We start from the raw sequence: 72,089 nt of genomic DNA on the forward strand, positions 1-72,089 counted from the left end.
TAAGGAGATATTGAATTATTTCCAATTATATTAATAGATGATTTGGCTATGGACTGTTTAGAGGTCTTGAGATTTGATATTTAGGAGGTCACCAATGACTTTTAGTAAACAAGTTAAGTACAGTAGTGGGTGTGGAAGCCTAACTAAAAAATAGTAAGTGAGAAGGTAATGAAAAGTGCTGAGGGAACAACTATTTCAAAAAATTGTCACAGAAGGGAAGAAGACGGAAATAGAGCAGTAGTTTAAAGGGATATGATGGAACAGCAAAAATAAGGGAAGCATTATTTTGTTTTATTTAGTTAGAGTAAAGGACAAATGAGCACATGTGCAAAGGAGTGAGAGTTAATACAGAAGAAGGATTAAAGATGGAGGAAAGAGCAGAAATGATGCAAAAGAGGAGAGGCAGAGAAGAAAATAAAACATAGAGAGCAATTAAAGTGTGGAAGAGGAAAAATAATAACAGTTCTTTTCCATATAAGTATAGCAGGGGGTAAGACTATCTGTTGATTGGAAGAATTACAAAGAAGAAATTTAGGACTTAAAATAGCTAAAAAGTTTGGAACAACTTCTGTTAAAAAAAGTATTGGGACTCAATAAGAATATATATGGATTCTGCCCTGGAGCTCACCTTCCTTAATTGTTAGGTGAATAAAAACTCATCCAATTTACCTATCTAGCTAGGTCCAAATCATGCTTCACATCCAACAACAATATAACAAAAAAACCAGGAGGATCTAGAGGACCATGTACCATCTGCCCTGCAACCACACATGTACCCTGCCCCAGTATCCTATGACTTTTCATCTATTTATTATTATTGCTCTAGGAACAACACTACCATTACTTCTGGAAAAGCCATCATAATTCACTAATCTATGAAACAACTCATAATCGCTATGATTCTAAACCAACTCTTTCTGACTTAGTTAACATAACCTTTGTGTGTGTTGAATCCCTCTTTTGGAATGTAAGCTCCTTGAAAATAGGTGTATATGACTTTTCTATTCATAGTTACAGTAGCTAGCACAATGTTTGTATCATAGTAGTTACTTCGATAAACAATTTTTCATTTTGTCAGTCAATTCAGATCTATGATAGCCTATAAAGCTAATACAAGTCTTAAGCTGTTTTAGGTGAGACTTAGTATCCAGAAACAAGGTGAAGATAATCCATGTGTAGTCTATCTTGATCAGACTATATCTGAAGTATTGCATTCAGTTCTAGGCACCAGAGTTTTGGAAGGCTATTCATACCTTGAGGTGTGTCCATGTGAAGACATTCAGGATATAGTGGGATGGTCAGTACATGCCAGAGGAAAACAGGCTAAAGAAATAAGGAAATTTTTAGATTGGAGAAGATAATCAGATGGTGAAGAATGGGGAATGACAGATGACAGCTTCCTGAAAGTGTTAGGAGGATAGCAAAATTAGATACACAAATTAGCTGTACAAATCACAATGAGATAGATTGCATTATCTTATGGTCCACTAGGTAATAAAGATCTTTTCCAATTCAGAAAATCTGTGACATTGAAACTCTGCATATGAATAAGGTATTATGATATTTTCAAAATCAGTAATTAGGTTTATCATCTTAAAACTTTTTTTTCCCATTCATTAGTCAGCTTAATAGATCTTACAGGATATTGTAAGTGCATAGTAATTTATGTATGTTCTCCCTGGACAGAATGTTCCCTGAGGACAGGATCAGTGTTTTGCCTTTCTTTGTATTCCTTAGCACAGTTCCTGGCAAATAATAATCACTTAATAAACACTCCTTGACTAGCTGACTAATTCATTCCTTTACTTCCAGTGAAAAAGGATTATTTATTTTTCATCCTACAGTTGAAAAATGAACAAAAACTAGCTTGAATTTTGGTCAATCTTGACAGTGAAATTGTGGTTTCTTAGAAAAAGACTATGAGGCAAAAGATTCACACTTATTTCCCATGTACCTCATTAAGCTGACAGAGGTTACTAGCCCATAGGCTCATTGATATTATAGTCTGTACCAATATGCTTCCTGAAGCAGAAGAGCAAAGCACCATAATTAAGAAATAAAAAGAAGACTCATGCATTCCGTAAAATTTATTGACCTAGAAATTCTTGACCCATCTTTGGTGGGAATGGGTAACATTTTATTTGTTTCTTGGGAATAGAAGTGTGTCATAGTGATTTTTGTGTTGGAGAAGCTACAAGCTAATAATATAATGAGTGAAGTCTTTCAAGAGAAGTTGGGCTGTGATCACATAGTCATGTTTGATGGTTTGTTGTAACAGTGGAGAGATATCAGCAGCCACTGAGCCCTCTGGAACCTTTGATCTTTTTGCACCCTGCTATGTCTCAACTTTTCTTAATTTTACAGTAACCTATTTGTAAATACACTTTTGTTTTATTTTGATCTAAACTTTTCATTTTGTTCCCCTGGGGAACTCCTGTTGTTATGACTCCCTCTGCTAATGCAGTTCTTTAAACTGTTATCCTCTCTGCAATTTATAATATGACAGATCTGCTTGGGGAATTGATCATAGGATTATAGATTTAGAGGCAGATACAACCTTAGGGGTCTTTTTTTTCAACCTGTCTTCATTTTACTGATGAGGAAATTGAAGGCTTAAATGAATTATCCAAAGTCTTACAGGTGATGTCTAAAGGTGGGATTTCAACACACACTCAAATCTGGTGCCCTTTCCAATACACAAAATTATTTGCCCAGATTCATAAAGCCAGTAAGTTGTCAAAGGCAATATTTGAAGCTCTCTTACTGTCTCTAAGGGTATTTTTTTCTTTTCGCTACAGCATGATGACTTTAATGGATTAGATTCACTAAATCTACATAAATATTTTCCCTCAGCCCCTCTCACAAAGAAATATTTGATGATATCTGATTGTGCTGTAGGGACAGGAGATGATGATATTTGGCCATGCTATCAAATTTGAAAGATGCAGGTAGTTATTATTTTCATTGTAGTGCTTCCATACCAGAAGGAAACCTACTGTCTTGCAGATAATCTTGTACATACTCTTATTCATACATATTCTTATGCCTTTATCCTGCAGAGAAAGCAGGCTCAATGGAAAAACAGAAAACAGGAGAGAGATGAGCCTCACTGAAAAAGAAATACAATAATCATCTTTGGAAAAGATATCTTAGAATGTGAGGGTGGATAATTAGAAGGAAAGTCTGTACAAGAAAAAGGTGGAATGAAAGAAAACCCTGGACTCCCACAAATTCATTCAACCTTTATCCCTAAGTTTTTGATCCCTAGGTTTACAAGTATTTATGTTCATGCTCTTACTTTTCTTCAGTAGATGAGATTTTCTTTGACCCAGTGAAGGAAAAGCCTTAATAGCAATAACACAGTTAAGTTGGCATAAAATGGCAGAAACAGGGGTGAATATTCACCACTGTTTTCAACTGCTCTGTTTTGTTTCTTATGCACAAAACAATCTGCCAGTTTGCTCTCAATGAACCAACCTGATATCCCACCATGTTTGTCTTCAAGGTGGACAGAGTATTATCATTCATGCATGTGTCCTCACAGTATCCTGGAAATATGCCTTCATGCTATCACATATTTCTTAAGTACTTACTTTATGCAATGCAATGAGCTGAGCATGAGTAAAGATAAAATAAGGCATAGTCATTTGCTTCAATAAGAGGAAAATGAGGCATGATTATTCACTAATATCCTGCATTGATGCTTCATTATTATGTTGAAGTGTTCTTCAATTGTCAAAGGCAAGACTTGTGGAACATAAAATGCTACCTAAATACATAAATCATAGATCTAGAACTAGAAGTGACCTCAGAGGTTATGGAGAACAGTGTTGTCAACTCCAATTGAAACAGGGGCCACTGATCCATATAAAAGAATCTTGGTGAGCTGCATATTGACTTAGTTTTAAAATGTGACATCTATAAATTATTGTATTTATATTTATTTTGTTGAATATTTCCCAATTAAATGTTAATCTGGTTCAAACTTTCTCTAGTATTGTTGAAGGCTGCATGGGAACCATTGGCCATGTGTTTGACACCTGTGACCTAGAACAACTCTTTCTCAGTAGAGGTGAAGAAACTGGTGCCCAAGGTGACACAAACTGGAAGTATCAGAGACAGGATTCAAACAGAAGTCTTCTGACACCAGAGCCAGGGCTCCTTCCAACAGTGTGACATAGTGCCTCCATAAATCTCCTGGTGACTGGTTGTATGCCTAATGAACAGCTTAGTTGAGTTTAAAAGGTCCTTCACTAGGTTGACCACAGGATTATGAATGTTTTAGCTACAGTAACTCTTGAATGATGGAGAACATGACCACACCAGAAAAAATCACTTGAAGTAGTTAAGAATTATAAATTATCCTTATTATACAAAGCAGGAAACTTAAGTTGAGTGATTTGCTCAAGTATGTGCCCAGGGATTTGGGGCCATCCTGGGAATAAAAGATAAGTCTCCACATACACATTATAAACAAGTTAATAAGTTTGAATTAATGGCTTTAAAAAAAGCAACCTAATTTTTATTAGCAAAGTACTCTCCATTTGTAAGTAGTTTCTAGCTTGAATTTGCATTCTGTAGTTTCTTAAACACAGAACTCTGTACCTTAAATGCATTGGTGTTTGTTTATGTAATTAATTGCATTGATCTATTTTCCTACTTTTAAACCTACATCTTATAATTCTGATGATTACTGTTTTATAAGTGCTATCTCCATTTAATTTCAACTTTTTTTCATTGTTTCTGAGATTTTTAACCTTTCATTCCTCAGGATGAATTATATTATTTTTAAATCTCCAAGTTAAATTGAATAGTATTATAACTTGTATTATATTAGAATGTTACAACCATGAACAAATATATGGAACTAAATGTATTTAAATATTTCTGTTAAGTCATTTTTGATATACTTATTTAGGCCTTACATATGTCTTGGTAGGGAAGTCCCAGACATTTATGCATTTAGTAGATATTTTAAATAAAAAATATATTTATTTTTACTGGATTATTCTTTTAATAATAGACAAAAGTCCTTAATTATATATGGGTTCATTTAATATCCTGTTAGTTATTGAGGCCAATAACTATTCCAATTAATTTTTGATGAATCTCATATTCTCAAAGTAAATCATTATATTATCTGAAAAAAGAGAAGACAGCCCTCTGCTGCTTATGATTATTTTCTTTTTTTATTACTGCTATAGTTACCATTTCTACTGCTATACCAAATAATATTGGACATAATCAGCATCCCTGCTTTATGCTTGATTTTACTGGTGAAACTTGTAGCCCAGAAACACTGGAATTTGAGAAAAAAGGTATCCCAAAATGTACAGTTTTAAGACTCTTTTGGTTATTTGTAAACAATACAATACTGCTTTTATTTTTCTAATGTAGTTTTTCTGTTTTTATTTTATGGAAAACTTTATTCCATTCCAAATTTATAATTATAATTGTTATTTGTTTCTTCCATTTATCAACTCCTAAAAATATAGAAATCTTCAGGAGGCCTAGAAGTTATGTGAATTGTCTCTGTATGGTTAAAGTTTTAGCATAGGTGTGGCTGAAAAGAGCACTCACAAAACTTTGGTCTGGGAGACTTCACTTAAGTCAAATAATCAACCCATCTACCCACTTGACCAATATATACAATACAATACAACACAGCACAATACAATACAATACAATACAATACAATACAATACAATACAATACAATACAATACAATACAACACAATACAATACAATACAATACTATACTATACTAATTTTATTATATCGTATTTCCATATTTGTATACACATTTATGCACATATACAAAAGTATTTTGTGCTTATGTATATTTGTATGTATATGTGCAATAACAGTATATAATATACACATTTTAATAGCATATAATACTATTATATGAGTATACATCATATTATATAATGACATATGCATATACATATTATGGATATAAGTACATACCTAGTGTTAAACGTATATATACACATATGTGTGTATGTACTATTTTTTTTCCTCCAAATTTTCCATTTCTTTCTAGGCAAACTCATTCTGTTGCCATGTGGTGTGATTTTTACCTCTGTAACATCTTTCATATATGCCCTCTTCTCTCCTTTGACACTGCCAACATCATCCTGGTCAAGAACCTCTTCATCTCATGTTTGAACTATTGAGATATCTAGCTGGTTAATTTCCCTGCATTGTCTTTTCCCTTTCAAGTATATTCTCATCTCAGTTGTTTTTTCTCAATCTTTCTGAAGCTCAGATCTGTCCATATCACATTCACCTCCACTCCCACACCATTCAATAAACTGCAATGGTTCTCTGTCACCTGAAGGAACAAATATAAAATCTTTGATTTAGTATTCAATGTCCTTCATAATTGTATCTTTCCAATGTTCTTATACTGGAATATTCTTATACTTATGCCCCCAGCCTTAAATAATATGTGACCCAACAAAACTGGACTCCTTTTCATTCTTTACAATGGATACTGCAAATCTTTATTTACACTGATTATTCCACAAACTTTCAATTTTCTCCTTTCTCTGCTTATTAGATTCCTGGACTTCCTTCAAGTCTGAGGTTAAAATCTATTTTCTACAAGAAGTCTTTCCCAATCTCCCTTAATACTAATGTTTCTTTCTGAGATTTTATCCATTTTATCCTTTATACATCTTGTTTCTACATAGATTTTTGCTTATTGTTGCAATTAATTAGACTGTGAGCTCCTTGAGAATAGGTATTGCCTTTTTGCCTCTCCCTCTCATCCCCTTTCCTCTCTTTCCCTCTCCTCTCCTCTCCTCTCCTCTCCTCTCCTCTCCTCTCCTCTCCTTCCTCTCCTCTCCTCTCCTCTCCTCTCCTCTCCTCTCCTCTCCTCTCCTCTCCTCTCCTCTCCTCTCATCTCCTTTCCCCAGAATTTACCACAGTACCTGTAAAATAGATGTTTAATCAATGTTTTTGATTTGATTTGTGTTATGATAATTACAAAATACTTCTCTCCTAAAGCCAATAAAAGTAACATTTCAAAATAGCCAAAGGATATTTTTGACCTATGTCCCTTTAGGTTCCTTTCTGTAGCCTTTACTTACATGTTGGTGCTCACTATTCTCATGTGATTTTGTCACTGTCTATAACCCTTAGTTATAGTGACCCACTCAGCAGTCTAGCACCTTACTGTAGATACATACGCACATACATATATACATACATACACACAAACACACACACGTAAAGTATAGAAAAAAAATGAGAAATAAGGATGATTCCTGTTGATAGGAAAATGACTACACTAATTGTGACTATACAAACATGATACAAATTAATGCAGTGGAATATTGATATAAAATAAAAATGACTTTGAAGAAACCTAAGCATCGAAAGATTTATATGAAAAGATTCGCAAAGTAAGCTGAAGAAAAAGAAAATATATACAAAATGATTAAAAAATATAAGTAGAAAAACAAACAAAACATAACATTAATAATTAAAATGATAAAATTTGACCATCATTTAGAGATTAAGAAATAAAATTATCCTCCTCCTTTTCAGAGTTGAGGATGACAGGTCAAAATATTAATTGTACTACCAGAATCCATTAATGTACTCATTGATTTTATTGGACTGTATTTTTTAAAAAAATCTTTATTTTAAGGGATTGCTCTCTAGATGGGAAAAAGGGGAGATACTTTCAAAAATTAAGATTTTTTAAAAAGATCAATAAAATTATTTTTATTACTTATTCATAATAATTTATTTAGTTTTATAAGCTTTATACATTTATACATATGCATTTGTATAAATTTTAAATTTCATTTTTATCAATTGTGTTATTTATTTGTAATTAAGTAATTAATTATTTTTCATGTATAAAGAGATGAAGACTGATGTAATAGGAATCTCACCTCCTATCCTTATTAATTTTTTGAATCTGCAACTTGTTCAACCTCTCAAAACCTTAATTTTCTTATCCGTAAAATGGGAATGATAATTATATCCTCGGTGTGTGGTTATTATGTATACCAAATAAAATAATGTGCATAAGGGGCACTTTACTTAAATGTACACTTACACTTAGTTTTTATTCATATATATATATTCTTCCCTCCAATCTCAAATCTTCAGATTTTTTCACCTAGATTTTAAAGGGTGGGTAATTTTAGTAAATTTATTCACACTAGAGACTAATATCAGATAGTCTCTGTAATCGAGGGACATATAAAAATAGAAAGCTTGTAAGATGGAAAATATTATTAAATGGTGGAGATTCAGACAAAGGACTTCAATTGGGGTAAGAGACACATTTTCAAACGTATGTATTCCCTGATGACCTCTATATCACTCCACATAAATACAATATCATAAAGGTATTGACAATATTAAATATATTTTTTCCTTCTGTATGTCCTGACCAATTTATGTGGAGGGGGACCCTCCATGGGTAAAAAATAATTTAGAATGAATGGCCCATTAGATACTTAACTTCCATTCTGAGTCTGCAAATTGAACTGAACAAAAGTGGAAATAAAATTGGAACCTCTACATTCATTATTCCTGGCATATTTTATTTCATATGAGTATAAAATATTGCACACTCTCAGCAAGCAGGAGATCATGTATATTGTATGCATGGCACTGCCCAGAGGATAAAAATTACAAGAGCCCTTTATCAACATGAGGCCCTCCAAGCCATATTTTAAAGTGATGATAATTCAAAGAGTTATTGCTATCAAGGGACTTAGTTTAAATTAATGCAAACTGCTATCACTGTCAGAGATGTCTATGAAAAACTTAAAGAAAGAGAAGTGAAGTTTCACATGCTCGTTGAAAGGAGAGGCACAATTGCACACTGGATAGGAGGCTGGCCTTTGAGTGGGAAGGTCCTGGGTTCAAGCTCTGCTTCTGATATATACTAGTTGTGTGATCACGGGTTGGTTATCTCTCTCTCAGTTCCCCAGACAACTTTCTAAGATGATATTAAAGTGAATTTGCAGTTCTCATCTGGTTATGAGTTCCTACATGGATGGATTCCCATGTCTGAGCCACGAAATACATAGATAGATAAATCAGTATTTGGAAAGATAGAAAAGAAGAAAAGAGCTTAGGGTAAAAGCCTAATCCTTCCTCTCTTTGCTACCTTTATTATGGTCCCTTTCTTTCCCTGATCTCCCTCTGAAGTTTATTCACTCTTAATTCGACATTTTACTTTTATTTTATCATTGATCTCTATTATGTAACTATTGGCTACTTATATTACCAATGTGAATGCTGAAGAGTGTTTCAGCATACAGTCAACAATTTCCCAGTAACAATTACAGATAAATTACTTGATGTAATTGCTGTAGAAGACAGTAGATACTATTGGATTCGACGTAATAAATTGTTTCAGAAAGATTATTTTTTTTTAATGTAAATCACTAAATAGCCAGATCTGACTACATGTGAACTTTGTACAGAGAATCAGTCTTTTGTTTTCACATTACCAGGTTCTGTATTTGTTTACTTGTTTATTTTTTCAAAGTGCATACAAATTCCAATTTCTTATTTCCTATTTATATCAATGATAAAACATCCTCTAGGAAAGGTGGATTTTAATTGTAGCACTGTACCTAGATGACTATGGAATTCATATTTAAATCATCACAAGGTACCACTGAGGCTTTTACTGAGCACTAGAGATTTGAAGTTATTTTAATATTCTCCTTTTATTTTATACTTTTGACATGTATTGATATTTTGCAGAGAGGATTTTTATTGATGAAAAAATGATGTGAATGCATGTTCTAGTATTGTAACATTTATTTTAAATATTAAAAATGTAAGTGTATATGCACAAACACATATACAGTGTGTCTCAGAAATCTTAGTGTAGTTTTAAGCTTATTTGGTTTTAAAGTTAAGCCTAATTAAGCTCAAGATTTTACTGACTTTTGGGACATCATTTGCTGTTGCTTTGTTTCAGTGTTGCCTGAGTCTCTGTGACCTCATTTGGGGTTTTCTTGGCAAAAATGTTTTGTCATTTCCTTCTCCAGCTCATGTTATAGACGAAGAAGTAATGCAAACAGGGTTGTGACCAGCCTAGGGTCATACAGCCAGTAAGTATCTAAGTCAAGATTTTTAACTCAGTTTTTCTGACTCTAGGGCCAGATGTCTATCCACTTTGCCACTCACCTGCCCTTTGAGAGGTATGCCTGTGTATTTATGTGCGCATTTGTGTATTTGTTTTATACATGCATGCACAAATAGGCACACACACACACACACACACACATATATATACATATATATACATATATATATATACATATATATACATATATATATACATAAATGCATACATACATATATTCTTATTTCTGAAACCTCTATACTTCCTCAATCCAAAGGGAATTGCCCAACTTCTCTCCAAATTATTCTTTTTTTTATCATGCTTTTTACATTTTCGTCTTTGTAAGAGGGAAAGCTCACCTCCTAACAGCTTGCTCCTCTTCTGCTACACATGCCAAAAAATGACCTCTTAAGAAGCTTTGTAAAACATCAAAGAAGTGGGAGGGACCTAAGGGATGAAGTAGTTTACTTTCCTAATTAAAAATAATAATAATAATAAATGTCTTGCACAGTGTCACAGGTCACTTAATGGAAGAGTCCAAACTAGTGTGATAGATTTAAATGTACAAGGAAACAAATGAGGTCATTGAGTTCAACTGCCATTTTTCAGATAAGTCAACTGGATTATACAGAGCATAAATGATGTGCCCATAGTCCCACCCACATTCAGTGGCAGAGCCAGGACCGGGTTTCCTGAATCCAATCTCAGTGTTCCCTCTACTATACTATGAGGACTAGTATATTGATAATGAAAGTTATCATCAATATCGTTCTTCTTCTTATAGTATACTAGCACTATTATTTTTAGAATTAAAATCAATTTCCCCACAATGGGTGTTTATCATAAGCTTTATTAAGAGGAAAAGGGAAAGGAAACAAATATTTATTTAAGTATGTACTATGTTACAGGCACTGTGCTAAGAACTTTACAAATTTATCTCATTTCATCCTCATAAACACCTTAGGCGATAGGAGTCTAATTGGAGATAAAATACCCATGTTATAGCTGAGAAAAGTGAGACAGTCTAAGATTAAATGACTTCCTCAGGGTCAGTAAGTGTCTGAGGTCAAATCAGAACTTAAATCTTCCTGACTCTGGGCCCACTGCTCTATCTACTCCACTATCTAGGTATCTCCTTTACAAAAAAAAAAAGCAATTAACAATTTTCTATCTCAGCATTTGTCATTAAAACTTAACTTTAATTAATATTTGGGTTTTTAATCTATATTAGGCAAGCTAATACACTCCAAATATTTGTGAAATCCATCAAACTAGATGGACAATAATTGCAGAAAAACAGAAGGGCCAAATCAATGTGTTTTGGCGGTCTTTTGGTGGTAAGATGTAGAAGTATTGATAATTTTAACATTTCTATAGTGGCTCAAAGTTTACAAAGTATTTTTATTTATATCAACACTGAGAGTTGAGTAGTACAAATAGGATTACCTCCATTTTACCAAGGAGGAGACAGTTTAAGAAGTATTACATGACTCACAAAAGGTGACAGAGCTCCAAAGATCAGAGTTAAGACTTGAACCTAGGTATATTAGAGCATAGTTCCCTGGACCCTAGGTCAAGAAGATCAAAGTTCAAATCCAGCCCCAGACACACCAACTGTGTGACTCTGGCAATTCACTCCCTGATTCATTACCTCAAATGTAAAATGGGAATAATAATAGCACTTACCATTTAGGAGTTTTGTAAGACTGAAATAAGATGGTTTTGTCAAAAATTGCAAACCTTAAAGCAAAAGGCAAGTGCTAGGTATTATTACTATTAAAGAAAATATTTCATGGGAAAGGAAAAAAAATCTTCAAGGACTCTCTGCGAAGGATATCTAAAAGGGTTACATGACATCAAACTGCAATTTGCAAGTGGCAGAGTGGTGTTCCTATCTCCCTGCCAATAGCTGTTAAACAATTCTGCCAAAAGAATTCAGCCCTTATAGTAGGCAATGAGATGGTTGAGACAACCCCCAGTGAGCAGAATCCTCAAAGGCTCACAGGAGGGAATGAAGGTCAGGTCTCTGCCTTAGAATTCAAAGTCAGTGGTTCTTTTATTGTCTGGTGTTAAATATACTCTTTCTCTAAATAGTATTCAGGTGGCATTACACAGGTTGGCTCTTGGCTGTACTTCATAGTAATAATGCTCAGCACTAAGGCTTCTGAACCCTCCCTGTGAGCTGAGGGAGTCCTGGAGTGGGAATTCTGCATGATGGATAACCACTAACCTTTAGCTTTATAAATTGGTCACAATATGGTTGTCCTTATGCTGTCAAAGCTCCTACAAATCTCCCCAAAAGCACACATTAACTGCCTTCACTTAAACTGACTTGTGGTTATTTCCTGAAGAAAGAAAACCTTTAGGAAATTAAGTATAGAAACCCAAATTATGCAGCTTGCTTATAAGACAAGCTTTCCTCCTTCAAGCTCAGGTGCAAAGTAATGGCCCTCTTTATTGTAGGTGGAAGTTTATGGTAATAAGTTGATGCATCAGATTCTTAAGTGGGAGACCTAAGAAATGCCTGTGAAAAAAGAATCAATGAACTATCCTTATTGTTTTTTCATCAATGTCACATCCACAAACTGCTGGTGCCCCTCAGTGCTTTGTCCAGAGCTGCCTTCTCTCTTTCCTCTTCATGCTTTATGTTAGCTCACATGATCATACTATCATCTCTCATGGGTTTAATAGTCATTTCTAAATTTCTATGTGGATGATACATTACATAGTTTAGACAGGTGGATAGGTGGATAGATAGATAGATAGATAGATAGATAGATAGATAGATAGATAGATAGATAATGTGTCTATGTTTCTGTGGGTATGTGATCCATGACTCGTAGTAAGTCATTTAATAAGCATTTTAAGCACCTACTATGTGCCAGACACCATGCAAAGCTCAAGATACCAAAAAAAGGTAAAATTCCTGTTCTCAGGGAGCTGACTGTCTAATGGGAAAACAACTATCTACAAGCAAGTCATTGACAGGGTAAATTGGGAATTAAAAAATAGGAGGAAGGCACTATCAATAAGAGGAAGTGAGAAAGGCTTCATGTAGAAGACTGGATTTTAGCTAGGACTTACTTGCTTAGTTCACGTGTTGAACCTAAGTGAAATATATTACATTTATCCTGGGTTAAATATGAATTTGGATGTGGCTGTGTATGAGAGAGACAGAGACAGAGAGATGACAGAGATACAGAAAGATGGAGAGAGGGAGATAGAGAAAGATATACAGAGAGACAGGAAGGGTGGGAAAAGAGAGAGAGAGAGAGAGACAGAGAGAGAGACAGAGAGAGACAGAGAGACAGAGAGACAGAGACAGAGACAGAAGTGAACCCTAGTCATTCATCAATTTTATTTTTTTGGTTGGGACATCTTTTTCTAACTCTTCTTTTTTTAAAAAAAGTATTTATTTATTTATCATTTTCAACATTCTTTTCCACAAGATTTTGAGTTCCAAATTTGCTCCCTATCTCTCCCTCCTCCTACCCCCAGATAGCATGCAATCTGATATAGACTCTACACATACATTCATATTGAAGCTATTTTTACATTAGTCATGTTGTAAAGAAGAATTAGAACCAATGGGAGAAATTACAAGAAAGGGAAAAAAATGAGAGAGAGAACAAATGGTATGCTTCAATCTGCAATCAGATTCCATAGTTCTTTTTCTGGATGTGGACAACATTTTCCATCATGAGTCTTTGAAATTTTCTTGGATACTTGCATTGCTAAGAAGAACCAAGTCTATCAAAGTCAGTCATCACACATTGTGGCTGTATTATGTCTAATGTTTTCCTGGTTCTGCTAAAATCATTCAGCATCAGTTCATTTAAGTTTTTCTAGGTTATTCTGAAGTCTGCCTGCTCATCATTTCTTTTTTTGAGGGTAGGGCAAACTTTCTATTTTTCTTTTTAATAGTTTATTTATTTTTAGTTTTTAACATTCACTTCCATAAGATTTTGAGTTTTAAAATGTTTCCTCTTTCTTTGTTGGGAAATCTTAAATTGAATATAGTACATGGATCTCAAACTTAACATCTTCAACAAAAATTTAACTCATCTTTTCCCTCAAACTTTCCTGCTTCTCTATTACTACTGAGGGCACCAATATCCACCCTCCCAGTCATCCAGGTTCAAAAACTTAAGCTCAAGTACTCACTGTCACTCCATTGCCACCAAATCATGTTGGGTTTCTTTTTTTTTTTTCCCCTTCCTTTTCATCTCCATGTGGAAGAGTAAACAGAGCACTAGACCTTGAGTCAAGGGGCCTGAGTTCAAATCCTACCTCAGACACACTAGTTAGATGACTCTTGGCAAGTCACTTAAAACCTCCTTCCTCAATTTTCGTAACTGTAAAATGCGTATAATGATAACACCTACCTCACAAGGTTGTTGTGGGAAAAAAATGAGATAGTGTTTGCAAAGCACCACACAAACCTTAAAGTGATATCTAAATTCCAGCTGTTTCTCATACATACCCCTTTTGATTCACTCAGACATCTAGAATACTATTGCAAGCCCTTATTACCTGGAATGTCTCTGCTTCAGAGTTGTCCTAACTCTAATCTATCCCCCACCTACCTGTCAAGATGAGTTTTCTAAAGCATAGCTCTCTCTCCAGACCCCATAATTAACTCCAGTGACTCCCTGTTTTCTCTAGGATCAAAAAGTCTCTTTATACTTTCCTCTTTTCCATTATCCAGCTATCTTGGCCTGCTTTCTATTTCTCCAAGATAGCAGTCTTTCTCCCTGCCTCATGCATTTTCATTGACTATTCCTCCTATCTGAAGTACTTTGCCACCTCAATTACGGCTCTTGGTTTCTTTGGCTTTCTTCATGACTCAGTTCTAGCTCCACCAGCTCTGGGAAGCTTTTTCTGGTCCCCCCAAGTACTTGCATCTTCTTCTCAGATTGTCTCCCAGCAACTCTATTCATCATGTATTTTTATATAATTACTGATATATTTGCTTCCATCATTGTAATGTACACTCTTGAGGCAGAAGCACTTTTTTTTAATATAAATTTATTTATTTTTAGTTTTCAACATTTACTTCTATGAGATTTTGAGTTCCAAATTTTCTCCCATCTTGATCCTCCCCCCACCCCAAGTTGGCATGCATTCTGAATACCCCTTTGCCTAGTCTGCCCTCTCTTCTATCTGTCTCCCCCCTTCCCTTATCCCCGTCCCCTTCTATTTTCCTGTAGGGTAGGATAGACTTCTGTAACCCATTTCCTGTATTTCTTATTTCCCAGTTGCATGTGAAAACATTTCTTTTAAAAATGTGTTTTTAAAACTTTGGGTTCCAAATTTTCTCCTTTCCTCCCTCCCACCTATCCTCATTTAAAAGGTAAGCAACTCAACATAGGTTATACATGTGCAGTTATGCAAAACACTTCCATGGTAGACATGTTGTGAAAAACTAACTCTATTTCCCTTAACCCTATCCTTCTGCCCAATTTATTCTTATCTTTCTTTTGACCCTGTCACTCCTCAGAAGTATTTGCTTCTGATTACCCCCTTTCCCAATCTGCCTTCCTTTCTATCATGCCCCTGCTCTCTTGTCCCCTTCTCCCCCTATTTTCCTGTAGGGTAAGACAGCTTTCCATATGCAACCAAGTGTATATGTTATTCCCTCCTTAAGTCAAATCCTATGAGAATAAGATTCACTCATTCCCTCTCATCTTTCCCTGTTTCCCCTCCAGTGTAAGAGCCTTTTCTTTTCATTTTTTTTGTGAGATAATTTACCCCATTACTCTCCCTTTCTCCTTCTCCTAGTATAATCCTCTCTTTTCCCTTAATTTTATTCTCTGGATATGACCCCTTAAACTTCAACTCACCCTGTACCCTCTGTCTATGTATCTATGCATCTATGTATCGATCTATGTATCTATGTATCTATGTATCTATCTATCTATCTATCTATCTATCTATCTATCTATCTATACATATAATTTTTCCCCCTCCAACTACCCTAATACTGACAAAGGTCTTATGAGTTATAAATATCATCTTTCCATGCAGGAATGTAAACAGTTCAATCTTAATAAGTCTCTTATGATTTCTCTTTCCAGTTTACCTCTTCATATTCCACTTGAATCTTGTATTTGATCCCGGCCAATTACTTGAGTTTTAAACTCTTGTTAAGGTAAGAGTCTGCTTCCAATGTGGAAAATGCACTGTCCCAAGCTTCAGGGGTTTGTACAGCTGATTTCAGGCATACTTGTAGGGACCTGCAAATTTTCAGTTCTTGCAAGGTGGTATGATAAGGGACGGGGTGTTTACTCCTTTCCTGGACTGTGCTGTGGTCTGTTAGTGACCATAAGCCCTCCTTTCTGTCCTGGAACTGTGAGGAGGGTTTTCTCTCCACAGCCACTACAAGGTCCACCTTGCCAGCACTCCTCCTCACACCAGCACCAATGCCCAGAACTGTGACCCAGATCCAAGCATGGCAAAGCAAAAGATTCCTCCCTCAGCACTGGCAAAGAGATCCCTGCAATCCCCCTCTGATCAGCCACCTGATTCCCCCTCAGTCCGTGGCCTGGAAGCTCAGGATGCAGCCACTGCTCAGGGGCTCACATCAGCGCTCTATGCTCTGGAACTGACTCTGAGACCTAGCTCCTCTTTCACTGCAGAAATAGACTTTTCCCACTGACCTTCTAAGTTGTCTTTGGTGTTTATGAGTTGAGAGGTCTGGAAACTGCCACAGCTGCCCATGATTCAGTCCTCTGAGGCCTGCTCCAGATTTGCTGCAGTCTGAGTGCCCATGCTGCCCTGTGTTCTTCTCCCATCCCTGAGGGATATACCTTTCTGATCAACCATCCAGGTTGTCTTGGGCTAGGAATTTGCTTCACTCTGTCTTTTTGTGCATTCTGCTGCTTTAGAATTTGTTTAGAGCCATTTTTAATAGCTATTTGGAAGGTTTGGGGGAGAGCTGAAGCAAGTCACTGCTTTCACTCCACCATCTTGGCTCCACCTCACAAGGCAGGAGCACTTTTTAAAAATTTTCTTGGTAGCCAATGCTGAGTACAATACCTAGAACACTGTAAATTGTTAATAAATTCTTGTTAACTGACTATTAAACAGTTACAGGTGCCTGACTTTGTCCTAGATGCTGAAGATACACAGACCAAAAGGAAACAGTCCTTGGCCTAGCAGCTAGGGATTTCAGAAAAGTTTTCACGTAGATTGAAGGGTTCTTCCCCTTTTTATAATATGGACACTTTTGGCAGCCTTGTGAAAACTTTCAAAAATGTTTTTAAATGCACAAAATAAAAGTATTAGGTTTAAAAATGAATCAAAATATAGTTATTAAAATATTAAAAATTCCAAGTTCCTGTAAGCTGCTGAAACCTATCAATAGATTCCTTCCTTGGGAGTATGTGGACAGATTGAAAACCCCTAATGTGGAATGTGGTGCTTGAAGAGAGTTTTGAAGGAAACAAGGGAATCTAGTAAAAAAAAAAAAATCAGACATATTTAGGCCTAACTTCAGATATGAATCCTTGTAATTGCTTGAAGAATATGAATTTTAAATTTAAACCACTACAGTAGCAATATGCTAAGGTTACTTATAACAGAAGGTAGAGATTAAATAGCACCTTGTGGTTTGTAAATTTTTTTGTCTACAAAAATATTATGGATTTTAATGGCTTCCTAAATTTAAATGGTTAATAATTGTTGTACAGAGGGATTGTAGTATAATACATAGCAAGATAATTTTGTAATCAGCAAGAAATCAGTTCAGTTCCTGCCCCTGATTAGTAGAGTGAAGTTTCTGCCTGGACATTTGCCTGTAACATTGAAAACACTGGACAAAGCCAAGAAGAAATGAAAATAAAAAGTGGTTTACTTGGAAACCCAGCTAAAGTTTGCTGCTTCCAAATCTAGTCTTTTCTCTGATACATCACAAGAAATGCATCTTGCTTTTGGCCTCAAGTGATGTGTGATCTCAAGAGGGAAAACATAATGAGTCAATCTACCTGTAAGGATGAGTAGCTTGACCTAGAGTTCTTCAAAAGGAATAACACATAGAAGAAATGAATGCATGTTTTGACAAAGAAAATGTTAAAATAAAAAAAAAAGTCAAGTGTGAGAATTCATGCTGCTTCTATCAGCTTTTGTTGCAGTCTATTGTAACTCTCTGATCGTGTTTGTGTGTGTGTGTGTGTATGTTTGCATGCATGTGCATGTGTGTGCATGCAAGCATGCATGTTCTTCTCTGGGTTTTTCTTTTCCTCTGAAGGAGAATACAAGAATAAAAAGTGGTTCAGGTTAGAAAAAGAGAAAATAGGTCAACTGAGATTTTACACATTGGAATAAAGCATGATAAGCAAATATTAAACTGATATAACTAGAGTTTTCCTTGATGGATTATCCAAAACAATTGACAGTGGAAGGAAATCACTTTTTAAAGAAATATCAATATTTCAAGAAGTATTTCTCCCATGCAGACAGTCATTTAAAGAATTGCTAGCATTTATATAATACATTAAGGTTTTTAAGATGTTACACCTATATTATCTCATTTGATACTCACAACAACCTTATGTGTTAGGTGGTATTATCTCCCCAGTTTTACAAATGAGAAAACTGAGGCAGAGAGTGGTCAAGTGACTCCAGCGCTCTATCCATTGTATCACCTAGGTGGAATCAGGAGGACCTGAGCTTAAATTCAACCTCAGAGGCTTCCTAGCTATTGATCTAGACAAGTCACTTAACTTATATATGCCTTGGTTTCCTCAAATGTAAAACTAGAATGTAAATATCATTATGTTATATTTATATTGTGTATATGTGTGTATGCGTGTGTATGTATGCACACAGAGATATGTATGTATATATATTTATTGTGTACATGCATGTATGCATGTGTATATATGTATGTGTGCATATATATGTGTGTATATATGTGTATATGTGTGTGTGTATATGAAGATTTTAGAGGCAGATAGATGACTGTGTATAGAACATCAGGCTATGCCACAGAAAGAACTGAGTTTAAATCAGGTCTCCCAGGGTTGCTGTGAGGATCGAATGCAAAAAATAACTGTAAAATGTTCAGCACAGTGTCTGGCACATGATAAGCACTATTTAAATGTTAGCTATTATTATCACATATGTATACACATACATGCACACATACATACATATATATGCATGCTATACATAAGCCAAGTATGTGTGTGTATGTATGTGTGTGTATATATACATACACATACACATACATATGTATGTATGTATTATCAGGCTAGATATGCATGTAAATGCGTGTATACATACACATACATAAATATGTGTTTATGTGTGTATACATGTATATACATACACATGCATGCATATACCTATCTGTATACATACATATACAGTTATACATGCATGCATGCATGCATACATGCATACATACATGTATACATGAATAAATATACATATATAAAGAAAGCAAGAGCAAGAAAGGGAAGAAGTAGGAAAGGAGGGAAAAAGGGAGAGAGGGAAGGAAGGAATATGATAGATATAGAGAAATGAGAAAGAAAAGAGAGACACAGTCAGAGAGAGAGAGAGAGAGAGAGAAACCAAGACTTAGTTCAGTTTTCCAATTGGTTAAGCCCTACTGCATCTCAGAACTGCTGAGCTCAAGCTATCTACTAGTCTCAGTCTATCCAAATAAATGGAGTTATGGTTGTGCACCATTGTGCCTAATCAACAACTTTTAAATTACTTGTCAGAATGAATTCTAATAATTTCCAAATTACATGGAATGAAAGTTTTTCACATTGAAAGCAAGGACAAGAGATCAAAATCTTGTGGGAATAGTCCTGTCTGCTGTTCGAGTTGTACTGAGGATACTTTCAGTGAGCTTACAGAGCTCACAGATTTATATCCAAATACATTTACTCAATTACAAAAGCAGTTATTTTATCTGCTTGTGCATTGGTTCAAATGCCATGCAATATAAGGAATAATAGCTGGATAGAGACTTGTTATCACAACTATTTCTATCTTAACCCAATTAGGAAAGATGAAAAGAAAAAAGATGTGCACTCACATGCTATAGACAGTTAAATTTTACAAAATACTTTCCTCACAACAACCTTGTGAATTAGAAGGTCAAGCATTATTAGGCCCATTTAAAAATGAAGAAACTTAGGTTTTGAGAGGTCAAGTCAATAGCCTAAGATCTTACTGTGGGTAAGTAGTGGACTTGAATATAGAGCCTAAATTTTTTAAAATTAATTTATTTTGATTTATCAACAATCACTTCAATAAGCTTATGAGTTTTAAATTTTTCTCCTCACCTTCCTCCCCAAGACAGTGCACAATCTGATATAGGCTATACATATGTATTCCTATTAAACATATTTTCACATTATTGATGTTGTAAGTAAGAATTAGAATCAATAGGAGGAACCACCAAAAAGAGGGAACAAAATGCAACAGAAGAAAAAAAATAGCAAATTGTATGCTTTGATCTGCATTCAAACTCTATAGTTCTTTCTTTGGATGTGGATAGCACTTTCCATCATGAGGCCTTTGGAGATGTCTTAGATCCTTGTATTGCTAAGAAGGGTTGAGTCTATCAATATTAGTCATCACACAACATGGCTGTTACTGTATATAATGTTCTCCTGATTATTATTTCTTCACTCAGCATCAGACCATACAAATCTTTCCAGGTTTTTCTGAAGTCTGCCTGTTCATCATTTCTTATAGCACAGTAGTATTCCATTACATTCCTTACATCAAAGTCAATTTATATTCACCCCCTTTATGTATATACCTTTAACATGGTGGAATAACAAGACATTTCTCAAGAGTTGCAAGTATTACCTTCCCTTGCAGGGATATAAACAGTTTGCTCTTATTAATAACATGTTGCATTTTTCTGTCCCATTTACCTTTTCACGTCTCTCTTGAGTCTTGTATTTGAAGATCAAATTTTCTGTTGGGCTATGGTCTTTTTATTATTAAGGTATAGAAGTCCCCTATTTTGTTGAATATCGATCTCCTCCTCACTGGCACAATTTTTTCCCTGAAGCTAGTCTGCATCGTATCAGTTTCTTAAGACAGGTCCCAGGACTTCCACTTCTGGGAGCCAGAGTAGTAGATTAAGAAGTAAGCAGCTCTAACCCTCCCTTATTAACCTCTGAAACCGCAGAAAGTATCACCCCAGGAAAATCCCTGGAACAGCTGAAACAGAAGAAAGATGGGGTACAACAGTCCAGTAGCCCAGGTAGCTCAAGGATTAATGGGAAAGGCCCCTTTGCCCTGGGCAAAGGGGAGCAGTACTGAACTGGAGGCATCTCAGCAAGCTAGTGGAAAGCCCTGCCTTAGCATACCATGAGGAGATCCTGAAACCTAGGTGGTGGAGCTGGCAAACACCAGCACCTGGACCCTTAGTAACTCAGTGAGGGTAGGGGAACTGGTGGAAACCAGCTTGGAAAATCACCAAGTGCCTGGGCATTCTACAGCAACTGGCTCTCCCAATACCTCAGCAAAACTAAGGGAAGCAATGCTCCAAGGAGCCTAGTTGTTTTAACTAGTAGTACAGGTAGGTGGTGTAATGATAGACAGTTGGAATTGGTTGTCAAGAAGATCTGAGTTCATATCACATCTTGTATACTTACAATGGACAGCTACGTGACATAGTGAATAGAGCAGTGGGCCTTGAGTGAGGAGGACTTGAGTTCAAATCCAGTCTTAGATACTTACTAGCTGTGTGATCCTGAGAAAGTCACTGAACACTTTTTGCCTAAATTTCCTTATCTGTAAAATAAGCTAGAGAAAGAAGTGTGAACTACTCCCACATCTTTGCCAAGAAAACCCCAAATGAAATCACGAGCTGGGTACAACTGAAACTGTGGAACAAAAATACTTATTAGCTATGTGATTGTGGGCAATGATTTAATCTATTTGCCTCAGTTTCCTAAAGTGTAAAATGAGGATAATAATAGCACCTACATACCAGGGTCATTGTGATGATAAAACAAGATAATATTTACAAAGTTCATTGCTGGGGCTGCTGTGATATGTAAATGTTAGCTATTACCTGGAGGATTTTCTATCGTAATACACTGCCTTACCTAATTGAAGGTGATAAATTGAACTTAAAAATTGTGACATAATCAATAGTCTGTCCCAAATTATTGGTCTTTTTACTCCTCAACACAAAATCTTTATTTTTTTTTAATTCACTTGAAATATCTGAATAACAGATTTGATTTTAGCTCCCTTTTGGCCATGATAACAGCTTGTAAAACTAAGTAATTTAGAGCACAGACACTGAATAGACAGAACTTTTCAGTACTATCAAAGGGTTAGAATTAGCTATGAAGTAACTAGGGTTAGAAAGAATTGCTCACAGACTGAGACTATTTCGTTGGATTTTTTTCTTTTATTTTAATATTTTAAATTTTGGGATAACAAACACTTTCCTAACTACTTCAAAATTTTATCATAGGAAGCACATGAAATGGTATTCTGATTTCTGAAGGAAACTCATTTAGAAGCTTAACATGAATCAAAAGACCCTAATGTTCCTGGAGACAACACTGTAGGGTTGTTTATTTTTTCCTTTCATTTTTTTAGTTCAAAAATTTCCCAACCATCCATTAGGATTTCTTCTGTTTCTTATAGTAATTTTATCTCCCTTTTTCAGTTAACATAAGGCACTCTTATGCTGTATAACAGAAACAATTAATCAGTTGACAAAATGACATTACAAAGGAAACATTTTGAAGCTCTAGCTTGCTTTTTCTCTTTTCATTTATGATGCATCAAAGCAAATGGATATGGAGCAGGGAATGGAAACATAAACACTTAAATTATTAGGGTTGTTTACTGCACATGGGCTTGTCAAGTCTAGATATGTTTGCTTCCTGGATGTCTTATTGAAAACACGTTTTGCTTTCGTGATTAGAATTATAAATTCCCTGTCTCCATTATTTACAGAAAGTTTTCTTCATATTTGATGATCATAAAATTGGCAGGAGTTTCAAAGATCATTTCATCTAAACCACTCAATTTATACAGCAATCTGAGGCAAGAGAGGGAAATGGACTGTCCCAATAATGTCTACTTCATGAGTGACAGAGACTGGGACCGAAAGGTCTCTTGTTTGTAATGTTCTTTCTACTGTGCCATGTTGTGTTTCATCACTTGAGAAAATTATCATTTCATCATTACAATATCCACCATCATTTACCAAATAATTACAAAAGAAGGGAACTAGATAGCACAATGGAAAAAGTGCTGGGCCTGGAATCAAGAAGACAAGTTCAAATCTAATCTTAGATACTAATTAGATGGATGACCCCTTGCAAGTCACTTAACCTCTGCCTGCTTAGTTTCGTTAACTGTAAAATGAGGAAAATAAAAGCATCTACCACACAGAGTTGTTGCCAGGATCAAACAGCATAATATTTGTAAATTTCTTAGCACAGTACCTGGCACTTAATAAGTATATAAAATGCTTTTTCCCTCTATCCCTGCCTCCCTTTACAATATAACAAAAACAGGAAATACAGGTTGTACAGGTTGGAATGTGTTAGTAGATATGACCCATTCATTCAATTTGCCCAGCTTTCCCTAATTTGAATGACACGCTTGTATTTAGACCTCCAGAAGCCATGAGGGAGATAATCATTTTAGCTTTGGAACTCCACTCTGGAGCTGGCAGCCCTAACTGGACAATGAGTGAATGAGTGAGTGAGTTAATGTAAAGTTAAAAAGGTTCCCAAATGTATTTGGCCTACCACCCTCTTTTCAAAAAAAAAAAAAATTTACTCAGCAACCCCCTGGAAATTTACTTTCTTTAAGCCTTTACTGTATTTTTTTTAAATATGTATCATTTCAAAAAAAAATACAAAATATTTTAACGATGCATCTTAAATTAATAATTTACTATAAATTGGTGGGATATTTTCCTGCATTGAAATTTTGATGACACAATATTGCATCATGTAACCATATAGCATCATATTGTAAACAAGTAATTGCACACACATATTCCTGCAAATGCATGATAGACTTCCCAACAATGCACTACATGCTCACCTGTCAACACTTATTTGTTAAGACCTATCCATGGATTTGATCACTGATCAGTTATAACTTGCATTTTGTGTGTTTATTTGGAAAATAAAGTCATCACTATGACTAACTCTGTTACACAACAGATGAAATATGTACCAACAATTTTTCAAAATTTTCCTCTCTTCTTTCCTTATGCTTTCACAGCTCCCTTATTTTTATTCTACATCCATCAATTGCCCTTGAAGCTATTACCACACCCCTAGATCATTCCAGTGTCCCCAGGGGGCAGAATTTCTCCCTTTGAGAACCTATGAACCAAAGCAACTAGGTTGAATAGAAAATAGAATGATAGGTTTGGAGTCAGGAAGACTTGAAGAAAGAATTGGCCAAAGACATTTAGTACTATCTCTGTGAGCCTGGCAAATCACTTAACCACTTTCTGCTTCAGTTTCCCCAGTTATAAAATTGGGATAATTATAGGACCCACCTTACAGGGTTGTTATGAGGATCAAATGAAATATATATAAAGCATTTTGCAAACCTGAAAGCTCTATATGTTATGGTTTGTTGTTTAGTTGTTTCAGTTGTGTCCTGATTTTTTGTGACCCCATTTAGGATTTTCTAAGCAAAGATACTGGAGTAGTTTTGCCATTTCTTTCTCAGCTCACTTTATAGATGAGGAAACCTAGGCAAACAGCATTAAGGCACCCATAGTTAATGTATGAGGCTGCATTTGAACTCAGATCTTCGAGACTCCAGGACACTGTGCAACCTCATTTACTAAAAATGCTCTATATAAAAATTATTATTGAGAGCTGAGATTTGAGTTCATAAGAACAAAGGCATAGAGGAAGGAATGCATTAATAGACTAGTTTCACTACAAATAGACCAGTTTGAAACATGGTCACCATTCAATCATGCTCACATTTAAACTTGGGTTTATCCTAGACTTCTTCCTTTTTCTCATTCCTCCAAACCACAGGTGTCAAATATGAGCCACATTCAACTTGTGGTATTTCTGAGTGGAGCTAGAACCAGATGAAAATATTAGAAATATTTAACAAAATAAATAAAAATACAACAAAATTTAGATAATATTACATTTTAAAACTAAGTATATGACCTACAGGGATCCTTATGTACAGTTCTGTCTCCCTGCTTTTTTTTTTTTTTTGGTTTTTTAATTTGACTCTACTGCTCCAGATCAACCAATTCCCAAGTTCTGTCAATTCTCCATTCACACATTTTCTCCACTTTTATCATTGCCACTCTAGTTCAAGCTGTCATGACCTCTCCTCTGAACAAATATGGTAGCCAGCTAATCAGTCTCTCTGCCTCCATTCTCTCCATTTCCAATCCATACTCCATAAGCCCACAAAAGAATCTGTCTAAGTTGCAGGTCTCAGCATATCATTCACTTCTCTGGTCAAAAGCCTTTTTTGTGTCTCCTTATTACTTTTAGGATAAAACACAAATAGTTCATGAAATAGTTAAAACCTACCACAGTGTGTCTCCAGGCTACATCTCCAGATTCCTTTCCTATTACTCCCCTTCATAGGTTGCAGCCAAACTAGCCAACTGATTGTTCCCTACACCAGTTCATAAATATCAGTAATAGGATTTGTAATTGGGTTTTCAGACGCCACGTCTGAGACTTCATCTATTATACCACCCTCAATAATAGTGAAAATATTTTTGAACATACAATTTTAAAAACATCAGCAATGAGTTAAATGCTTCAGAAACTCCCACCTAATTTCAATTTTAGACTTTCTTTTCTGTTGAGTTGATCTGTATACTGAATAATACTCATTAAAAATAACAATATCCTAGACATGCCCTTATCGGGTAGAGTATAGAGAGATCATAACCTCTCTGTTTTGTAGAATATTCTATGTCCCCATAAAATCCTTCTTTCTTTTAGCCACTCTACAGCCTTGGTTATAGAGAGGGATAGATAAGGTTAGTAATCACAACTTTGAATGTGAATGGGATGAGCTCACCCATTAAAAAAAAAAAGATAACAGAATGGATTAGAAATCAAAATTCAGCAATATGTTGCTTACAAGAGACATGCTTGAAGCAGAAAGATCTACATAGAGTTAAAAATACATTATGTTTCATTCAGCTGAAGTGAAAAAATAAAAGCAGGGGTGGCAACCACAACCTGGGGGGTGGAACAAAAGCAAAAGGAGATTTAATTAAAAGAGATAATCAGAGAAATAACATTTTGCTAAAAGGTACTATAGACAACAAAGCAATATTTTAAAGAAATTATAGTAAGTTGCTAAAGGCCTCCTTCCTCAAATTTGTAGGGAATTGAGTCAAATTTGTAAAAAACAAATAAACAAACAAAAAAAACCCTAAGAACCATTCCCAAATTGGTAAATGGTCAAAGGATATGAATAGGCACTTTATGGATGGTATAAAAATTATATACAGTCATATGAAAAAGTACTCTAAATCACTATTACTCAAAGAATGGCAAATTATAGTAACTCTGATGTATCACCCTGCACTTAACAAAAGTGATGAATGATGGAGGATTGATAGAAATTTAAAGTTAAATTATAAACTGTTTGTTCATTTGGGAACTGGTCCAATAATTTTGAAAAACAATATGGAACTATTTAATCTATTTTTAGACTTTTAATCTATAAAATCTGTTGATCTCATAATACCAGCAGTAGGTTAGCACCCAAAGAAATCAAAGAAAAATGTAAAGGACCTACACATACAAAATTATTTATAATAGCTTTTTGTGGTGGTAAAGGATTGGAAATTTAAGGAATTCATATCAATTTGGAATGACTTAATAAGTTGTAGCTTTTGAATCTGATGGAGTAATAATTGTATTATAAGAAATGGTGAGCAACATGGATTTAGGTAAAACAAACAAAAAAGCATGAGGATCTGTATGAATGGATGCAAACTGTAATAAAAACAACAGCAAATCATTGTTCTCAATAATAGCAATGTTGAAATGATTATCAACTGTGAAAAACTTGGATACTCGGGTCTATACAGTCATCTAAGATAATTCCAAAACTCTCAGGATAAACACACACACACACACACACACACACACACACACACACACACACACACACACATACACACACAAAAAACCAAAATACCTCCAGAGACAGAACTGATGAACACTGATATAAATTGAAGTATAACTCTCTTTTTGCCTTTTGTGATATTGCTTATATGGAAATATGCTTTGCATGATTTTATATGTATCATTGATATCATTTTGCTTGTTTTTTCAGTGGATGGGGGAGGAATGGAAGGGAGGAAAAAATTTCAAACTCAAATTTAAAAGAAAAGAATTTAAAATAGAGAAAATATTAATAAAACAAGTCACTTAAATATTAATAAATCACATTTATGTAGCATTTTTAAGTCCATGAGAGCATTTTCCCCAAAGCAATTCTTAAAAGTCACAAAATTGAGCTTTGTTACCTCTATTTAATAAGTGAGGAGAATGAGGTACATAGAGGTTAAGTTATTGGTCAAGACCATAAGAATAGTAGATGACAAAGCTAATACTTGGACTGAGGTCTCCTGACTTCTGGTTCAATGTTTGACAACACCAAACTGTTTCCCTTCTTGCAACTTGCAAATCTTGTGTTGAAATGCTGTTTTCCCCTTAAGTTGTGTCTGTATTGTACCTAAACAGGTGATTACACAAACTAACTACACTACATCCCCAATCTTATTGCAATATAATCTCTCTGAAAGGAGGAGCCATATATTATTTATTCTTGTATTACTTGCCAGTGTGTAGGAATGTGCTCCTGTGTTGCATGTTGAATTGAATTACCTTTCTCCAAATGGTTGAGTTATTGAATACAATCCTATTCTGTTGTTTTTTACAAGTAGAGATTTAAAGATTTTACAAAACTACACTCATTCTTTTTTCCCAAAGCACTTGGTTAGCAATGCCTAAGGGCTGGTGACTGCTAACACAAAGAAACATCATAAATTGAAATTTCTGCTAAGCATGTTAGTCTCTGAACGTTCATACTCATCATAGTTATCAAGAAAGAGAAACTTCTGTGAAGTTTTAACTGTCTTAGGTACAAGCTCACCCAAGGGAAAATGGTGATGTTTCTTGGGAAAGACAAATACTTTGAGACTTAAAAAATGTTTAGCAGCAAAACTTCTAAGGTCTTCAACAGAATCCAAAGACAGAAAAGAAGTGAGTAATATAGCTGGATTAGATTCTTTCTTACTTTTCCCATTATATTACCTTATTACCTATTTTACAGAAATATGATGACATGTGTGCTTTTGGCAGCATGTATATACTCAGTTAGCTAAGGCCAAGTAGTGCTTATTGCCTGGAAAGTGCAGGAAATCATAGGGGGATTTTGGCTGAATTTTGCAAATACTTATCCAACCTATTGCTCATTGTTTAAAACAAACCTTAGAGGGCAATTGACTCTATAAACTATTTTAATACAATAGAAACTCAGAGATCGTGAAGGTAATTTAGTTATCATATAGCCCAACTTAATTTCACAGATGAGGAAACTAAGAGCTGGAAAAAAGAAGGAATTTTCCTGAATCACACAGATTAATTATTGACAGGACTAGGACGTGAACTTAAATGCCATCACTATCAGTACTGTGTTGTACTGCCTCTCTGAGAGTTGTGTGAATGTCTTTAGCATGGGATATTATCTTTAATTTTTTTCTTACCAAAATAAAGTTCAAATGTATATATTGATTTTCAGAACATAATGTAAATAAAAACAACTTTGTTTTGTTTTGTCTTTTTTTATCAGCACCTATAAAATAAGCCTTGGACAAGCTGATCTCAAAGGAGCATTCTTATTCCAATAGTCATTATATTATATTATTTATTTACATAATAAGACATATTTTATTCACTCAAAAATTCAACAAAATGAATATTTAAAAAGTTAAGTCAGCACTGCTATCTGTTTGGTTCAATTTTACCTGAATGCTCAATGCAGCTTCCCAGTAGTCAAACATACTTAACAGTATAATTAAACTGTCCAGATTTTTAAAAATATCTATGACTATTACCATATATACTAAAAAATGTGACATGATACTAGAAATATTTTTCCCAAAAGCTGGATTCATTGGATACTTCACCTTAAGAAACATATTTTAAAATGTTTACTGTAAGCATAAAATATTTTTTCTTAAAAATACAAATATTTCTTCAAGAAAATATTTATCTAGAAGAATGCTTAGCCAGACAACACCAGACTGAGATTGTAAGGGCTGATGGCATTCACCAACTCCTGCTCTTTACTTTGAATTGTGGTTTGCGCTGGGTTTATTTTTCTGAGGTTTGCTGTCTCCTCCAAGGTAGAACAATCACCTGCCACTCAAGCAACAGGCAAGTCAGACTAGCTGGAGAAGCAAAGCATTGTAAGGGTGATACTGGAAACAACGCATAGCAAGCAAGTTAGGTAACCACCACTACAACCACCTTGTTAACCATGTCTTTTCAGATACTGATTCAGAAAGCCCAGGACTCTGATCCTAATAGCATTTGGTATAGCAATTGTTCCAGTTCAGTACCTATAGCCACCATTCTTGGGACTATTCCTGTAGAGAAGCAATCTGATAACTGTTTCTGCAGATGCTACAGGTGCATCATTAAAGTACCAGAACAGAAAACTTTTTTCACTTTATCCTTAGCACTCAAATGAGTTAAGATCATAAACATATGACGTGTTTACCTATGTATACATCCTGATGTTCAATTACAATTCAGGAATAAGACTAGCTTGATTCAGGGAGGCTAGTTCCATCATTTGCCAGTAAGTGATAAGGGATGAGTTTTGTTCATGGCAATCCATGCTAATTAAATATTAATACACAAACATATGTGTGTGTGTGTGTGTGTGTGTGTGTGTATATATATATATATATATGCACATACGTGTATATGTGTATGTGTATGTATGTGTGCATAAATGTGTGTATATACACATATACACTTGCATATATACACACATATCATATATATGTGTGTGTATATATACATATATATGTATATGTATATGTATATGTATATGTATATGTATATGTATATGTATATGTATATGTATATGTATATGTATATGTATATGTATATGTATATGTATATGTATATGTATATGTATATGTATATGTATATGTATATGTATATGTATATGTATGTGTGTGTGTATATATATATATGCACATACGTGTATATGTGTATGTGTATGTATGTGTGCATAAATGTGTGTATATATACATATACACTTGCATATATACACACATATCATATATATGTGTGTGTATATATACATATATATGTATATGTATATGTATATGTATATGTATATGTATATGTATATGTATATGTATATGTATATGTATATGTATATGTATATGTATATGTATATGTATATGTATATGTATATGTATATGTATATGTATATGTATATGTATATGTATATGTATATGTATATATGAGATCTGCTCCATCATCAATACCAACTTTCCAGATATTTTATTTTTTTGCTCCAATCTGCATTCAGACACCACTAATTTTTTCTCTGAGGATGGAGAGCATTTTTCATCATAAATCCTTCAGAGTTGCCTTGGATCATTGTATTACTGAACATAGCTAAATCATTCAGAGTACATTTCATTTTCTATTAGCTCATGCAAGTCTCTCCAGAATTTCTTCTTTTTTAAAAAAATATTTTATTAATTTATTTTGATTTATCAACAATCACTTCCACATGCTTTTGAATTTAAAATTTTTCTCCCCCTTCCTCTCCACCAACCTCCCCAAGATGGTGCACAATCTGAAATAGGCTATATATTTACATTCCAATTAAACATATTTTCACATTAGTGAAGTTGTAAGTAAAAATTAAAACAAATAGGAGGAGCCATCAGAAAGAGGAAAAAAACTCAACGAAGAGGAAAAAAAGATAGCAATCAATTTCCATTGTTCTTTCTTTGGGTGTGGATAGCATTTTCCATATTCACACTTATGATTACTAGCTCTGTCTTTTTCTCTGTCTTTCCCCCCACATTTATTCTTTTCTTTCTCCTTTCCCCCTCTCACTAGTGTTTTGCTTTTGACCAATGCCTCCTTCAGTCTCTCCTCCCTTCTATTATTCCTTTCCCTTTTCTTCCCCTTTATGCCCTTTCTGTTTCTTCCCTCCTTTCTATCCCCCCTCCCTTTTCTTTTGCCTTTTCCCTCCTATTGCCTATAGGGCATGTTAGATTTCTATACTTAACTGATTATGTTATTCCCTTCTTAAGCCAAATCTGATGAGAGTAAGGTTCAAACAATGCTCACCCCCCCTTCTCTCCTTCTGCTGTAATAGGATTTTCTGTCTTTTCCTGTAATGTAATTTACCCTTGTCTTCTTCCTTCTTTTACAGTACATTTTCTAAAATCAGACTAATCCACTTACTTGATCCACTTAACCCACTTCATTAGATTTTTTTTACATTACATAAAAGTCAACTATAATCCATGTCCTTTATGTATACTCCTTTAACGTGGTGTAATAACTACGGTTCTAAAGAACTGCAAGTTTCACCTTCCCTTGTAGGGATATAAACAGTCTGCCCTTATTAACAACATATGGCATCTTTCTGTGCCATTTACCTTTTTATGTCTCTCTTCAATCTTGTACTTGAAGATCAATTTTTTTCTTGAGCTCTTGTCTTTTTATGAGGAAGGTTGGGAAGTCCCCTATTTTGTTGAATATCCATCTCCTCCCTTGAAAAATCACACTCATTTTTTCAGGGTAGTTGATACTTGGCTGCAATTCCAGCTCCTTTGCCTTGTGGAATGTCATGTTCCGTGCCCTACCATATTTTAATGTAGAAGCTGCAAGGTCCTGACTGTGGTTCCTTGATATTTAAACTGTTTCTTTCTGGCTTCTGGTAATTTTGGGATTTTGCTATTATATTCCTTGGCATTGTCAATTTGGGATTTCTTTGAGGTGGTGACCGGTGTATTCTTTCTGTGGTTATTTTACCTTCTGGTTCTAGGAGTTCTGGGCAGTTTTCCTTTATGATTTCCTGAAAGATACTGTCCAGGCTCTTTTTTTCATCATGATTTTCAGGCAATCCAATAATTTTTAGATTGTCTCTCCTGAATTGATTTTCCAGGTCGGTTGTTTTACTGATGAGACATTTTAGGTTTTCATCTTTTTTTTTCATTTTTTTGTGTCTGTTTCACTGATTCTTGCTCTTTCATAGTCATTAGTTTCCATTTGTCCAATTCTAGTTTTTAACAGATTGTTTTCTTCTGCTAGTTTTTGTACTTACTTCTCCAATTGGCCAATTGTATTTTTAAGGGATTTGTTTTCTTCAGTGTACTTTTTTTTCCAGTTTTCAAATTGTGTTTTTTAGGGACTTGTTTTCTTCAGTGTACTTTTTTTTCCATTTTGCTAATTCCATTTTTTAAAAGACTCTTAAACCTCTCTCATTAGACTTTTAAAATCCTTCTTGAGCTCTTCCAAGAAGGCTTTGTGGGCTTCAGACCACTTCATATTCCCTTTTGATGTTACAGATGTGGTTTGTTGACAATGTTGTCCTCTTCAGAATTTCTGTCTTGATCTTCACTCTTCTCATAATATGGTGCATTTCTTTTTGCTCATGGTTTCTTAATTCTCTGGCCTTTAAAGAGATTGAGCTCTCCTGCTGGGGAACAGAGGGCACTCACCCATGTTTCTCATGTTAGGAGCCCAGGTCTTGGGCCCACTGTCTTTTTGTGCTGAGGCCTTTTATGTTGGCAATTGGAGGCTGCAGGGTTCTGGCAGCTTAGCTCATGTTTTGCTGGAATCAGCAAGGCTGGAACTTTCAGGTAATTCTAGGTTGCCTGCTTTTCCTTTCCTTTAGCTTTCTTCAGCTCCTTTTAGATGGGTGCTTCAGGGTATTTATCTGCCTAGGGCCCCTTGCAATGCTGCCTCCCTTCTTTCTGCTAATGCACTGGCAGATTCCTTTGTGGTGGAGTGCCAAGGCACCTGGTGGTTTTCTGAGCTGGTTTCCACTGGTTCCCCTGTCCTCACTGAGACACTCAGAGGTGCAGGTGTTGGTGTTTGCCTGCTCTACCACCTGGGCTTCAGGATTTCCTACTGATTGACAATTAAAGGCTATAGGGTTCTGTCAGCTTACCTGGTGTTGGGTTGAAATCAGCAAGGCTAAGACTTTAGGAAGACTCTAGATTGCTTTCTCCAGATGCTTTCACATGAATGGTACAGGGTGTTTATCTGCCTGGGGCCCTTTGTAGTGCTGCTTCCCTTATTTTTGCTGAGGCACTGGGAGTCCCACTTGCTGGGCTGCTGCACTGTGGTTCCCTGACTTTCTTCTAGTTCAACTCTTCCAGGTTTATTTTTTTTTTCTGCGGTGATATTTTCTGGGTTTTCAGAAGTAGGTAGGGGAGGGTGAGAGTGACTACCTTTTTACTCTGCCATCTTGGCTCCCAGAAGCAGAAGTCTCTCCATGCTTTTCCAAGAACACCTCACTTATCATTTCCCATACCACTATAATATTCCATCAAAATCACATATCACAGTGTGTCCAGCCATTCCCCAATTGGTGGGCATCCCCTCAATTTCCAATCCTTTGCCCCCAGAAAAGCACTGATGTAAATATTTTGTACATATAGGTCTTTTTTTTTCTTCTTTAAAAAAAATATGATATGATTCTAAAAAGTAAAACTGTTAAGGAAAAAGTTTAGAAAAAAAGACTATTATATAAATTAGGAGTAAGAAGAATTGACACAGTGGAATTGGAGTGAATTAGGGTGAGGAGGACTGGTAGCTCTGGAACCTACTTTCATTGCAAGTGGATTTAAGATGTAACAATATATAAAAATATAGAAGGGTATAACAGTTCTAAATTCAGAAATAAATGAAAGCCTGAGGGGATTGAAGGGGTAAGAGAATAAGGAAAGGATTTTATAGAAGTGGTTGAGGGAATAGGATAAAGGAAAGTATAGAAGTGTGTTTAGAGTAATGGGAATGGGAGAATAAGGGAGGGATCCTTGGAGGGGGAATAGGTTAAATAAAAGGAGGGCAAGGTTGTAGGAGGAAGTAAAGCAGAGCAGTCAGGACTGATAGGAAATAAAAGATACAAAGACAAAATAAAGATCAGGAGTAGAATTGTTTAGATTAAAATAATACAGTGGTTGTAATCATGATGTTAGACAAAGTTAAAGCTAAAATATTTCATCAAAAGAGAAATATAGGGAAACTACACTTATATGCTAGCCATATTAATCAATAATGTTTTACACTACTTAGAATAACTAATAGTATAAGGTTGGAATGTTGCTATGGAGTAAGAAATAAAAAGTTGTTGGACTTAGAAAAATGTGGAAAGACTTGGACATGCACAGCAAGAGGTTGGATAGTTGTAAACACAATGCACAAAATTTATTATATAGGCTTTCTTGAAATTGAACTTTAGTGTATATTTTGAATCCTTTCTTATGTTCTCCTGTATACATGAAAAATTTTTTTTCCTTTTCTTATTTTTATTTAAGCTTTAAGTTTATAATATGTTTCTTTTACTGTTCTTATTGTGTAATTGTTTTATTATTTAAGTTTAAGGTAAATTTATTGAAAAAAAATAAAGATGATATCTTGACTCTTTTTTTGATCATGCTTTTCAGGTAGCCCAATAATTTTTAAACTACATTCCTGGATCTATTTTCCAGGTCAACTGTTTATCCAATGAGATATTTCATATTTTCTACAATTTTTTTCTAATTTTTCAGTTTTCTTTTCTTGTTTCTTGATTTCTCATAATGTCATTGCCTTCAATTTGTTCAATTCTAATTTTTAAGGAATTATATTCTTCAGTGAACTTTTGAACCTCTTCACCTCTTCTGCATTTGGGCAATTCTATTTTGTAAGGAGACTTTTTTTTTCTCCCAGTGAATTTGTATGCCTTTCTTTTCTTTTCTTTTCTTTTTTTCCATTTGACCAATTCCTCTTTGTAATGCTTTCTTCTCCTCATTGGCTTTCTGTACCTCTGTTACCACTTGGCTCAGTCTGTGTTTTTTTGTTTGTTTGTTTCAAGATTTGGAAATAGAGGGTTTTTTTTTAACTTTTCTTTCTTTTTTTTAATTGATTAATTAATTTTTAGTTTCCAACATTCACTTCCACAAGATTTTGTGTTCCAAATTTTCTGCCCATCTCTCCCCTCCCACCACAAGACAGCATGCATTCTGAATACCCTTTTCCCCAATCTGCTTTCCCTTCTATAACCACTGCCTTCTCTTATCACTTTTCCTTTCTATTTTCCCACAGGGCAGAATCAATTTATATACCCCTTTGCCTGCATATTTTATTTCACTGTTGCATGTAAAAGCAATTTTTAACATTTGTTTTAAAACCTTGAGTTCCAAATTTTCTTCCTTCCTTCCACCCCAGCCACCCTCGTTGACAAGGTGAGTAATTTCATATAGGCTATAAACGTGTAGTCATGCAAAACACTCCCATAATAATCATGCTGTAAAAGACCAGTATTTCCCTCCATCTCATCCTGCCCTCTGTTTATTCTATCCTCTCTTTTCTTTCCTCAAAAGTGTTTGCTTCTGATTACCCCCTGCCCCAGTCTGCCCTCCCTTCATTCATTCCCATCACTCTTATTCCCCTCCCCCCATTTTCCTGTAGAGTAAGGTAGATTTCCTTACCTGATTGAATGTGTATGTTATTCCCTCCTTAAGCCAGATCCAATGAGAGTAAGGGGAAGTGAGAGGGAATGAGTGAATCTTACTCTTCCTATATCTTAATCTTAATCTTAATCTACTTCTTCCTATATCTTATTTCTTCCCCTCCTCACCCTTAGACTACCACCCAGAACCGTGACCCAGATCCAAACATAGGCAAAGCAAGAGAATGCTGCCTCAGCACTAGTAAAGAGATCCCTGAAATCCCTCTCTGATCAGCCACTCAATCTTCCCACTGTCTGTGAGCTGAGAGTGCCAGAAGCAGCCACTGCCCTCTGTGGTAGCTGCCCTTGGGCTGCACTTTGGGTGTTCCTCTCTTACCTAGTTCAGACAATTCTTTCCCACTCACCTTCTAAGTTGTCTTTGGTTTTTGTGAGTTGAGAAGTCTGGAAACCACCACAGCTACTCATGATTCAGTCTCCTGAAGCTTGCTCCATCTTTGCTTGCACTGCCCAAGCTAAACTGCACTCGTATCCCAGCCTGGTACAACAGACCTTTCCTATCAACCATCCAAATTGTCTTGGGTTGGAAATTTGTTTCGCTCTATCTTTTTGTGGGTTCTGCTCCTCTAGAATTTGTTTAGAGTAATTTTTACAGGTATTTTGAGGGGTTTGAGGGAGAGCTCAATCAAATCACTACTTTTACTCCTCCATCTTGGCTCTGCTCCTACTCTGTTTTCTAAAGGTGTTATTTTCTTTAGTATTTTTGTTTCTCCTTTACCAAGCTAACTTACTTTTTTCCATGATTTTCTTTAATCACTTTCATTTCTCTTCCCAATTTTTTCTCTACTTCTATTACTTGATTTTCAAAATTTTTTTGACCTCTTCCAGTGATCTTCCAAGGGATCAATTCTCTCCAACGCTTTGAAATAGGAGCTTTGCCTTTGTTACATTCTTCTGACTTTGTCTTTTGAGCTTCCTTTCACCATAGTAACTTTATATGGTCAGAATTTTTTTTTTCTGTGCCTTGCTATTTTTCACAGCCTATTACCTGACTTTTAACTAAGTTTTCAGTTCTTCCAAGGTGGTATGATCGAAGGAGAGGTGTTTACTACTCTACTGGCCTATGCTCTAGTCTGTGAATAACTACAAGTGCTTTTTTCTGCCCTAGAACTGTGAGGAGGATTTGCTCTTCACCACTGCCACAAGCTCCACAATGCAAGCATTCCTTCTCCTCCTAGACCCACCACCCAGGACTGCCACCCAGATCCAAGCATGGGCAAACCAAGAGAATCCTGCCTCAGAGCCAGCAAAGAGATCCCTGCACCCCACACCAGTCACTTGATCCCCCTACTATCTGTGGGCCAAGAGCTTTGAAAGTAGCCACTACCTTAGGGCTTCACCAGGACTGGAGCCAGTTCATGCTCCTCTCTCATTCAGGACCAATAGACCTTTTCTACTAACCTTCTAAGTTGTCTTTGGCATTAATCACTGAGGATCTGAACCATTAAATTATTAACGCTGCTATTTTTCTACTCCCTACTCTAGTATGAGGGAGAATTTAGAATCCTACTTATTGTATACAAGAAATTTCTCCTTCACATGTGTTTCACTTCATTAATTAAGAAAGAGAATATGTGTCTGTGGCAAGGTTGGAAATTGAGTCTTCCTTTATCAAACTCGTTCACTGTCTGTCATGCCACCATTCTTGTATATATCTTTCATAGGTGGTAGCCATGTAATTACACAGCCTATATTTTCCCATAAACTTGTGCCTTTCAAAAGTAACTTTAATTTACCATTAATTTATTGGACTTTATGTGTTCAAAGGGTCTGAGGGAAACATTATGCTTAAAAAAGAAATACATAATTTGTCTAACATAATTTATGTATACCTTTTGAAAACAAATAAATGATAATTGAACTCTGAAATATAAGCACATTTCTAAAGAGAACAATTTCCTCAAATAGTTGAGTTCCTATTACAACATTATATCCTTAATGTGATAATGAAACATAATGAATAAATTCCATAATTTAGATAATGCTTTCAAATATTCAGGTAAGTGACTTTTTTTTTTTTTACAGGAAGCAGCCTGGTATAGTAGATATATCACTGGCCTTAGAATCAGGTTCAAATACTATCTCTGACATATATACATTTGTGATTATGGCAATTCTCCTACCTTTTATGTTAGATGAATAGCCCATCTATACTGACAGAGTAGATAGTAGTTCTGGACAAGGAAATGAATAAGCATACTTTTAACATTGGAAATGAAACAGCCTTTTATATATATATTCAGCTCAGAAAACTTTAATTCATACAGATATGTTAACACAGGAAAACTTTCCATATGAGAATAAAGAGTCAGTTCCTTATACATTTTATTCATGTTTAAAGTGTATTTGTGCCATAAGACACCAATATGCAGAAAAATAAATTCAAAACATATGGCTTCAGGAAACTACTAAAGAAAAAGGAGGTTTTCAGATCTTATTCTCCATACATTTATAAAAATAAACCTGTGACTGTGAATGATAGAATTTAAACCTCTGTTTTTAAATTGTATAATCCTATTAAAATTATATCAACTCTATGGTAATTGCTTCCTATACTCACTTTTAGAAATGGCAAATCTAATAATTTGCTGACACCCCACCTTCCTGTACCATACACTCAAAAATAAATTGCCTCACTTATTTCTATTCAGAGTTCAAAAAGGAAAGCTTTGTTAATGAAGCGAGACATATTTGCAGTCAGATGCATAGATATGATTTAATATTATCAAACAGGAACTTTATTTCTTATCCTGTGTCAGGATCATCTCTGATATGGTAGTTAAGAGGTGAAAACCCTATTGCTTACAATCTCTATGGTAGGCTTAATTGATACAAGGATCTGCAGCCTTCCATGTATGCTGTGTAAGAACTCTCCATCACTTTCATTGCTACCAAGTAAGATAAGTGATACCTTTTTCCAGGATAATATAGAGTTATAGAGATAAAGTTTACCTTAGCAATTCTCTTACAACTACAAGACATCTCCCAACAATTATTTGCTCTTAATTTTCCATGCTATCTGTGGGGAATTGCCTACAGCATTTTAGGGGGAAAGAGACCTGTCAATTGATGGGAACCTCAGAAATATTCCAATGTTAACCATATGACCTGTGAAGTACCTTAAGCCTGGATTGATTGTACAAGGGGAACTAGAGTGAGGAAAGATATGAAAGAATCAACAAGAAACAACTTTTTAAAACCAGTTAACTCTTACAAGATAAGTTTTCTTGGAGCCCTTCTGTTCCCTGGGCTTGGAACAATTCACTAAATACATGACTTCTGGGAAGCACTGCATTCAAACTTAGTACTAAGGTATATGGTGACAAAACTATTATTTCAAGTGTGCCAATGCCAGCCACCAAAGGATAGTTAAGAAAGTGGAAAACCCAATGAAAGTAATGGAAGTGAGTTCAATCCCAGACTGTCTTCACAGTGAAATGTGTATACTTATCAGAGGCAAAGCAAGGGTTGAGAAATGCAGCTTAAAAGTTTAGATGTTGGCTGCCATGGTGGCAAAATTGACTGGCATTTCAATTCAATATCTCAGGTAGGTATGAACCACAATAAAGCAAACTTCTTATCCTTAAATGAGGAAAGCAGAATAATATATTCAATCTGCTAATCAGAGATGGTCAAGAATCATGTAAGACAATGTTTTACTGATTTTTCAAATGTTTTACATTTTGGCAAAAAGAGACATTGTTGGGCAGACACAGCTATCTGATCCTTAGTTAAAATGATGATATAGTCCCATACCCAAAGCTCCCATGTCTGAATTGGCATTAGAAACATTTCCTAACCACTATCATTCAGAAAAAGGGATCAACCCAAGTGTGTGTTTTAGTAGAGATCATACAATGACTTCGATAGGCATTAGAGCAAATGTATATTCTTCTTTCATGACATAACTAATGTGGAAATATGTTCAGCATGATTGTACATCTATGACCTATATCAGATTGCTTGCTATCTTGGGGGAGGGTAGGGAGGAGGGGAAAAAATTTGAAACTCAAAATCTTGTTAAAAAATGAATGTTGAAAACAATCTTTACCTGTAATTGGAAAATAAAATGCTATTTATATAAAAAAAAAAGAACACACACACAGAGCCAGATCTATGACCACCACTGACAAATCAGTATAGATGAAGAATCTATCCACCTTGTCCTTTTATTTTTTTAATATAAATTTATTTATTTTTAGTTTTCAACATTCCCTTCTACAAGATTTTGAGTTCCAAATTTTCACCCCATCTCCCCCCCCCCCAAGATGTCATGCATTCTGAATATCCCTTCCCCTACTCTGTCCTCTCTTCTATCTTTCTCCCCTTCTCTTATCCCCTTCCCCTTCTATTCACCTTGTGCTTTTAGTCTATCTTTTAAGTCAGCCATACAGTTTGTAGCTAAACCCACTGCAAGAAATTGCTAGAACCTCTATTCCTCAGTGTACTCATGTTACCTGGTTGATGACTACCAAGGCCTAATTTATTCACCCTTTCTCATAGTAGGCAAAGAAACCAAACTGATTTTCAGAAACCAGATACTTACAAGCAGGGCACTGGTACCTGGCAGAAGCCTGTTAACATTTGCTAACTATATAATGAAGACAACTAACACTCAAAGAATCTGAGCAAATCTTGTTTGTACTATTTCCATATAATAGCTGAGGCTTTTTGCATGCTAACATTCTTGACAGAAAAACCATATTGCATCGTCTAAATCATAATAGGCAACTTTAGATGATGGGTGATGACATTACCTTTCATCTTCTTCTTAGTAAGTAGCATCATGTTTCAAGCAAGCAGCTGTTTTTCAAAAGTGATGTAGTTAGTAGTCAGTTCAGGGAGCTTGCTGTTTCAGAAACCTAATGATCATTTCATCTGACCAATCCTTAGTACTTACAAAAGGCTCTAGGTAGCATGGACAGAGCTCTCCAAAGATACTTGTCCTAGGAAGTCATAAGGACCCACGGGGAAGGACTGCTGGATGATACTCCAGAGATAGCTTATTATAGATCCCCTTTCACAGAGTTAGAATTGTGGGTGATTCAGTAAATGAAGTTCATTTGTAATTTCAGAACGTTATGCACCTAATTAGCCTCTTGACTTCATTTTTAGACTGCACAAAAAAGAAAATCAGTAACTTATTCCAGACTGCCTGGAATCATCTGGTTTCTCCAAATCCATTAAGATGTCATGGTTCTCTTCGAGAATGAAGGACAAACAACAAATTTCCTAAAACTTGACTTCAATGGGCTCTACTATGAATTTGTGGGTCTATGTCCAATCTTTGTAGCCTGCACTGGCTACAGTGGGATTTTCTGGTCCAGACGGTAGGATGTAATCAATTTAGTAGAGCACATCATTGCTCTCGAGAAGTGGTGCCTGTTTTCAGTCAAAGCCTACCAGATTATACCTGCATGAGTAAGAGACCTGGTAGTCCTGTAGAAGGATGACAAAGGTATGGACTTCTTCATCAAAGGCAAATTTTTGATAATTGGCCTTCGCCACAGGATTAGAGAAGAAGGGATTAATGAGATAGGCAACTCTATGCCACACACCTGTAGCCTATATTATCTGATCAACAAACTTTGTTTTGCCCTGTGGACATTTCTTATCCACTATATAGCCTTAAGAAAAAGTTGTTGTGTACTGGAGGCAAAGCCTAGATGGCAGAGTAAAGGCAGGGACTCACCTGAGTTCTCCTATAAACCCTTCCAAATACCTTTTAAAAATGACTCTAATTCTAAATTCTAAAGCAGTAGAACACACAAAAAGATGTAGTGAAACAAATTTCCAACGCAAGACATTTTGGAAAATTGGCACTAAAGATCTGTTGCACAAGGGTAATGGAAGAGCACAGTCTAGCACAGGAAACACCAGGAAAGACCAGGCCAGAGCAAACCCAGAGCAGGCATCAAGGTGACTGAATCCCTGGCAGCTGTGTTGGTTTCCAGACCTCTAAAGCCAAAAGATGTGGAAGACAACTTAGAATGTCAGCAGGAAAGATCTATACATCTGAGAGTAGCACACAGTCCAACTTAGGAAGAGAAAACACAACCTCAACCACAAAAAAACAAAACAAAATAAAACAACACACAGGAACAGGCCTTGAGATTGACTGAATAAGCAGCAGCAGTAGTGGCAGCAGTGGCAGCAGCAGCAGCAGCTGTTTCCAGAGGTCTCAGCCAGACTCTGCTGCTTTACCTAAACTCAAATCCAGGTCACAGTACTGGGTAGCAGTTCCAAGGAAAGGAAGAGCACTAGCATAACAGAGCTTTCAGCCACAGAGGAGGGAGAACATTCCTCACAGTTTCAGGGAATAAAAGAGTGTTTGTGTTCCCTCAAAAACTACTGCATAGGCTGGGAGAGTGGCAAACACCTCTCCTTAGATCATACCACCTTGGAAGATGTGACAACTCACAGGTCTCCAGAAAGATCTCTGAAAACAGCTTCACAAAAGCCTAGAAGCTTGGGGTAGTGTTCCCGTCACCCTGGAAGCAGAGCTCTACTTTAACAATGGGTTAAAAGTCAAGTAATAGGCTAAGAAAATGAGTAAACAATGGAAAAGATACCTCTGACAATAGAAAGTTAATGTGGTAACAGGTAAGATCAAAACACACACCAGAAGAAGACAACAAAGTCAAAGCTCCTATATCCAAAGCCTCCAAGGACAAAAAAATATAAATTGGTCTCAGGTCATGGAAGGCTCAAAAAGGATTTTGAAAATCAAGTAAGAGAGATAGAGGAAAAATTGGGAAGAGAAATGAGAATTGTGCAAGAAAATAATGAAAAATGAGTTAACAGCTTGGTAAAGGACATGCAAAAAAATACTGAAGAAAATAACACCTTAAAAAAACAGACTAGGTCAAATGGTAAAAAGTCCAAAAAGCCATTGAAGGGAATACCTTAAAAAGCAGAATTGGCCAAAAGGAAAAAGAAGCACAAAATTTAACTGGATAAAAAACCCACCTAAAAACCAAAATTGGCCAAGTGTAAATGGAGATCCAAAAGCTCACTGAAGAAAATATTTCCTTCAAAAATAGAATGGAGCAAAGGCAGGCTAGTCAATTTATGAGAAATCTAGAGATAATAAAACAAAACTGAAAGCATGAAAAAACAGAAGACAATGTGAAACATCACATTAGCAAAATAGCTGACATAGAAAATAGATCCAAGAGGTAATTTAAAAATTATTGGACTACCTGAAAGGCATTATAAAAAAAAATGCCTAGATATCTTCTTTGAAGAAATTATTCAGAAAAACTGTCCTAATATTCTACAACCAGAGGGTAAATAGAAATTGCAAGAATCTACCTATCATGTCCTGAAAGATATCCCAAAATGAAAACTGCTAGGAATATTATAGCCAAATTCCAGAGCTCCAAGATGATGGAGAAAACATTATAAGCAGTCAGAAAGAAACAATGCAAGTATCATGGAGCGACACTCAGGAAAACACAGGATTTAGCAGCTACTACATGAAAGGATCAAAGGGCATGGGATATGATATTCCACAGCACATAGGAGCTAGGATTACAACCAAGAATCATCTACCCTACATAATGGAGTATAATCTCTCAGGGGAAGGAGATAGAAGACTTCCAAGCATTCTTGATGAAAAGACCAGAGCTGAATAGAAAACCTGACTTTCAAATATAAGACTCAAGAGAAGCATAGAAAGTTAAATAGGAAAGGGAACTCAAAAGGGACTTAATAAGTTAAAACTGATTGCATTCCTACATGGGAAGATGAAATTTTTAACTCATAAGACCTTTCTCATTAGTAGGGTAGTTAGAAACAATATGTGTAGACAGAGGGTGCAGGTGTGAGTTGAATATGAAGGTGTGATATCTAAAAATAAAATTAAGGGGTAAGAGAGGGAAAAGAGAAAGGGAGAAGTAGAATGGGGCAAATGATGTCACATTAAAGACGCAAGAAAAAAAGCTTTTACATTGGATGGGAAGAGGGAGGAAGTGAGGGGGAATAAGTGAGCCTTAGTCTCTTTAGAATTCACTCAAAGAGGGAATAGCACACATACACACAACTGGGTATAGAAATCTATCTAACCCTACAGGAAAGTAAAAGAGGAGGTGGGGGGGGGATTGTAGACAAAAAGCGTATTGGAGGAGGGTTAGTCAGAGGCAAAGCATTTTGAGGAGCTACTGTGTAAAAAGAAAGAAAGGATAGAATGAAAGGGGGGGTAAGTTGGAGGGAAATACAGTTAGCAGTAGTAATTATGAACAAGTTTTGAGACAAGTTTCTCTATTAGGGTCCTCATTTTTCAAATACATAGACAACTGAGTCAAATTTATAAAATTAAGAGTCATTCCCCAGTTGATAAACGATCAAAAGATATGATCAGTTTTCAAATGAAGTAATCAAAGTTATCTATAACCATATAAAAAAAATGTTCTAACTCACTACTTGTTGGAGAAATGCAAATTTAAACAATTCTGAGGTACCTATTAGATTAGCAAATGGAACAGAAAAGTAAATGACAAATGTTGGAGGGGATGTGGGGAAAAATGAGACATTAAGGAACTATTGGTGGAGTTCTGAACTGATTCAACCATTCAATAGAGCAATTTTGAGCTATGCCTAAAAGGCTATAAAACCAGATCCTTTGACCTAGCAATGCCACTACTAGGTTTATAACCCAAAATAAATTAAAAAATAAAAGAAAAGACTTCTGCCTCTGGGAGCCAAGACAGAGGACTAAAAAGGTAGTTGCTCTCACCCTCCCCTATCAACCTCTGAAAACCCAGAAAATATCACCCCGAAAAAAAAAAAAAACATGGAACAGCTGAAATAGAAGAAAGACAGGGAACAGCAGTACAGCAGCCCAGCAAATGTGTCTCCCAGTGACTCACCAAAAATAATGGAAGCAGCACTACAAAGGGCCCCAGGCAGCATTAATATGAAAGGAACTGAAGAAAGCAACCTAGAGTCTTCCTAAAGTCCCAGCCTTGCTGATTCCAACCCAACACCAGGTAAGCTGTCAGAACCCTACACTACAACTGTCAAACAGAAGGAGATCCTGAAGCCCAGGTGGTAGAGCAGGCAAACACCAATACCTAGATCTCTGAATGCCTCACTGAGGGTGGGGGAATGGGGGGAAACCACCAGGTGCCTGAACACTATACCTCAAAGAAATCTCCCAATGCATTAGCAGAAACGAGGGAGGCAGCATTGCAAGGGTCCCTAGGCAGATAAACACACAGCAGCAACCATCTAAAAGGAGCTGAAGAAAGCTAAAGGAAAGGAAAAGCAGGTAACTTACAAGTGCCTGAAAGTTCCAGCCTTGCTGATTCCAGCCAACAGAGGTAAGCTGCACCAGCCTACAGCCTCCAATTGCCAACATAAGAGGCCCCCACACAAAGCCAGTGAGCAAGACACAGGTTCCCAACACAATAAGCTTGGGTCAGTGCCTTCTGTTCCCCAGCAAGAGAGCTCAATCTCTTTAAAGGCCATGGAATAAAGAAACCATGAGTAAAAAGAAACGTACCATAGATTCATATTATAAGAAGAGTGAAGATCAAGACAGAAGTTCTGAAGAGGACAACATTGTCAACAAACCACATCTGTAACATCAAAAGGGAATATGAACTGGTCTGAAGCCCAGTTGGAAGAGCTCAAGAAGGATTTTAAAAGTCTAACGAGAGAGGTAGAAGAGTCCTTAAAAAAAAATACAACTGGCCAATTGGAAAAAAAGTACACTGAAGAAAACAAGTCCCTAAAAAACACAATTGGCAAACTGGAAAAAAAGTACACTGAAGAAAACAAATCCCTCAAAAATACAATTGGCCAATTGGAAAAGGAAATACAAAAAAGGAACAGAAGAAAACAATAAGTTAAAAACTAGAATTGGACAAATGGAAAGTAATGACTCAATGAGAGACCAAGAATCAGTCAAACAGAAACCAGAAAATGAAAAAAAAAATAGATGAAAACCTAAAATACCTCACCAGTGAAACAACCGACCTGGAAAATCAATCCAGGAGAGACAATTTAAAAATCATTGGACTACCTGAAAATCATGATGAAAAAAAGAGCCTGGACAGTATCTTTCAGGAAATCATAAAGGAAAACTGCCCAGAACTCCTAGAACCAGAAGGTAAAATAACCATAGAAAGAATACACTGCTCACCACCTGAAAGAGATCCCAAATTGACAATGCCAAGGAATGTAATAGCAAAATTCCAAAATTACCACATGAAAGAGAAGGTGCTGCAAGCAGCTAGAAAGAAACAATTTAAATATCATGGAACCACAGTCAGGATTACACAGGACCTTACAGCTTCTACATTAAAAGACCGCAGGGCATGGAACATGATATTCTGTAAGGCAAAGGAGCTTGGATTGCAGCCAAGGATCAACTACCCCGAAAAAAATGAGCATGATTTTTCAAGGGAGGAGACAGATATTCAATGAAATAGGGGACTTCCAAACCTTCTTGATAAAAACACCAGAGCTCAACAAAAAATTTGATCTTCAAGTACAAGATTCAAGAAAGACATAGAAAGATAAATGGGACAATATGTTGTTAATAAGAGCAAACTGTTTACATACCTACAAGGGAAGATGACACTTGCAACTCTTGAGAACTGTATTGTTATTACACTATTTTAAAGGAGTATACATAAAGAGGGTGGATATTAGTTGACTTTTATGTAATGATTTAAAAAAACAATAATCAAGTGGATTAAATGGGTCCAAGTAAGTGGATTAATCTGATTTTAGAAAATGTACTGTAAAAGGAGGAAGAAGACAAGGGTAAATTACATTACAGGAAAAGAAAGAAAATCATATTACAGCAGAGGGAAAGAAGGCAGGGGGGTGATTATTGTTTGAACCTTACTTTCATCAGATTTGGCTGAAGGAGGGAATAACATAATCAGTTAGGTATAGAAATCTAACTTGCCCTGTAGGCAGTAGGAGGGAAAAGGCAAAAGAAAAGGGAGGGGTGATAGAAAGGAGGGAAGAAACAGAAAGGGCATAAAGGGGAAGAAAAGGGAAGCGATAATAGAAGGGAAGAGAGACTGAAAGAGGCAGTGGTCAAAAGCAAAACACTAGTGAGGGGGGGGAAAGGAGAAAGGAGAAAGAAATGCATAAACAGGGGGGAAAAGGATGGAGAAAAAGACACAGATAATAATCATAACTGTGAATGTGAATGGGATAAACTCTCCCATAAAACGAAAGTGGATAGCAGAATGGATTAAAAAACATAATCCTACAATATGTTGTTAACGTTAGAAAAGTTAGGTATGACAGACCTCTGGAGAAAACTGAATTGGGAAATATCCATAGGCCTAGTGATGGAAAATTCTATCCATGTGCAAAGAAAGGACTATGGAAGTTGAATTGCTATCTTTTTTTTTTTTCTGTTGAATTTTGTTTCTTCTTTCTGATGGTTCCTCTTATTAGCTGTAATTTTTACTTACAACTTCACTAATGTGAAAATATGTTTAATAGGAATGTAAATGTATAGCCTATATCAGATTGTGCGCTGTCATGGGAAGGGTGGTGGGGAGGAAGAGGAGAAAAATTTTAAACTCAAAAGCATATGGAAGTGATTGTTGATAAATCAAAATAAATTAATAAAACATATTAAAAAAAGAAAAGGCTTACATGCGCAAAAATATTTATAGCTGCTCTTTTCTTGGGGCAAAGAATTAAAAATTTAGGGGATGTCCATCAAATGAGGAATGGATGATTAGGTTGTTCTATGTGATTATGATGGAATACTACTGTTTGGTAAGAAATGATGATTAGGATACTACCAGAAAAACTTGGAAAGAGCTCCATGGGCTGCTATGAAGTGAAATGTCCTGTATACAAAGTAACAGCAATATTATAATGTGATCAGCTGTGAAAGACTTAGCTATTCTAAGTAATATAACAATCCAAGACAACTCTGAAGGACTTACGATGAAAAATGCTATCCTTCCCCAGAGACAAAATTGATGGTGTCTGGATATAGATTGAAGCTTACATTTTTAACTTTATTTTTAATTTTTTTTTTCAATATAACTATTTTTTACAATATAACTATTATGGATATGTTTTGCATGACTACACTTGTATAAGCTATATTGAATTGCTTTCTTTCTTAATAGGAGTGGGGCAAGGAGGGAAGAAGGGAGAGAATTTATAACTCAAAGATTTAAAAACAAATGTTGAAAAGTGTTTTTACATGTAACTGGGGGAAAAATAAAATACTACATAATTTTTTTTTAAAATGCTGTTATAGAGAAATACTCTGACTTCAGTCATCTCTATCACTAGGGAGAAATCATCTTCCATGCTCAGTGCTCTTTGCTGATAAGTACACAAAATCACTCTGGTATAACCCATGGTTTCCATTTGGCCTTACGTATAACAATTATCATTAAAAAAATATGACGTCCAAATAGAAATATTTTTTGTTAATTCCCATCTTAATCACGTAAAATGTGACAGGAGCTAGTTTCCATCTGGAATCTTTAACTCATCTAATTGATTTTTGGAAAATAATTCTATGTAAGAGCCTGAAACTGATAGATCTTGCAACCTAAGCCGAGGTCTGTATCGGCCCAATAGGCACTGCTTTCACCAACCATGTTATAGTGACTTCCCAGGGCTTTGGATGAATTTATCCTGAGCCTCCCTAATTTCATGGCAGAAAAACTCACATAGCCTCTGACCTCCCTTTGTCAGAAGGGAAAGGATATGTATAGGGCTTCTTTACCTTTGGGAAGTATTCTTTTTCCTCTTCTTCATATTCTCATTCTCTTCCTTTAAGGGCTCTGATCCTTCCATTGACACCACCCCCCATACATACATATATGTATGATCTAAGGAGAGGTGCGATTACTAATCTCCAGGCCTGTACTCTGGTCTGTGAGTATCCATAAACACTATTTTTTTACACTGGAGCTGTGATAAAGGTCCTTGCTCCACCGTGGATGCAACCTCTGGTGTCCTAGTACTCCTCTCTCCCGAGATTGCAACCCAGGACTGTGACCCAGATCTGAGTATTGGCAAAGCAACAGTGTTATATCCTTAGGGTCAACAAAGAGACCCCTGTATTCTCCTTCTGATTAGTTGTTCAACCCCTTTATTGTCTATGGCCTAAGATCTCTGGAAGCAGCCACAGTCACTGCTGATTCAGTGGCTACCAAAGCCTACTTCTGGTTTGCTGGAGCCCAGCCTGCACTAGTGGGGCCTGTGCTTTACTGTGCTTCATTCTCATCCTGGTGGGACAGACCTTTCCTGCTGACTTTTTAAGTTGTCTTTGTCTGGAAAATTATTTCACCTCGATTTTTTGGTTGCTGTCACTTCAGGATGAATTATGGCATTATTTAAGGTGTTAGGAGGGATTTTGGGGAGAGATCAGATGAATTTCTGCCTTTTTTCAGCCATTTTGGCTCTTCAACATCTATTTCTAATTTCTAAAGGCATGCAGACAATTTACTTTCATTTTTCTTAAACTGGCCATATAGATTTTCTAGGAATGTCAGCAACAGTCATAGGACACTTGCTGTGGACACCCACTGGGCTAATCTCCTTCATTCAGTGAGGTTCTCTCCTGAACTTATTGAGATGAATTCCATTTTGGATCAGAAGTGTGATGGCCACAGGTTACAAGGTTTCCATATCAGGCTACCCAATTACCTGCAGATCCCATGCTATTATTTTGCCCTTTCCTTATTTCCAACATGAAGCCATTCTAGATTAATTCTTACAGCCATGCCAAAACTCTGAGCCAGGTCCAATTCAGCCTAATCCAGTGGTGCAGGTATAATATTGGAACAAAATGAGCTTATAGACCACAGAGCATTTACAAAATAGTATGGAAGGGTTATAAAATTGGTTCAGTTGTACAAAGCTTCTTACTTTTCTTTTTTCCACTGCCTCCAGCACCCTAATCATCTCTGGAGTGCTACCAATAAGAATCTTGTGTTGGCTTGCACCATAATAGTGAGTCTATTGATCCAGTGAGGCTCTAGGTAATCATGTTCTCATATTTTATGCTGTAGCTTCCTGGAAATTTAAATCAATATTTGAAGCCTTAGTCCCCTAAATCAATCAAGTCTTGAATCTGGTTTCATTCCCTTTTAAGGAATCTTAGAAAATTCAGAGTGAATTTCCAGCTGTGTCATTAGGTCTGCAGTCAAGATTCCCAGCTAGATTTGGAGATATTCCCCCTATCTCAAAGAAGTAATATTCAATCATAGACTTATATGTGGGAGAGACCTTGAAGGTCATCTTTTCCACCCCCCACTTTGTCAGGTGAGAAAATTGAAGCTCATGGAGGTTAAATAACTTGTTCAAGGCCAAAAATCTAGAAAGTGTCAGAGTGGGGATTTTAACTCAGCTCCTCTGATTTCCTAGGTGTGGAGAATTCTCCATGTGAAGACTATCTGATACAGATTTGAAATTTTAGGGAATTACTATGCACATAGAGATACTAAGCAATTTGTTCATGTTCATATGGCTTATATTCTAAAAGGGGAGAATTTTTTAATTCATTTTGATTTCTTAATTTTTAATTTGCTATGCTGATATTTAAACACAGACCCAGTGACCATTGTTGCTCTTCACTCATATTAATTTATTTAAATCCTATACCAGCTGGCAGATATGTACCAAGAAAGAATAATAATCAGAATAATTTCAATGAAATAATAGTTTGAAATTTAAAATAAGTACTAATGAATTCAATTTGAATAAAAGAATCTCTCTTAGATTTAAAGAGGAAACAAAAACCACTAAAGAAGGCTACTGAGAGCAGCCAATTTAATTTGCTGCGACCATGTTTCCAAATGCTATACTCCTCCTTCAATATAACGCATATAAAACTTTTCCCCCTGAAGCAGTTGCACTCTTGCTAATTCCTTGAGAAAAAAAAAAGTTATTCTTTGTCATAAGGATCTCTGGAGGCCTTTAAATATCTAAAGCCTTCAAGATTCATGTCAGCTAGGCACCCTGCTCTTGGTTTACATTCACTTTTATCAACTTGGGAGCCTGAACCATAGGGATAAGCTACATTGATTTGTTAATCAGATACCTGCAAACTTTTCCAAGATATCTGAGAAATAAGGTCTGTAAAAGAACTAGAATTATTAGGGTTGCCTGAAATAGCCCATGCTCTCCTTTTACAGAAGTATCATGTAGAAGGACAATTGTTTCATCCAGAGTCAAAAACAGGTCACATTTTCTCTGCTGACCCCCTACTTCTTTTGAAAATTACTCAGGAAAATTTGAAAATTAAAGTCAAATGACATGAGAAAAGCTAAATCATAACAGATACTTTAGTCTCTTGGTTCCCAGTAAAATGTCTAACAAACTCTGATAAAGTTCTTTTTTTGGTTTGTTTCATTGTCTACACAACTCCTCAGTGGGTTAAACATTCCATGTGTGCTTAATTGTTACTGAAAAGTTATGATCTACATTCCTTTCACCATTGTAGCTCTTCTTTTCTGGTTAAGATCAGTTAGGCTATAATCTGGGTTTAAAGGGCCAACTGTATGAAACTCTCCTTATTGGTGGCGATCAATGTTTTTCACCTTCATAAAGTGCAAACCAGAATTAGTGAGAGCTAAAGAGAGATCAGTTTGTTTGTAACCCTTTTTGGCCTAACACTATTGACCTACAATGAACTTTCTGTGTACTAAAACTGTCATGTCTTTTTCACATGAATTGCTATCTACCCATATGTTTCTCAGCTTTTAACTTGAAATTTTATTTTCTAAATAAAAATGTAGGACTTTGCAATTTTCTTTAGTGAATCTTATTAAATTCTGCCCATCTTTGTAGACTGACAAGGTCTTCTTTTGGAATCTGATTGGATTCTATTGTGTTATCTATAGTTCTGACTTGTGTGTAACCCTTAGATTTGATAAATAGGCCATTTATGTCTTCATTCAAGTTATTGATACAGAAGTTTAACCAAAAAGGGAGAAGGATAGAACCTTGACTCACTATACTACTAATGACCTTATATACTGACAATGATCCAATAATCATGACCCTTTGGGTCATGTAATTCAGTCAGTTGCAATCCATCCAGTTGTGCTGTTTTCTTACTACATTGACACCATTTTGTTCATGATGAAATTAAATTAAATAATACAAAGGTCAATGAAAGCTGACCAAAACTGGTTAAACATTGATTGATTACTTGGGAATTAGTTAGGATAATCCCAAACATCCAATTAGAGATAAGATTCCCTCTTCGTGAGTTAATATAAATTAATAAAGTTACTATCTGTTGGATAAGTTTCTGATGCTCTGTATTCATCATAGTCAGTCCAGTACTACACTGAGTTACTTTCAAAAATTGATTGTAGAAGTTATGCTCCATTGGAATAGTTTTTGAGAATCAGAGTAATCATATCATTGTCCTAACTTGAAAATTATGACATTATAACATTATAATATCTATCTACTAAATTCGTAATCTGATGCCACATTGTGAAATAGAAGTGACTGCTAAATTAAGGGTTTTTAACATTTTTTATGTCATTGGCCCCTTTGACAATCTAATGAAATCAAGGGCTACTTTACAGAAAGTGATTTCAACATGGACATATAGTATTACAAAGGAAACCAAGTATATTTAAATGTAGTTACCAAATATTCACAAGACAAATTTGTGATATACACGTATAGACATTCTCTCTCTCTCTCTCTCTCTCTCTCTCTCTCTCTTCTCTCTCTCTCTCTCTCCAATACACACACAAATTTTAAAATAGTGATGAGTAAACAATATGTTGATATCTCAGCAACAGTAATGCAATAAAAAATCTATCATTTCTATTGCTGACAGTCAGCAATACCACTGTGATTTGTTGCTTACATTCATAATTGAAAGAAATACTAGAGAAATTCTAAGAGAAATTTCATTTAGAAGTTAGGGAATTTTTAAAAAATATATTTTTCCATCATCCATGTCTATGGATCCCTTGAAATCTAACCATGGATGCAGTTAGGGGATTAGCATTAAATTTCAAGTTAAGAACCCCAGTCCTAGGATCTTGAGCCATTTATTTGCTGTCTTTTGAGCCCTATCATCTTTCATTGTACTTTGCTTGTACACCTGTAATTACTTAAGCAATTTTCAATTGGATTAGAGGTTATGGAATGGAAAATCAAACTATAATAGACTCTACAAAGCTGTAAAATCATTGATTATATGCTTATTGACAAACTGTTTTTGTCATTGTTGTTGGTGTTTTTGATGATGAAGATGATGATGATTTATTCTTTTTTTTCTTAAAATCAGCATAACTAGGTGCTGAGATCATTACCAGAAGGCTTAGCCCCAAGAAATGCTTGTGTCATTGCAATTCACAAAATACAGAAGAATTATAAATGATGGTGGTGGAAGGAATATTCTCATTCATGAAATTACTTTTTTCCCCAAAATGTTGAATTATGTTATTTATTAAAAACTTCATGGAAATTAATTCTCATATCTGATAGGACTAAATTGTCTACAATCCCATAGAATTATTACAGTTATCTAGAAATTATACAAAAATTATGTGAAACAATTCTCCAGATGTTGTATCAACATCAAAATATGTGTTCTTAAACATAAATTCAAGAGTTAAAAAAAACCAAAAACTTCAAGTTGAATCCTTAGAAATTCATGTCCAAGTTGGTCCTCAGACAAGATTCAATTAACTTTATAAAAATGAGAAATGTCCACTAAAATATCTATATAGCAAACTGAAGCATATTTTATTTTTTGAATAATGTTCTATGTCATTCAAAGATTTTTTTTCACATTATTATGTATTGACATGGGGTCATTCCATAAGAAATCCAGGGAAAGATTGACATTTCTTAAATAACATAACCACAAAAGACTCAGTGAAGAAAACCAGGAAAATGAAATACTGGAATAGAAAGTTTTCTGCTAAGGATATTATTATAAAAGCATGTTTTTGTTGATGCTTCTTCTGGTTTAATACTTTCACATTCTATTTATATGATCTATGTAAAGGAAGAAACACATGGCCCACCTGCATATTTGTAACAGTGTATAAACTTTTATACCTATATATAGCTCTCTAAAACTTGGAAAGTTTTTGTGACCCTTTCAAAAAAGTCAATCATTTTTTTACTCTGAACATGAGATATAATAAAATGTTATTATTTACCATAATGATTAGTAATAAATGCTTGAAATAAAGTGTACATATGTGTATATATGTATGTATGCATGTATATAATTGAAGAAATATACAAATATATGTCATATCAGAGCTGAAAAGGAGAGAGAAAAAATGATGAAAGGTATTTTGAGCCCTCTGAAATTGTGAATAAATACAGAGAATGAAGTTTAGGATGGAAATTGTGGGAGGACCTCAGGATAATCTGAATTAGGAAAAGGAAGAGAACAATTGAGTTGAAGAAGGCTACTGGTTAGAAAAGGAGGAAGAAAAAGTTACAGCTAAAAAAGAAAGACTTGATGTAGTAGACTGAAGACAGAATGACTTGAGGATGAAGAGGAATAGAAGAGGTAGGACTGAAGAAGAAAAAGCAGGGGGTAACATTGGACTAAAGCTGAAAGATGAGATGATCTTAAGCAGGAGACATATGAGGAGCAATTTGAGGAAAAGGATATGAGGAAAAGTATAAGATAGTTAGAAAATCAAGATAATTAATATGTTACTAAGATAAAGTGTGAGAGAAGTAAAAGGGGGGGATGATTAATTTGGATATGATGGTCAAATGGTGAACCATAGTAGGGCTTAATTATATGAAAAGAGTGACAACCCCAAAGGAAAGAAAAATTCTAAGAAGATCATAACTTTTACTCACAAAGTAAGAACTTAGGAACTTATTTCCAGTACATATGGAGAGCTAAGAGAATTTTGCAATGATCTTTAAATAATATGCAACATATGTATTTTCTGCCGTACCAAGGACTGCTATGTATGTCCAAAGCCCTGAGTTGGTGTCTCTCCTAGAATAGAAGGTACAATACTTGGAGAACATCTCCACACATTCCAGATTTTGAGGAGAATAAATTGTTCTCTTTAAACAAATGAAAGAAGAGCTTCAATCAAAAGTGGGCAAAAGATTTGAAGAGGCAGAAGAGAAATTTTCACCTATAGAAGATGTTTAGACTTCGGAAAAATGGAATGGATAGCAGAAAGGGAAGAGAAAGAAAGCTGAAAACTTGAAACTAAGAATCATATATGAAAGGAGGGATTTGGATGTTCTGAAAAGGAAGCTGCTTCTCCTCCTCTTCCAGGAGGTGATGGTGTCCATGCATAGGAGATAATAGGGAGAAATCATCCAGAAAAAGCAAGAAGAAAAATAGATGAGTAGTCATGAATGGTGACTCCTGGTGAAAGATAATGTTTTCTTTAACCTAATAGCAACACAACAATAAAGAGATCTTTTGTTTTTTCAAGTCATGTATCCAAGTCATGAAAGAAAACTTCCTAAGGGTTGAGGCAGTAGAGAGTGTGAGTTCAGATCTAGGGTAAGAAATTACTAGCTATGTGGCTGAAGCAAAGTCACTTAATTTGCTTTAGTCTCCTCATCAGTAAAATAGACATGTTAGTAGCACTTACCTTTCAGGGTTTTTGTGAATACAAAATGAGTTGATTTTTGTAAAATTCTCTGTAAACCTTAAAGTACTATATGAAGACCTAGTTTTTTTCATTACTTCTTGAAGAGTATAAAAGTTACTCAATTCTTCTGATTCTCACTGGGTACAGTGGTTTCTGAAGGAACCTAGAAAGCTTTGATAAATATTATGAAATATTGGGCAAGTAATTGAACAGTTTTGTGGCCTAGGTAATATTTTCGTTGCTGTTGTCCTTCACTGTCCATGGCTTCAGAAAAGGAAGAAAAAGTTGAGAGGTAGACAGGTCTTAACAAGACAATATCTGATAACGTGCTAGTCATTCTGATCTATATTTTGCCACTGAACCCAGATGGCTCCAGAGGAGAAAGTGAGGCTGGTTACTTTGCACAGCCCTCCCTCACTTAAATCCAATTAACTTGTAAGTCATGGCAACACCTTCCTGACATTGTGGTCCTCTTGGATGAAAAAGGACAAACAACAACAACAATCTGACAATGGATTTTGAATTGTGGCAGCATGATTTACAATATAGGAATGAAAGGGCTCTGGCCAGGACTCAAAAGTCATAGATTGAGAGATGAGACGTAAAGAATATTTCCCTGTCACAGTTTTCTCTGGCCTCTTAGTTCTGACTTTTCCTGATGTTGTGCTGAATAAGAGAAGTGTCAATAATTCCATTTAGCAGCAAGTGAAATTCAGGAAAGTTGAAGCAACATTCCCCACCATTAAACCACACTTAGTGAAACACAAATATATTTGCTGTAGGACAAGCCTCAGATTCCTACAGTAGTCATACAAAAGGTAAGAGATAACATCTGAACTTATTTTTTTTAATTCATAGAATTACATAATTTGAAAGTAAGAAGATATCTCAGTGGTCATCTAGTGTAACACATTAAGAAAGAAAAAAAATAACACATCAGGGGAAAAAAAAACTAGTCACACAACCTTTGCTTGAAGATCTCCAAGATAAAGGAATATTAAACATAAAGATACAATTGTAAGATCACTTTTCCTGGAAACATTCAGAATTGAATCCAAAGAAGCACTACTTGTACTATTTCTACTACTATTACCTTCTTCCTCTTTATATTGCTGCTGCTACTGCTGCTGCTGCTGCTACTGGTGCTACTACTACTGCTATACTACTATTACCACTGATGATGATGATGGTGATGATGATAAAGGGGAGAAGAAGAAAGATAATTATAAGAAGGAAGAAAAGAAAGAGAAGAGGAGAAGGAAGGGAAAGAGAAAGAGAAAGGCAAGGGGAAGAGAAATTAAAATTTATAGTACAATAAAGTGCATTAAGGTTTACAATTTTCTCATCCTTTTATTTGCCCCATATATTACTATCAAGACTTTCCATTGTATCAAAAATCCAGGTAAGTTCATCTTCCTCATCAGTTACTTAGCAGCTCCTTACATGTGTGGAATCGTCTTACACAATGTTTGTATACATTGCTATGTGCCACTGATATCTTGCTAGGTGACTTACATTGTTTAATATTTGTGTTTTTTAATCTGATTCAAGTTCTCCCACGTTGTGAAATAACCTGGTCATTAGAATGCTCAAAATCCTAGTATGAAACACGATTTGGGTTTTAACATTTTAAAAGGACCAGAAAGCAGCAGGTTATGCATTATGTTCTGGAAGGTAGTGAAACTTCACAGTTCATTTTAAGACTTTCTCTCTGATGTGCTGAATCTGAAACAGAAGAAAGGATCTGATTTTATAATCTCACTGTGCCTTCAGTGACTCTGAAAGGTCATCAATACCCTTTCTAATGATTTGTTAACAGAACTTCAGTTACTTGCTGCAGAGTGGTCTGATCCGTTGCTGTCTGAATGGACTTCCTTATGGTAAGCCAAAAATCTGCCTCACTGCAACTTCCAGACATTACTGATAGTTTTGACTACTGGAGCAAGATAAAGGAGTGTCTTCCCTCCTCTATATGACAGCCTTTCAAATATTTAGATCCAGGTGTAACATTTGTCTTAGACTTTTTAACTCCAAGTTAAATACACCTTTTTCCTGCAACAAGCTGTTGATGCTATGGTTTCTAGATCTATTATCATACTAACTCATGTATGTCACTCTGCCTCATGATAGGGACAAGTGAACATGATATTCTAAACATTGTCTTACTAAGAAGACAAACATTTATGGAGGGGGTAATTATTTGCTTTGATAGATATTTAATATTTGTTTATTTTGAAATTGTAGTATTTTTATAATATAGTTTGATTTAATTTATATGGAAATTTTCACAAATTCAAGAAATATATTAATTAGGTAATGCCTGTGCACTAGTACAGGGATTAAAACCCAAACATAAGGAATATCTAACACATAAGTGTATATTTCAATGTTTGTAAATGACTTTACAGAGTGAAAATAAGATTAGACTTGCATGATCTTAGCTTCCAAACAAAGCAAATAAGATTTGATATCTATATCAAATTTTCTAAGTTAACATATGGTCTATTTGCACATCTACAAAAATCCCTACTTTATCTCAAAATTGATTAATTATGCATTTGTTTAGAAACTAAACTGGAACATGGGGATTAGGTGGACTTAGTTTGGTTCTTTGATGAACCTGTGATCTGACTAATAAGTTTATTCTCTCCAATAGTATAGATTTCTTCCAATCCATACCTTGTCATCTTGTAAGACATTTATTCATGCCCTTCCACAATACTCCACAAAAGGTCCACCCAATATTCTAGCTGCTTTCCTCTGGATCTCCTGATATTTATTATGGGGATTTTAGTGGAAAATTCAGGTGCTATCTTTCACTTTTGTTGGGTGGCTGCATTACATCCTTTCCCATTCACACATCTCCTCCTTTTAACACGTCAGAGACTATCATATTACAGGATGCATGGTCAAATAGCATCACTTCCCTGCCACTATTCATTATATTTTGTCTTCTATAGGCTACTTCATAGTTGGGTAAAATAACTTGTTCTAAAAACTTAATAAAATATTTGAATGTAAATTCATCTTCAAATAGGATCTAAGAAAGCATTTTTGGGGCAACTCCAGTAACAGAGAACACGAAATGGATGATGTGTACCTGATCTAGGACCCACATAATTTTGAGTTCTTCTGTTATGTCTTTAGCATTTCAAAATTTTTAATTCCAGGTAGCTTGGAGATAGACGATATAGTATGATGTTACTTATTTAAAACATTGTTCTCAAAATGTTATGTGTCTGTCAGGCATAGTGGCACATTCCTGTAATTCCTTCTATTGGGTAGGCCAAAGCTAGTGGATTGCTTGATCTCAGTCTTGAGCCTCTGTACAAACTAATTGTAGCACTAACATGGCTGAGCCTCCTCCAAGCAAGGGCCTATTAATTTACTTAAAGAGGGATGAATCACAGGTTGAAAATGGAGTACTAATTTTATGTCTTGATAATCAGTGGCCATAGGCCTACTAAGTGACTCTTGCAATTCCAACCTGGGAAAGAGAGGGAGACTCAATATCAAAGAAAAAAAAATCTGTCTATCTATCTATCTATATCTATCTATCTATCTATCTATCTATCTATCTTCTGTATGTATCATGCATATGACATAAATGCAATACCTTTATTCATCAAATTTCTGTCTGGATGATTTAAAGCAATAGTTTTGTCTCTTAAAAATTATGTAGGGGGCAGCTAGGTGGTGCAGTGTATAGAGCTCTGGCCTTGAAGTCAGGAGGACAAGAGTTCAAATACAGTCTCAGACACATGACACTTACTAGCTGTGTGACCCTGGGCAAGTCACATAGCTCCGATTGCCTCAACAAAAAGCAAAAAAAAAAAAAAGATTTAGTTTCAGTTCAGTTTATTTGTTAAATTTTCAAGAATATTGGAGGCTCATGTTTGTGAAGTATGAGAATTATATAATTATTGGTTATTTGGAAACTTCCAGATGAAATTAAATACCCTCTTCTTACTCCATTCATTTCTGCTAACTATTCCTTATTTTGCCATAATATTGATCTATTACACATCGTCTCTTTCAATATATCTATAGATTATTACATTTATTTGTAATATTGATGTAGTTAGAGATAGAGATATATTCTAGATCCATGGGTTGCCCAGTATATTGTATATCATAGTCTTATCAATAGGCATTCTATAGCTTCTTGGTCTATTTTACTTCTTTTTCTTAAAATTTGTTTTTAAAAGTCTTATAATTATCTTTTGCTTTTATATCATAGTAATTTATTGATAATCACCCTCTCTCCCTTAGACACAAATGGATCTGTGATCTCATTGACTCTGGAGTTTCTGCCAATAATACAGATCAGAACTGATCCCTGCTTGCACATATTTTATTATTACCATCTATGTTTTCCCAAGAGTTTACCACAGGAGGTCTACCTAACATACTGGACATATTCCTTACTTCCAATTTACATTGTGAGAATTTCAGTTAAATTCCTTCCCATCCCTTGTTTTCATGACATGAGTAATGTATCTTTTCTTTCTGTCATTCAATTAATGACATCCTTTTTTCCCCCTATTCTTCTTAAAAGTTCCTTGTTGGTTACATATTGCACCCTATGCACATCTACCATGTCCTTTCCATTGTACTTTGTGTAATACAAATATTTAGCTCTTGAGAGGTAGTAGAAACTCAGGTTCTTCCACATGCAACAACAACAACCAAATATTTTGTGTCTTTGTTTCTTTGCTTAAAGGATGAATCTTTACTATAATGAGAATATTTGCATCAGTAAAAATGCTTCACAATTTCTTGAAAGTAAGCCAGTGCATATTCTTCCTCCTTTGTGATGCTGGGTCCAGCTTATTGTCCATCTGTGCAGTCTTATCCAAAGAGGCACACTGTTAGACAAACTTTCAAAAGTGTCCATTCAGATGCCTACTGAAATTTTGACAATAAACATTTTTTTTCATGCATTTATTCTTTCATGTGTGGATGAACGGGACAGACTCTTTTGATCAGTTACAGATCTCTTCAGAAATACTCTGGCAATGTATTTAGGCTTCATGCAAGGAAAACAAGGCTATCTGTAAACAGGAGTATGTAGATTAACTCCCTATCTATAAACAATGCCTCTCTGAGTCCTGGACTTTGTGTTGGATCTCTCTAATACAGGGACAAATAATGAACTTTTTGTACAAAGTTAGGCTGGTGGTAGCATTCTAGTTGGAGCCTTTTCAGTATGAGAAAACATGTTAAATGTTTCATTTTGCAACTATGGCCCTTGAAAAACAATACCTGAGTATCTGAATAAGACTTAGTTTAGAGTAGATCAGTAGATATATCTATATTTTATTTGCTTAACTGGATTATGTAAAATAGGTAAATAAAATATTTTAAGCAGTTTAAATTTTCATGTAGAAATTAGATTCCAAGAAAGAACCAGTTGGTGACTCGTTTAAACATGCACTTTTCTCACAGAGTTTCAGGGGTAGGGACATGCTCATAGAAGACTGTTGGACTGAAAACAGCTTGGTTTATATTACTCTCTTATCAATGTACATACAAGATGTTTAAATAATCATGTTGAAGCTGACTATATTCATATTTTAAAGCATTTAATGTTAAGTTTCAGTTGGCTGTTTTTTAATGGGTTCTTGAGAAAATTTGGTTGTATCTCCAGATGCACAATATCGCACTGGAACAGATTTACAGTTTCATTATAGAGGGGATGAAAATGAAGATCTGAGTCCTTTTGAAATGGGGCAGGAAAGCCCAGAAGTATAATGCTGATGGGAAGAGACAATTTATTCTCCTCTGCCTTCCAGCATTTCAAATAAGGATATATTTAACCTAGAAAAGAGCAGATGGGGCACGTTCATAATAGTCAGTGATAAAGGGCTATATTATTCTATTCCTCTATTAATTTATTTCTATTGCTCTCACTGTCAAAAAGTGCACTGCTCACATACTGGTATATGGAATGAAAGTGAAAAATATACATAGTATAAACAGTTTTTGACTTATAGAAAGCCATTTATTTCAAGATTTACTTTGAGAAATTGTTGAATTTCAGCTTTTGTTCCTAGGTTTTATCTTCAAGGAAAAGTGGGACTTTGTCATACATAATAATTGGATTTGGATTTATTTATTATTTTTATGTGTGGGTGTCTCCATGGTTATTTACTAGGACCTTGGCTAACAGGTGATGAAGCAAATCTCCCAGAGGCTTAGATTGGTTGTTATCAGAATCAAAAACAGCAGTATCCATATGGATGAAACCATTGGAATTTGGCATCCAGGGCTATTGGAATATATTTACTGTGAAAAATATTGTATCCAAACTGAATCTGGTTAATTGATTTGGAAGAAAGTTTCTAAATAAATGCACCAAATAAAAAAAGGCTCTGATCTTTTTATAGGTGTAACATGTTTGCATGTATTAATTTTTAGATAAAAAGGATAAAATGCCTTCAAATTATTTTAAGCATAAGAAATGTTTTGTTTTCTTTTTCTAAGTATGAAAAGTTCTTGAAATAGCAGCAATACCTGTTATATGTTAGGTTAGTTGAGTTGTTTCTTTTTCCTTAAAAGTATTAAAAACCATTTCAATGACTTAATTGTCTCAGAAGATTATGGCTCAGACCAATGATGGTCACCAAAGTTTCTTGTTCAGGATTCAACTGTGCAGATCAGCATGGCCAATACAGTGGTCAGAAAGCTACGCTGGAACAAAACAATCTTGTATTCTGGCTGGGTATCCTTTCTATGCTATGGCTATGTAATACTCATTTTGTTGTCAGTTAGAAGATGTATTGGTATTTTATTTCATTCCAATTCTGAAGTCTAAAACTTCACACCAGCAGTAATCATGCCTAGTCTAAAAGAATTGGCACACTTACCGGGATTGGGTCAAGATGTTCTCACTGAAACATTCACATAAGAGGTGTCAAAAATATGACCCAAGTCAAATTTAACCAAGCCAGATTAAAATGCAATTGGAAAATGTTTAATAAAATAAAAATAGAATAAGATATAACTAATGTTAATATGTGGTTTTATTAAGCATTATATGCCTGCAGGTATACTCATTTACGTGGACCTTGTTCCTAAATGAGTTTGACACCATGAATTTACCTGATTTCAAACAATATGTTGACAAGAATAAGATAAAGAATTGTTTTTATACATGTGTTTATATTATCATAGTTGTTTATAATTGGAATTTATTTTTTCATATTTATGTAGTAATTTAATTAATAGCATTTTATTTTTCCCCAGTTACATGTCAAGGAAACTTTTAGCATTCATTTTTACAAGATTTTAAGTTCCAAGTATTTCCCACTCCCTCCGCTTCCCTCTTCTGAAAAAGGCAGACAGTATGATATAGTTTATGCATGTGCTATCATGTAAGAAATATTTCCATATTATTCATAGTTGTGGAAGAAGAAACAGATTAAACAAAAAAAAATGAGAAAGAAAAGGTCAGTGAAAAAAAATGTGCTTCAATCTGCATTCAGAGTCCAACAGTTCTTCATCTGGATATGGATGGCATTTTCCTTCATGAGTCCTTTGTACTTGTTGTGAATCATTGTGTGGCTGAGAAGAGCCGAGTCAGTTATTGTTGATCATATGGCTGCAATTTAGAATCAGAACTTTGCCACTAGAAATTACAGAAAAGTTATCCATTATGCACCCAAAATTATTGACATGTAAATCTTCCAATGAATTATTGGGAATCGTGCAATATGTCAATGTGGGCTGCAAAAATTAGCAGCTACCAGACACCTAGCAAGGCATGGTCAGTTAGCTAAGTAGGATTTTCTATGAGAATATTATCATTCTTTAGAACTACTAATAGATGACAGATCTCCATATTATATATGCAGAGCCCAAAATAGTGCTGAGAATTCAAAAAATAAGCTGCATTCAAAAAAGAATATTGCAGATAGAGCTATTATTGCCCATTATTGCCCATACACAAAATTGATCTTGAAAAATATAAGAACTTTTTAATGGATGTTGCCATACCAAATGCTTATGCTTTCCAAACTACATAAAATGAAAGATTGTTTAAATATAGTAGCGTATAAGACAAGAATGCCTTGTGGAAATAGAAAGTACATATGATTTCTATCATTATTTTCTGTATTTGTACTGAGGATACTTTAAGTGAGTCTACAGAAAATAAGCTTGTCTCTATTCAGTGGTTGAAATATCCCCAACACCTATCTACCTTTATAATAGTACTCAGATTATTGAATGCAAAAGAAGAATAACATTATGACTACTATTTAAATACAGCATGATGTTACCTAGCCAACTTCCTGGCATATTACCTCATTCTGCCCTTTGGCTCAGACCTTTACCTGGTATTTTTGTTCTTGTCCTGGACTGCTAAAACAACAACAAAAAAATGAGAATTCTCCATATCTAACCTGACCTTGACTCATAATGCTATTCTTTATCTGTTGGCCTCCCCTGTGTAGCCACCTGCTTGCCCTGGGTGTGGGGCATTGCTATGGTAACAGTCTTTCTGGTGAGTGGCCCTGGAGAAGAGACTGTGTTGTTCTGCCCCAGGGTCTGCTCTGCTGCTGGGTTGCTATGGAAATAGGGTCTCTCTGCTGGCAGGCCCCAGGGACAAAGTTTGCTGTTGGTCAAACCTGTGGAGCTTCACTATTGGTCAACAACGAGGTCAAGGCCTCAGTGTTGCTTTGTGCTGAAGATGCAGTCACTAGAGTGAGGCCTTACTGCCCAACACAGACTGCTAACTTACTGAGATTGCTGGCATTTTGCAGGAGGGTGGGGCCTCACTGGTAAATTGCCCCAGACTTGGAGCCTTGCCTCAGGCCCCCTGCTGAGAGGCTTGCTGCTGCTACTGATACTGTTGCTCTCAGACCTTGCTCCCCTCCCATGCCAATGAGACAGGCCTTTTCTGCCATGCTGGCAAACTGCTTCTCTGATCCTAGAATTATTCTGAGGTGGTTTTCTAGTTTTTTGGAGGAGAATTTGGGAGAGCTACAGAGGGTTCCTTCCTAGCTATGCCATCTTGGCACTGAAAGTCCTGGAACTATTAAAGAATATGGTCTTTGTTCATTATACAAACATTTATACTTTAACATATAATATTTAACACATTAATCATTGTGTGTCAAAGGGAGATCAGCCTTCAAACTAAGGCTATATTTCAAGTTGATTGCAACTCTTTGTTTCATGTGTTATAACTCGTAAAAGTTTGTGCTAATGTGAATAATATAGGTATTTTGTCATGGAACATTTTTCTGGAGTACTGAGAAGGCAAAGAGGGCAAAGTGTAGCCATGTTCCAATGGTACCTTTACGTCATACGCAGTGTGGCAAGTACTAATGCTTGATAAATCCTTATTGACCAAACTGTTCTATAGAACACTGGCAAATTGGATGAAATGGAAAGAAAAAAAGTTTTATCCTTCTGCTTTCCAGGGTTCATCTTAGTGGGCCAAATCCATGTTATTTTTTTCCCACTGGTTAAGATTGTATGGTTTAGGGATATATACAGGCTGTTGCAAAGAAAATTAGTAAATAAAATATTAACATAGTATTCAGTTCAAGGAACCAACTACCGACCAAGTCTGAGAGTGTCATAATGGTACAGCTCTCCAGGGCTTAGCACAGCACTCTGCATATAGTTTTCACTTATTACATTACATTTAATTCATTTTTTTTCATTCTTTTATTCAGCCATCTTTCATTGGAATCTATGTAATGCTAAGTTTCAAGAAGAAGACTCCATGTAGGGCATTCTGTTAGATACTGTGAAAGATTTATGGGATGACATGGACCAGAATCCAGAGTCAGGATCTGTGGATGGGTTTTAATCCAAGCCAGGGCAGGAAAAATTTACATTACTGAGATTACAGGAATATACACGTTATAGGTACAGTCGTCTTTTTTGTTTGTTTGTTTTTTTTTTTTCCTTCAGTGCTTCTATTTATTGTTCTTGGAAATCCATACTGGCTTCCTTTGAACCTCTTACCACACCATCTTGACTGGAAAGTCATAGAGGTAGGCTTTTCAATAGCAATTTTTTTTTCATATATCAATAGATTAGAAAATACGCTATTGGTACTTTTAGGCAAAAAAATGGGATGTTTGAGGTAGTTGACCTTTCATTTCACTTCTATACCATCTCATCTTTGAATTGGAAGGAGGTACAATTATCCAGTCTGATTTTTCCCTGGCACAAAATCTGAAAATGAAATAACTGGGATACTATTTAATTAATACATTTTTACCTCATGGAACTAAATGGTCAATAAATGATGGATGAGTCATATTTTATCAGGTGGCAATGATGGATGGGGATTAGTTATTAGCATGAAAGTTAATATAGCTTCATAGGTGGTCTCTTACAACTGGAAATTTGTTTAGGTTTTAGAATAACAATGAAGGGGCTATTTCATTATTTCACACCTTCCTATTTCTGCAAATATTAGAATTGAGGTTTTTTGATATGAGATTTTTTAAAAACCACAGTTAGGCCTTACTTGCATGATATCCAACATCCATTTAGTTTGGTCAATCTGGAGAAAGAAATCAGCCAAATTAATTGCTTGACCTTGTGCCTGAGGGTTTCAATTTTTGAAGCGTAGAACTGGTAGCTTTTACAAAACTTGATAGAGTCAGAGCTATGCTTAAAACCAGGGAATAGTTCCTTCTTATCTACTGAAAGAAGTCCAAGCTCTTCAGCCTGACATTCAGAGCTCTCCATAATATGACAACTAACTACCTTTCCAACTTTATCTCACACTACTGCACACCATGTATTCCATATTCTAGCCAAAATATACTGCTTGCTGTTTCCAATGCTTGCTGTCCTCTATGCAAATTCTGTATTTATCCACCTCCATACCTTGACTCCAGCTGTGCTTATCTCTTGAATACATGCCTATCCGATTACACTCTTCCTTAATGACTCAACTAAAATGGTACTGCTCCAGAAAGGCTAGCTTTATCCCCACCACCGCCCCCCCGCCCCGCTTTGTAGATTCTCCCCTTTCCAATCTACCACTCACATATTTCCAAATTAGTATTACTAAGATACAAAACTGAAAATTTTTTCTTCATCTTAAGTATTATCAATAGCTCCATATAGTCACTAGGATTTGTTTTTTAATTAACACAAAAACCCTTCATCAATTAGAATTCAGAACCCCTAAAAATCTGGCTCCTATCTTTATAGACTTAATTTGACATTAGCCTCTGAGACACCAGTCATGTGCTCCATAGTTCAGCTAACTTGTACAATTTGTTGTTTGTCCTATGTGAAATTTTTATAGCTCACTTCCATGCTTTTGCACACTCTTGCTCTCTTTCCTCACTTTATCTTCTCAGAGTCTCAGGCCCCCTTTCCCTAGGCTCCATTCAAGGCTTAGCTTGAATGCCACTTCTGAGCTTGCCTGTTATTATAACCACTCGTTACTTCCTATTTACATGTTATATCATTTATATTTAATTATTTTTGTGCATGTTATACCCCGTGCCCCATCATTCCCAAAACCTTAAAACAATGCCAATATAATATTACTTCCTTGCAGACAGGGATTATTTAATTATTGTTTTTTTTATTTCTCTACTTCTTGGATCAATGTCTGGCATATAGCAGGCATTTAATAATGCTTGACAAATAGACTTGAATACCCTCATTCAGAAGTTATATTTTGTTCCTCACCCAGAATTGTATTTGTATATTTCGATATTGCATGAGAACTATTTATATATTTGTCCTCTCTTCTTTTATTAGATTATTTATCCCACGAGGATCTTATTTATCTTATTTGCCTTTTTATCTCTGCAACTTATTTATCATTGTAACTCATCTTATTAGAAAAATGTTTTGCATATAAGATAAATTTGTTATTATTTTTAATTTAAAATTAAACAAACAAAATAGTTTCAGAAAGGAAAGTTCATAGAACTATATATTTCAAAGTCACCTAATTCAAATCTTTCATTTTATGCAGGAAGAAACTGAGGCCAAGAAAGGTAGTGGCCAAGTTGACACAGGTTATAAGTATCACAGTCAGGATTTCAGCACAACTGTTTTATACCATATCTAGCCTTCTTTCCCCAGAACCATATAGCTTCCCTATGCTTAGTGCTACTAGCAATTTTCATCCCTGTACTTCTATAAATAAAGCCCTCCACAGGACCCTTACCACACTCAATCTTTTGGTGATGCATGTATATGTATGTACACACACACAGAGGTCTTAAGTATCTGTGGCTGGGTTTCAGGTTCTTTAAAGTAGATAGACCTCTATCTAAGGTGTTTTTGACTCCAGGCAATTCTAACCACTGTGCTACCTAAATGTGTGTATACACATATAAATATGTATATAAATATACACATATGTGTGTGTGTGTATACATACATGCGTACATACACTCATATATAAGCCCATTTTTTCCTTGGAATCAGGAAATCCTCAGATAGAAATCTACCTACCTCAGAAGATGTCAAATCTAGCCTCATATACTTAATAGCTATGAGACCCTGGACAAGTCACTTAACAGCTATTTGCCTCTGTTTCCTCATCTGTAAAATGGAGATAATAAGAGCACCTGACTCAAAGGGTTATTGTAACGATCAAATTAAATAATAATTATAAAGTGTTTACCACAGTGCCTGCACATAGCAAGTTCTATACAAATTTTAGCTAGTAATACACACACACACACACACACACACACACATTGAGAAGAAGAAGGATGGAGGGAGAGAGAAAAGAAGGAGGAGGAAGAGGAGAAAAAAGAGATTGGCATTCATTCATAGACAGTATCCCCAAAGTCTTAGTACAGTTTTAAGCTTTTATTGATTAAAGCTATATTATGGCTTTAGGGATACCCAACATACAGGAATACCAACAGAAACCAGCCTGGTGTGTACTTCTGAAACCTGAGTGGTCTTCAGATCACATTTCATGTATCCCTGCACAGGAACTGCTAATAGAAGACAAGATACAAATGCCTGAGAAAGGGTGAAAGATATGGGCAGATACTCTGATTTCTTCTGTCTTTTTTACTATGTACTTTTTCTATGAACACAGAACAGTTTTGAAATCCATGAGAAATCTGTATGGAAGTTAGAGCATGCCTTGAATCCACTTTCCTAATTATTTTGTTTTGAATGACAAAGCTTTATTGGAAACTTACTTTTAAGCATCCCTTTGGGACATGTACAAACCAACTGAGCATTTCTCAACGTGCTATGATATGGTATTTCTGTCAAAATTCATTTTTGCAAAGGTCTGTCTTATTCTCACGCCCCCTCCTCTTGCCCCATGGTAACATAAAGATCTTGGAAAAGATGCTTACCCTACTGTTTTTACTTTGGGTCACACCAGTCATCCAACTTTGGAACACAGAACCATTTTAAATGTGCCATTTCAGGGCTTGCACAAGATCAGTGTTTCAACCTCCTCACAGACTTTCACTTATGGACAACTGCTGAGTTGGTGCCCAGCAGTTGGCCTTGTCCATCGTCTTCAGTTTGTATTTTGCTGTTAATCTCATTTCAAAAGTGAAGCAGCTCAATGCTTACATTTAACTTTTTAAAACAGCTGGTTTCTCACCTGTTTAAGGAGAAAAATAAAAGGAAAAATGAATGTTCCTGAAAAAGATTCCTCTTCTTGGATATTCGGTTTCCATCCTGTGTATAACTTGTCTCATAGCCTCACAGGACTTGACTGGAAGGGACTTTACTGATCAAATAGTTCAACCCCTCCATTTTTGAGTAGAAATTAAGAAAGTTCTCACTGTGATGAAGAAGTTGGCTCAAATTTATTTACATAACTCAGATTAGCATTAATATAGATGCTCACAGGATCATAGATCATGGATCTAGAGATGGAAGAAACCTCGGAGCTCATCTACTTTAACCCCTTAATTTGATTAATTAGGCAATTGAGGCCACAAAGGGTTAAATGACTTTACCAAAGTCTCAAAATTATCCAGTGACAGAGCAGATGCAATCAGGTCCTTTGATTCAAAGTTTGGCAACTCCTTTCTTTATGTCTTATTGCTCTGAGAAGGCATATGTTTATATGTCATGTGATTTCTTTTTTTTCTATTCAAACTGTTTTTAAAAGATCTTGATTTTGAAAAATGAAAAACAACATTTAATCTTTAGAAAGCTAGTTAATACACAAATGTATGATACAATCTTTAAGGAATGCTTTATTATTATTATTATTATTACACTACTTTTATTCTAAGTGCCAATTTATCAATTTTGAGCATGTTTGAGCTTGTTAAACACCAAAGGAAACAAAGAGGTTAACACCTAGACAGCTTTCAGAGAAGGAAGACAAATATAGGAGCTATTCTTTTGTTGTTGATGGTTGGTTGTATTTGCTTTTTGGTTTATTTCTTAAACACTGTGTCTCCCCATCTTGCCAAGGCTGTAATAAAGGGGTTATTCACAGGACTTATTCCACTATTGCATGGTGCAGACACTTTAACTTATTCTTTTTCTTATATGGAATGGTTTGTCCCTGCTTAGGCCATTTGAAGGACCCATGCTTCTTTAGGCTTAACTTATTAATGCCAAAACCAGTGTGGACACCCAATTGGCATAATCTACTGCAGCACAATATTACTGACTTTGAGATCACTAGCCTCAGCCTTCCAGGTAACTGAGGTTACAGCCACATGACAATATGCCCAACAGCATGCAACAGGACATTGTAGAAGTAATGTGAAGATATCTAAGGCCCTGAATCAACTGGAGAAGTTTCTGGTATAAACAAAATGTGTAGTCAAGGAGGCTACCTAAGTATAAGAATGGAAGTATTTGACCCAGATTATAAAAAAAAAAAGGATAAGAATGAAAAAAGAGTCAAAAGATCAAGAATATCAAATCTGAAATGGCCCTCTGAGATCATCTAGTCTAACTCTTCATTTTAGGTGATGAAACTGAGGCTTATTACAATGATTGACTTATTCCACATTTGATAGAATATAATTTCCTATCAGCATCATCCCCTATAGCATTTATTTTGGTCATTCTGGAGAGAGAATTAAAGAAACAGAGTAGATGAATGGCAAAGGAAAACAAATACAAAACAAATATACAAAGTAGTATTGGGATTTTTTTTTCTGTTTTGCTCTGGATAGTGTATATCCTCTTTGTTGGCGTATAAGATAGTTTGTTAGGCATCATATTATGAAAAAAATAGTTTGGAATTAAGATAACTTTGCAAACTAGTCAGGCAAGCATGTTTTCCACAATTCCCTTTAGCCTTTGCGTACTCTATCATATTTATTTATCACCCCTTGGAGGCAACTAATTAATAACTTTCGCTACAGTGATAACACTATTGGATACGTATCCCAAAGAAGAAAAAGGAAAAAAAAAAGACCTATATGAACAAAAATATTCATAGCCATTTTTTTTGTGGTGGCAAAGAATAGAAAATGGAGGGAACACATCAGTTAAGTAATGGCTAGACAAGTAATGGTATATAATTATGATGAAATACTCTTGTGCTCTGAGAAATAATTAGGTGGGAGTTTTCAAGGGGAAAATGACAGTCCTATATGAACTGTTGCAAAGTGAAGGGAGCAGATCCAGGATAATATTATACATAGTATCAGCAATATTATAATGATAATCAACTGTGAAAGACATAGCTACTCTGATCAATAACACTGATCCAAGAAAATCCCAAAGAACTCATAATGGAAAATCTTATCCACATTCAGATAGAGAACTGATGAATTGCTTTTTAATCTTATTTAATATTTTATTTTCTCCAACTTAATGTAAAAACAATTTTAACATTTTTTTAAATATTGAGTTCCAAATTCTCTCCCTCCCTCTCCCTACCATGGCAAGAATTTTTTTAAATGTAAATTTATTTATTTTTAGTCTTCAACATTCACTTCCACTAACTTTTGAGTTCCAAATTTTCACCCCATCTCACCCCTCCCCCCCACCCCAAGATGCCATGCATTCTGAATATCCCTTCCCCTAGTCTGTCCTCTCTTCTATCTCTCCCCCCTTCTCTTATCCCCTTCCACTTCTATTTTACTGTAGAGCAGGATAGACTTCTGTACTCCATTTTCTATATTTCTTATTTCCCAGCCATGTGAAAACATTTTCTTAAACATATATTTTTAAAACTTTAGGTTTCAAATTTTCTTTCTTCCTCCCTCCCCACCCACCTTCATTGAAAAGGCAAGCAACTCAATATAGGTTGTACACATGCAGTTATGCAAAACACGTCCATAGTAGACATGTTGTGAAAAACTAACTCTATTTCCCTTAATCCTATCCTGCCCTCCCATTTATTCTATTATTTCTTTTGACCCTGTCCCTCCTCAGAAGTATTTGCTTCTCAATACCCCCTTTCCCAATATGGCCTTCTCTCTACCATCCCCCTGTTCTCTTGTTGCCCTCAACCCCTCTTTTTCCTGTAGGGTAAGACAGATTTCCATACCCAATTGAATGTGTATGTTATTCCCTCCTTAAGCCAAATCCTATGGGAATAATATTCACTCATTCCCTCTCATCTTCCCCTGTTTTTCCTCCACTTTAAGAGACTTTTCTCTTTTGTTTTGTTTTGTTTTCTTGTGAGATAATTTACCCCATTCTACCTCTTCCTTTCTGCTTCTCCTAGTATAATCCTC

Source organism: Phascolarctos cinereus, unplaced genomic scaffold (genome assembly GCF_003287225.1).
Source record: "Phascolarctos cinereus isolate Bilbo 61053 unplaced genomic scaffold, phaCin_HiC Scaffold_4;HRSCAF=312, whole genome shotgun sequence".
Classification (NCBI taxonomy): Eukaryota; Metazoa; Chordata; class Mammalia; order Diprotodontia; family Phascolarctidae; genus Phascolarctos; species Phascolarctos cinereus.